Below are 72,089 nucleotides of genomic sequence, written 5' to 3'. Positions count from 1 at the left end.
TAAACGTTCAAATGGATGGTAAATTCGAAATCAGCCCTATAAACTACCCTAGAAACATGTAAAACTCGAAAAAGTGAACCGAGGTCATAAAAGGTCAATGACCTGACCTGACCTTCAGGTTATCTTCACACCCACCGTGATGCATGGGAAGAACATCATTTCACATGTTTGGACGTCTACAATCACAAAAAGACTGGAAACGCGCGGATAATGTGAGCTGACATACGCCAAATCGCGATTCCGGCCGAACATGGTCTCGAGAATCAGGTCACAGGTCAAAGGTCTTTTGGGTCAGGGTCATGAAATTTTTAGAGTAGGTGTAAAATTGATCAACTCGAGGGTACTAAAAGTTTCGTCGCGATCGGCCGCTTTTTGCGCGAGTTATTTGCGAACAACCATGGGGGGGGGGTTCATCCGACCCCCCTACACATGCGAGGGTCAATGCTTCCAAATGCACTTATCGGTTGGTACCTTTTCGACATGGTACACCCTCAAAGCTCGTAACGAGCCTTCGCTCGGGTGTCGCCCCCCCCCCCCCCGCTTCACCGGCCATGGCTGGATTTCTGCACCCATGCACCCACAATGTTCCAGCCGTTCCTACGCCCATGCACGCAAGTCAAAGTGGCAGAAATGACAATGATCAGCTGACGCATTTTTCTTGGCCGAAGTCAGAGCGCGCGGCCCGACGCACCACGCGTATTTGGAAATTCCGACCTCGACGAGCATCAGAAGCCACCTAACAGGCGTGTTCGAAACCGCAGGAGATGATGATGAACGGGTTTATCGAAACTTGATTAGATGAGCATATCGGTAATAGCGATTTCAGTGTGTGCATTTATTGTTCATAGTGGTGTGAAATGTGGTTGGGGTACGACCGACAACCCGTCGGGGCGAATTTCGCACTGGGGTACTCAAAATTTGAAGAATTTAAGACGTTTCCATGAGTTTTAAAGGTATGGATAAGTTCTAAAAATCCGGTTCTCCTTATCTGGGCCATTAACTCCATACGGTCCAAGAAAGCTGGCACACTACCTTTAAGCGTGGCAATGGGACAGCCGATATAACTTATGTCACACGTGCATCGAGGTGCGGAGCTATATTTTGTATGACATATTAGTATTAAGGCCTTGATTGAGCAGATTGGTGTCTATTGTTTCGCACGGCAATCGTCTAGAGACGTGGGAACTAGGGGTTATGGGTATAGTGCGGCAGCCAACGCCCCAATTTAAAGCGATTATTACTGTTGCTCTAATACATATGTGGTCGCAGCCGCCAATAGCAAACCGTTCCAACTAGGAGCCAAAACTTCGCGCACTCAGGAGGGTTGCAACCGGGCTTGCCCCACCGGTCAGCTTACGAAGTTACGACAAGAGCGTTCATCCACTGAGCTACCGAGAATGGTCCCCGGCAGCACAAAACAAAATGACATTCACCCGCTGACTGACAATGACAGTTTTGTGACATTTCATCGCGTTTGACCGCGGCGGTTGGTCACTGGTCTCGGTAGCTCAGTGGATACACGCTAGTGTCGTAGGGTGACCGGTTAGAGAAGCCCGGTTCGAACCGTTCCAGGTGCGAGACTTATTTGCTCCAAGTTGGAACGGTTTGCTATTGGTGGCTGCGATCACACATTAGAGGAACAGTAAGCTTTTCCTAAAGTTGGGGCGTTGGCTGCCGCGCTATCCAAAAACTGCAGTTCCCACGTCTCTGGACGATTGCTGTGCAAAATAATAGACACTAATGAGCTCAATCAAGGCCTTAATACTTATCTGTTATAAGCAATGCAGCTCCGCAACTCGATGCACGTATGGTATAAATTCTATCGGCTGTCCCAATGCTACGTTAAAGTGTGTCGTAATGCGCATGGCAAGTATGATGATAGGCGCTGTCTTGGGCATAGGATATTTTAACAACTGCTTTAACGCAATTGTTAGGTAGAATAATTGGCGCCTTGAGACGCGAAAGTTAACTACACTCGCTCAACCGCGCGATGGTCCATGCTCCCACTCCACCTCACTTCCCAGCCCTCGCCAGCCGCCGCGCCGCGCCGACCCGAGCCATGCCTCCGGGCTCGGCCCTCACCGCTGCGCTGACATCACAGGCGGCCCACATCGCCTTCCAGCCACCGACCCAGACCGGTGTCATACGGTGTGGGTAGGCTGTGCCGCTTGACAAGTTAGTGGAGCGGCACAGTCTACCGGTACCAGGCGGCTGCTGCCAATGCTGAGCCATAGGAACCCGGTGAATAAAGAGTTGTAGAACATCAATCTGTCCCCGAGTGTACCATACATGCAATGACGCTACGTAGGTGATATGTATATTTGCTTTCAATATACGGCATGTATATGCCAATTTATTAATATTTACGCATCTGCATATCCACATATGGCCTTGAGTGCTCAATATCCATGTCCACCCGCTCGGCTGTGTCAGTGCTGGCTGTGTCAGTGTCTGACACTCTGGTGTCAGTGGTGCAGCAGGGAGCTGGCGGCAGCTCTGTCCGACTGCAGTCAGCTGACACAGCTCTGTCCGACAGGGCCGGAGGTGACGGAGCGGAGGTGGCCGGGACGGTACGAGGATGATGGTCTGTCAGTGTCGCTCCAGGGGGTGACTGCCGACACCATCAGTCACCTGGCTGACCTGGGACGGACGGTCAATCGACTGGAGATATACGGTGAGCAGCGGCAGCACGGACAGGCCGCTGATATACGAGCTCAGGCAATGGTGGACACCGAGTAACGGTGCAGAGTCAAGGGCGCGCACAAGGGGGGGGGGGGCACACGGGCCCGTGCCCCCTTCGAGCTGGGGGCCCAGCTCAAAGGAATAGGGGCCCATTTGAGGCGGCCTTCAGCCGCCTCAAATGGGCCTCTAACTAATCCGTAGACCACCGAAGACCGTGTACAAAGGGCCCTCAAATGGCCTTAACCCTCGCCCGCACATGCCATTTTCCCATCCTAGAACGCACATGGGGGGGGGGGGGTTGCCACCCCCCGCGCCATTTCGTTCCTGTTGGAGATAGAGCTTAGCGGTAAAGACCAAAAAGATTCTTTGAGAAGAGACGAATCCAATGATTCCCAGTTTTACCTTCTCAGGTCAGTCATTGACCTTCCAGGTCAGGTCAAACTAAAAAATGTTGCTGTTTTGGGTCACCGTTGGATATCAAGTGCGCTGCTTAACATATACCGATGACGATGCCGTTTTCTGGTGCCAAGCCAGCTAGAACCTCTTTGTCACTCTACCCGACCAGGTTTTTGTTGCTGAGGTCATTTCAGGTCAAGTTAGGTCAAGGTCATTTATATGTGTTTGTATGTCTGTGTGTGTCTGTGTGTATGGTGATGTGTGCACCGATTGTTTATGTGTCCATATTACATGAAATCATGATCTGAGAAGCTTTTACCAAAAATACAGTCAAAAAACTTCACAAAAAGTAATTTCCGCTTGCCTAAAACGCAATTATCTTAGATGACCTAGGTTGACCTTGACCTTGACCTTGACATCTGTACATCGTCGAACAACATGTTCCATGATAGGTTGGAGGTAAGACTGGCAAAAAAGGCCGAAATCAAGGTGTCAAAAGCTCACAAGGTCCATAGCCAACGCAGATGTTGAGAATTGGCCATTTGGGTCATGACATGACCTGAAAAACAAGGTCATATCTCCGAAACCAAAAATCACAGAAACTTGAAATTTTTCAGGGGACATCAAGAAAGGATAGAGAAGCAGCTATACGAAAAATCAGCCTTCTAGCTCTAAAAATGTTGAGTGCAGAGCAGAAAGACTACTTGGGGGGGGGGTGGCAACCACCCCCCATGTGCGGGCGAGGGTTAAAGGGCCCTCAGATGGTCTCAAATGGCCCTCAGATGGCCTCGAAGGGCCCTCAGATGACCTCAAAGGGCCCTCAGTTAGCGTCATAGGGCCCTCATCTGGTGTCAAAGGGCCCTTAGATGGTGTCAAAGGGCCCTGAGATGGCCTTAAGGGGCCCTCAGATGATCTCAAAGGGCTCTCAGATGGCCTTAAAGGGCCCTCAGATGGCCTCAAAGGGACCTCAGCTAACGTCAAACGGACGTCAGAAGGCCTGAAAGGGTGTCAAAGGTCCCTGAGCTGGCGTCAGAGGGCCATGCCCTTGCGTCAAACGGCTCTCCGAAGACTAAAGGGTCCTTAGCTGGTGTCAGAGGGCCCCCAGCTGGTGCCAGATGGCCCCCAGCTGGCGCCAAATGGCCATCAGAAGTCCTCAAACGGTCCTTAGCTGGAGTCCAACGGTCCTCAGCTGGCGTCAAGCGGCCCTCAAAAAGCCTCAAGAGGCCCTTAAAAAGCCTCAAGAGGCCCTTAGAAAACCTCAAGGGGCCCTCAAAAGACCTTACAGAGCGTCAAAGGGCTTTGAGCTAGCGTCAGAGCCCCCCCCCCCCCCAACTAATGTCAGAGGGCCCTGAGCTAGCGTCAAACTTAAAGTGCCCTTAGCTGGTGTCAGAGGGCCCCAGTTGGTGTCAGAGGGTCATCCATTGGCGTCTAATGGCCATCAGAAGGCCCAAAAACGATCCTCAGCTGGCGTCCAACGGTCCTCAGCTGACGTCAAGAGGCCCTCAAAAGGCCTCAAAGGCCCCTCGACTGCCCAAAGAGCCCTTAGAAGGCCTCAATGGGAACTCAAGAGACGTTAAACGGCCCTCAAAAGGCTTGAAAGGGCCCTCTGCTGATGGCAAAGGGCTCGCACCTGAGTCAATAAGAGCCTTGTCAAAAACGGACCTGAGAAACCTTGCCGGCCCTGGTTATCTGCGGGACTCCTACACTTACCTGAGTGGCCCCCGTTTACTGAGGGGCCCTGGTTATTGATGGAATCTCTGGTTACTTGAGGGGCGCCTGGTTACCAGAGGGGCCCATATTGTCACCTGATGGGCCCCTGATCAATTGAAAACCCCTGATCATCTGAAACGCCCCTGGTTACCTAAAGGGTCCCTAATCACTTGGAATTAGTGACATAGCAAGGGGGCGAGGGGGTACGTGCCCGTTCTCGGGTTTAGGGTTCCTTCGAAACCGAGGGACCCTGCGGCGCCAGTTGGTAGCAGAGGGTTCGCGCTGGCCGCACTTCAACTGGGAAGGACACCACAGGGCTTGTGGGGGGACGTTATTGGCTCCTATGTAGCCACAATTATCTTCATAAAGGCCCAATGCCGGTTTCTGAGAGACCTCGCCGGCCGCTCAGGGCCCTAGTAACGGCCAACGAGGGATTGGCTGCTATGGCTCCACATCCGTCTGTGATAGACACACGGTCCACTCCAGTGTTTCTAAAGGCACCCACAACGGCAACTGCGAGGCCCCTCGCGCCACTTCCAAGGGACCCCCACCAGCGCATCTTAACCCGCGAGTTGCTGGGGGGGGCGTTAAACGCCCCCACTTTTTTTCGCCGGGCCATAGCATAAAAACGGCGCGCCGCAGGCGCGCCAAATTTTAGGTACCTGTAGGGAATTGATTGACGTTTATTGTGACAAAGTTTCAAAAAAATCGGTCGGAAAATTTTTGAGATATCGAGGTTTTAGTGACGTCATGATTTCTGAGTTTTCGACCAAAAACGGCATATGTTCAAAAAATCATATAAAATCACAGAATAGACATACAGACATGCCGTAAATGCCATTAGACTGCCAATACCATGATCAATCAAATGGCTATCTTCGATTATTGATTATCGTTTCGCATTTTCCAAAATCTTGAACTGAATCTTGGCAATTTTTCGTGACTACTTCACGACCATGATGCATGAATTTCTTAAATTGAATTTTTTGAGCCAAACACGTACACATATGATAAAATGAATGTCACCATCGTGTTCTACGCCCCAAATTACCCATAAAACATGTGTCACAGGCTGCGAATATCAGTTTTGATTTTCGGGGATATGTGCCTACCCGGTTGACCTGACCTTGACCCTGATCTATGCTTGACTGACCCCTATATGAAGCTGACACTCTTGTAGGCCTTATAAGATGGATTGTGCACCGTTTTGACAGAGTTTATGGCGAGAGGCGCCCATTGCGAAGTCCTGAAGTCCATGCTACTGAAAGCCCGATTTCAGGTGTTTGACCTGACCTTGACCCGACCTGTGACCTCAAAATTCAACTTTAAAGTACTCATCTGAAGCGTCTCGTCGCGCTCTTTCGTTTGCCGCCTCGTGCGTTTCGCTGCGCCTATTGGTTCTCGAGTTATCGGCTGGGGGCGTTTAACGCCCCCCCCCCCCCCAGCAAACGGTGGGTGGCGAAATACCCCAGCAACTGCCGGGTTAAGGGCCTACATCGGCGGCTCTGAGAGTCCCCACACCGACGCCTCTGAGGGCCACGTACCAGTGACTCTGAGGGCCTCTTACCAGCCTCTTACCAGAGTGTCCTTGCCAGCCTATGACGGGCCACTTTCCACTTGCAGGCCATTTTGTAGGGCCACACACATGCCAATGATGGCCCCACCAGTGCAGTGTCTCTAAGCCCTAAGAACCCGCAACGGCGCCTGTGAGGACCCAACACCAGCGCATCTGACGGCCTTTCGCTGGCACCTCTGAGCGCGCCACACACCGGTGACTCTGAGGAGCTCGCTCACTTCGCCCGCTCGTAAAATACCATGTAAATTAGGCATTAGTGTACATTAGGCACACTCCTCGGGCATAAATGATACCTTTGCTTGCCAATTTTCCACATTTTCTCATGCAAAGACCGTTTTAACCCTCGCCGGCCGAGGGGCGGGGGGGGGGGGCGGGTGCCGCCCCCCATAGGGTTTTGTCGCGATAGCTCCGAACACGCTGGCGATAGAGAGCTGAAACTTGGCATACCTGACCTTTGATCCAAGCCGCATCTTCTGACACCAACTGAATTTTTGGGTCAGGTCAGGTCACTGACCTATGACGTCATAAGTGAACCTCTGCACGGTCTCCAGATGTCGCAACTTCGCAACGCCCTCACTACCAGAGAAGATGTCACAGGGAAATGAAACTTGCAGGATCTAGTATCCATTATGAGTCTCACAACTTGTATATCTCGGATTTTCCTAAAGGTCATATGAGGTCAGGTCATTTTCGTGACCTCACCATTATAAGTCAATGGGGAAAAATGAAAACTGCTATTCTGGCGCCGGCAACGATCTCCAACTATCTCAAGCACACAAAATCGTGATTTGATGCACTCCTTGCAAGGTTAGATGCGTCACTTTTGCAATGTTGACATTCCGTGACGTCATTTATGACGTCATCAAGGTCATATTAGTTTTTCGTCAATAACTCCCGATCAAATTGAGCTAGCGAGTCGAGAAAGCCACCAATGGACTCAGGAAGACCTGCCAAATCGAATGATATGCGACATGACCTCTTTCGACCAGCTTCGTGACCTGGGGGTGCTGACCTGACCTTGAACTGAGGTCAACACCCCAAGTTGACCTGACCCAAACAAAAAGTATATCATTCGACGCGCCTGAGCGAGGCGAACACGATGCTGCCAAAATCGCGGCTCTGCGGCCGTTTTTTTTGCGAAGTTATTCACCAAAAACTGAACCGTACCCTGGGGCACTTGACTTGACCTGAGAGGTCACCTGTTGACCTAGGACCTTAAAATCGGGTACCAGTCTCTGCGTCTCGTAACGGCGCACACGCTCGTTTTTTCCGCGACGCGCTAGCTCCACCAGGGGCGAAACGGCGAGGGGGGTCGTACCCGCCCCCCCCCCCCGTCTCGGCCGGCGCGTATGTAGAAAACCAATAGGTCCGGCGAGGGTTAAAGAGACCCGTCTGCCAGTGAGACTGGACCCACCGTGCCTCCCTCCTCCCATCGAAAGGTCCTGGATACATCCTTGCCTGAGCTGACCCCGGGCGCCCGGGTGACTCGCGGGCCCGGGGTCAGGTGACCAGCAGGTGACCCCCTCTTGGGCGAAATTCTGGGTACGTGTCCGACATGCATCGTACATAGTCCTGTTGATTTGATTCATTGATTAAACATTAAATATAAGTTATAAGCTGGATCTCTAGTCTGTGATCCCGCATCGTATCAGATATAATGACATTTCATGTCGATGTGCCTAAAAAAATATGCGAATATACGTGAAAAAGGAGTGCTGCTCCCGCTCCTACACATCCGGGCCAAACAGTGACCGGCCCCTGCTTCTAGCCACCCGGGGCCGGTCGGCCGGCCGGCAGTCAGTCGCTGCCCGGGGCTGATTTCTGAGGGACTTTCAAAAATGTTTATTATTGAAATGTTTTACGTAATAAATTAGATGATTAGGTATATGTACCGGCTCTGAGTCGCATTTGAGAAAAAAAAACATGCTAGCGTAAAAATATATATGTTTTGGAAATTAAGCTGGTACCGAAATAAATGTGTTACCATGCATTGACAAACCAATTGCTCAAGCTTCAAACCAACGGAAATAGAGCCCCGTGGGCAGTATTTTTTTTTTGGGGGGGGGGCCCTTCGGCATGGGGGGCCCAGTTCGAATGTCGTGCCCCCCCCCCCATTTAAAAATCCTGTGTGCGCGCCTGTGTAGAGTTATGACCGTATGTGGAAAGTAATTTAAATTGGTAAAAGTACGAATTCGTTAAGGGCCGCCGCCGGCCACTGGCGGTTGGGCGACCGCAGCGCCGCCTACCGGCGGTATTCAAATCGAATAGCAAGCCGAACCCAGTAAACATGCCGACGTCGGCCCGACGTCGGCCGACGTCGGGGTGACGTCGGCAACTCGGCATCGGCATGCCGACGTCGGCCCGACGTCGGTCCAACCTCGGCACGACGTCGGCTGGATGTCGGATATGCCCGCATGTTCCGACGTCCAGCCGAGGTCCAGCCGACGTTGGGCCGACGTCGGACCGAGATCAATTGCTGAGGTCCGGCCGACGTCGGGCCGACGTCGGGGCGACGTCGGACCGACATCGGCCGCTGTTTTGACCGTTAAAATAATATAAAATACATGTTTCATGTTTCATAAAGAGCTTCTGTATTCAAAATATCCTCAGGAAACTCAAATCTTCTTCCACGCCGCAACCCCCTGATCCGGACTGGACGGGAAACTTTATCCCATTTGGGATTGCCCGTAAGCCGAACTCGCCCGTAGCCGGGTGCGGTGAGTGCTTGGGGGCTGCTCCGTGCTCGGCCTATCCTTTGGTCAGGCTCAGCCCCGGCAACTCACCAGGTCCGGGCCCAGTTCATATAGAAAGGCCAGTCGGCAAGTGTCACTTTGCCAAAGTGCCACTTATCAAACGTACACTTTGGGAAACGTTGGTGCAGGTGTGTAAGAGTGGCTATATGAATCCATTGTGGGGTCGCCCTTTCCAATAAGTGTCACGTAACAGCAATGGGACCAGGGACTCCATAGTCCATATGAACTGGACCCAGGGTGCTCGCCAAGAAGACCAATGTCTCCATCCTATGATCCTTCCGGCCCTGAAATGGTCTTGTCAGACCGAAAGGGCATAACCCAACAAAACAAACCGAATTCGTTAGTTGGCTGCGTGGTGTAGTGGTTAGGGCACTAACCTCGCGTTCGAATGACACGGGGTACGAATCCCATCGCCGGCTGATGCTTTTGGCGTGTTGTCCCAGTAAACACGCCGACGTCGGCGACTGGGGGGCTCGAATCCCGCCGCCGGTTGATATTTTTGGCGCGTTGTCCCAATAAACATGCCGACGTCGGCCCCGTCGGTCCAACGACGAACGATCTCGTCAACCTCGGCAAACGATCTCGGCCCGACGTCGGCTCGACGTCGGCTGGACTTCGGCTGGACGTCGGAACATGCGGGCATATCCGACGTCCAGCCGATGTCGGGCCGAGGTTGAACCGACGTTGGGCCGACGTCGGGCCGAGCCTCGGCCCGACGTCGGGCCGACGTCGTCATGTTTACTGGGAAGCGTGCACGGAAGACTTTCTATTAAAAACGCGGCCAACTGTACTTGCAATGAGCAATGAGCAAAAAACATGACATCTTGAAACGCTCACCAAATCTACAGTTTACAAGCAATTTTAACCCGCGCCCGGCTGGGGGTCCTGGATTTCCACGCCCTGCTGGGGGGGGGGGGTTTGAACACCCCCCCCCCTTCTAACTCCGCTCCTGGGCCACGTAGCGATACGCGGAAGGCGGCGTTCGAAAGAGCGCCAAAAATAATGACGAAATTATTTCGGTCAATTTTTTGGTCAGGTCAAAGGTCAGGTCACCAGAGGTCATTGAAGGCAAAATTTCGCCGATTTTCAGGTCGATTGGCGACAATTTCCAGGAAGCCAACGCATAACTCGGGAACCAATAAAGCTACAGCGCCGCAGAAAAGCGCATTCGATAGCCCTATTAATGCCCTTTCTGAATAATTATCTCACATTTGACCTAACGTCAACGGTTTTGCCTGCAGGGAGAAAAACTGCAAAAATAACCGATTTTTCGGAAACAGTTCTTCTGCAATAACTTTTGACCCAAGCCCTGTACGAGCTTACTTTTACCGGCATCGTATTCCTCTCGTCAAGACGCATCGAATGAACTATAACTTGACCTTGAAAGGTCAACTTGAAAATTTGACCTCAGGTCAAGGTCATGACCTGACCGGAAAGGGTCATGTTGCATATCAGTCGATCCGTATCGTCGAGCTGAGCACATCTAAGGCGTTTTCACCGCTCTAGCATGCCTCTATCAAAAGTTATTTGCGAAAAACTGTTAGACACCATTCGTGACCTGAGATGACCTCATGGGCATAAATAGGGGTCACTGACACCATTTTCATGTTCAGTGTGTCTAAACCACTTGTAATTCAGTGTTTGGGAGTGTTTATAATGTCTGTCGTCCAAAAGAGGCGCATTTCAATTTTATCCCATTGACTTATAATGGGGAGGTCGCAAAATTGACCTGACCTTAGGTCACCGACATCAAAGTTCCGAGAATTACATTTGATAGATACTGTTACCCTTATCAATCGCTGAAAGTTTCAAAGCGATCGGTCACTCGGTGTAGCTATGGCAGACATTGAAACTTTTTATGAGGTGAGGTCACTTCAAGTGACCTGGTGACCGGACCTTGAATGACCTTGGTCTGAAATTTTAACAACATGTGTAGAATTGATGTATGATAAAGTGTACCAAAAAATTTGAGATATTCGCAAAAAACCACAGGGGGGGGGGGTGTTCAAACACCCCCCAATCAGGGCGCGGGTTAACCCTCGCATGTGTAGGGGGGGGGGTCGGATGGACCCCCCCATGGTTTTTGGCGAATAACTCGCGTAAAAAGCGGCCGATCGCGACGAAACTTTCAGTACCCTCTCATTGATCAATGTTACACCTACCCTGAAAATTTCATGACCCTGACCCAAATGACCTTTGACCTGTGACCTCTTTTCCGAGACCATGTTTGGCCGGAATCGCGATTCCGCATATGTCGGCTCGCATTAGCCGAGCGTTTGCAAGTTTTTCGTGGTTTCAAACGTTCAAACATGTGATTTGATGTTGCTCCCATGCATTAGAATGGGTGTCAAGGTCACCTGAAGGTCAGGTCAGGTCATTGACCTTTGGTGACCTCGGATGACCTCGGTTCACTTTTTAGAGTTTTACATGTTTCTAGGCTAGTTTTTGGAGCTGAATTCGAATTTAGCAACCATTTGAACATTTACGAAGTAGTTTTGGTGCCTTCGTAACATGTTACGAAGCTGTCAGAGGCGGTTGACACGTACTACGAAAACCCGTCACAACCCCTACTGGTTGACCTGACCTGACCTGACCCGACCTGGTCTAAATGCTTAAAGACATCATCTGTGATCAAAACTAACACGATATTCGTGATCAGCACCCCGAAAACCCCTTAGGAGCCACACTTTACGACTTTCTAATAGGTCCCGATTTTCCCGACTTTGGGTCATTGACCTGACCTGGAAGGTCAACCAATGACCTAGGACCTTAAAATTGGGTATCATCGGCTTCCTCTCGTCACGGGCAACACGCTCGTTTTCTCCGCGAAGCTCTAGCTCGATCAGGGGCCAAACGGCAAGGGGGGGGGTCCAACCGACCCCCCCCCCCCCTACACATTAGAAGCTGGCAAACGCCGCACACATGCGAGGGTTAAAGTTCTTTATGTGGTTGTGTAGAAGAAAAAAGGGCGCATCGATGCATGCATGCATGCATCGATGCATGTTTTATGGTCCATTTTATATGCCAAATGCGATTATGTGGGACAGGCAGCCCTTTGAGGTCAGTTGAGATTATGTTTTGGTGAAGGTCAGGTCAAGGTCAGGTCAAGGTCAGGTCAAGGTCAGGTCAAGGTCAGGTCAAGGTCAGGTCAAGGTCAGGTCAAGGTCAGGTCAAGGTCAGGTCAAGGTCAGGTCAAGGTCAGGTCAAGGTCAGGTCAAGATAAGGTCAAGGTAAGGTCAAGGTCAGGTCAACTAAGGTCAAATTTCAAAGTTGATATTTTTGCATAAAATGGGTATCGATTCGATGCAGCTCGTCACGGGAGTTTAATGGTGGTCTTTTTTGCGCTGCGTGGTCTAGAATTGCTAAAAATTGAGTTCAAAAATTTGACGTCATCAATTTTGAACAACTTTTTCGCTATACCTTGGCCAAAAAAAGATCGATCTAAAATTTGGTATGTATTTCGAAGAGCGCAGGGACTATCACATATATTCCAGTTTTTTTTTTCGAAATTCGATTTTTTGGGGGGATTTTTTTGTAAAAAAAAAAATATTTTATTATTTTTTAGGGTCAAAATCCAAAAGTTTTGAAAATCCGAGATAGCAGTTTCGTAGCGCCCTTTTTTCTTCTACACAACCACATAAATAACTTTAAAATTGCTTGTAAACTGTAGATTTGGTGAGCGTTTCAAGATGTCATGTTTTTTGCTCATTTTTACTGAAACATGACCTCAGTTTGACCTCAATAACGCCTGACCCAAGGTGACCTGTGCCTTGAAATTTTGTGTGAAGGTGTGAAATTGATGCCCGGGTAGGTACTAAAAATTTGGCGGCGCGTCTCGCTATTCATCCCAAAGATAATCGAGTACATCTCCATTTAACCCTCGCCCGTATAGGGGGGGGGGGGTGTCGAACGGACCCCCCCCCCTCGGTTTTTCGCGAATAACTCGCGTAAAAAGCAACCGAACTCACAACCCTCGCGTTAACCCTCGCACGACCAGGCCATTTCTCATAACACGAACGACCAGGGGGGGGGGGTTGTTACGACCCCCCCCTGGCGTTTCGAAACGGAAGGTCGTAGAGCTTAGCGGAAAAAACCAACGTATTGCTCTCAACGAGATCTCGCGATTGGTGGTATATTTTTTGGTCCTAGGTCAACATTTGACCTACTTATGACCGGTCAAAAGTCAAATTTTCGGAAAAATCTAACTTTTCAGATTTCCGCGCCGATTGCAGCAAAACGGTAAGAGATATCGACTTGAAACCTTCACTATCGTGATCCTTGATCAATTCTCTATCGTTTGGTGCGTATTTCGATGTCATAACTCTAAAAATGATGCGTTGGGAGCATCAGAAGTCTGCAAGGTCATTTGTGCATTGGGTCACGTCAGGCGTGTGACGTCACTGACCTGACCCTGACCCAAAATGAACTACAAGAAACAACCGACGATGCCTGAAATGGATAGCAAATTCGAATTCAGGGCATCAAAATACCCCGAAAAGGCATACAAGTGCAAGAAGTCATTACAGGTCAACCGAGGTCACTGACCTGACCTTGACCTTTAGTAACCTTGAAAAGGTCAACGGACATTGTGCCAATGTCAAATCAGCCAGTTATGGTTCTAAAATAATCCATCAGTGTGTCAGGTCAGTCGGCATTTATACCTATGTGAAGCAATCTCCAATTTAGCGTAAATCTGGCCGGAGGTTGTTCTCTTTATGACGTCATAACTCCGTGACCTGACATGACCCGATCAATTTTTTTCGGCAAAAGATGCGCAAAGGTTGCCCCAGAGGGTATTGAAAATTTCAGCCCGCTACGACAAGCCGTTTAGCGTGCACTTCAAAAAAACCTCAGGGGGGGGGGGTTGGGTTGATACAACCCCCCCTAGGCGTTCTAGGGTTAATCAATTTTACACATACCCTAAAATTTTCATGACCGTGACTCTAATGACCTTTGACCTGTGACCTACTTTTCGAGACCATGTTTGGCCGGAATCGCGATTCGGCGTATGTCGGCTCGCATTAGCAGCCCGTTTGCAGTCTTTTCGTGGTTTTAAGCGTTCAAACATGGGATATGATGTTGCTCCCATGCATGAGGGTTGGTGTCAAGGTCACCGGAAGGTCAAGTCAGGTCATTGACCTTTGATGACCTCGGTTTACTTTTTCGAGTTTTACATGTTTCTAGGCCAGTTTTTGGAACTGAATTCGAATTTAGCAACCATATGAACATTTACGAAGTAGTTTTGGTGCCTTCGTAACATGTTACGAAGCTGTTAGAGGCGGTTGCCAACTACTACGAATATCCTTACTGGTTGACCTGACCTGACCTGACCTGACCCGACCTGGCCTAAATGCATGATGACATCATCTGTGATAAAAAATAACATGATATTCATGATCAGCATCCCGAAAACCCCATAGCTGCCACGCTTTACAACTTTCTAACAAGTCCCGATTTTCCCGACTTTTGGGTCATTGACCTGACCTGGAAGGTCAACCGATGACCTACGACCTTAAAATTGGGTATCATCGGCTTCCTTTCGTCACGGGCAACACGCTCGTTTTTTCCGCGAAGCTCTAGCTCGATCAGGGGCGAAAATGCAAAGGGGGGGGGTCCGTTAACACCAATACGGGCGAGGGTTAACCCGCGCCCTACTGAGGTCTGCGTATAACACGCCCTACTTGGGGGGGGGGGCTCTTCATAGCCCCCCTCCTAACTCCGAAACTACTGGGCCGATCGTCAAAATTCAAACGGCGTCTGATGGCCCCGGAAAACTGTCGACCGAAACCTAATTTCATTGACCTCGAGGTCCCGATGACGTCACAGGTCAGGTCAAAGTAAAAATTATTAGCATTTTGGCTTGTTCACATTTTGGTCTCTGGCCGCCGTCTTACAAGTCAGATCAGGCTCATTTTTGGTTTACACACTCGTGAACAGATGCTTTAGATACCCTGTGGGTACCAAACTTGTACTTTGATTTTCAGGTCAGGGTCAGGTCATCACAGGTCACGGAAATATTATATCATACGTCGGTCACGTGAAACATGTTTTATGGTCCATGTAAGCCATAGATTTCGAATTTGATGTCGTCTGAGTCATTCGAGGTCATTTTGGGTCGAATTCAGCTTAGGTCAGGTCACTTTCAGGTCAAAAAAAGGTCAAATTTTGAAGTTAACATTTTTCAACCAAGAAGGTGTCTATTAGATGCAGTTTGAGCTCAGAAACACGATATTGCTATTTATATTGGTGTACGATGTCAAATGCGTACTAAAAAATTGATTTGAAAAATTAATAATTGTGATTTTTTTGCAATAATGCGTATAACTTGGCCATTTTTGAATATATTTAGCTTAAACTTGCTATAGTAAGTCATAATGATGCGTTCTATCACATATATTTCGTCTTTTTTTTCGAAAATCAAAATTTTTCTGAAAAAATATATAACTATAAATTTTGAATTTTATTTTATATAATTTTCAAAAATTTACATAATTTTGAAAATCCGAGATAGTAGTTTAATAGCGCAGTCTATTCTGAGTCTTTTCATGCAAAGAAATTGGATCTAGCTTAAAAACTGAGCTCTTGGGAGCGATTGCCGTGGTTCAATGTTTTGCCTCGAAATCGGCCGAACATGACGTCACTCTCACGTCATTTCCGGCTGACCTATGGTAGCTACGAAGTTAAAATTTTGACACAAGGTGTCAAAATGATGCAGCCGAAGGTACTGAAAGTTTGACGTCGATACGTCAAGCGGTTTGGGAGTTATTGCAGAAAAACGGGAGAGGGAATATGAATAGACCCCCCAGTGGGGCCCGGGTTACTGATAAAGTACTCTAGCAAGTTTGAGACCAATATCTTCAAAAATGTCCAAGTTATTTGCATTATTGTCAAAATTTTACAATTATATATTTTTTCAAACCATTTTTCAGTACGTTTTTGATATCGTACAGCACTCTAATTGGCACCATCTTGTTCCTGAGGTCAAACTGCATCTGATAGGCTTCTTAAAAAATATCATTTTCAAAATTTGACCATTTCTGACCTGAAATTGACCTGACTTCCGGTAAATTCAGCTGAAAATGACCGTAAATGACACAGACGCTATTATTCTCGAAATCTACGTGTACAATGGACCATAAAACATGCGTCACGTGACCGATACATGATATACACTTTTCGTGACCTAGGATGACCTGGCCTTGACCTGAAAAATTCGAAGCAAAAGTTTGGTACCCTCAGGATATCTAAGGCATATATGAAGGAGCGCGTAAACCAGAAATGAGCCTGATCGGACTTGTCAGCCGGCGGCCAGAGCCTAAATTGTAAACAAGCAAAAATGCCGATATCATTTTTACTTTGACCTAACCTGCAGAGGTGGAGATCTCGGGGGGGGGGGCGGTGGGGTCAGGACCCCCCTGAAAACGAATTACTGCTATGTAAGTCAATGGTACTGCATCCAGCCCGCCTCCATCTGCCCAGCCTGGACCCCCCTGAAATTTTGACAGATCTCCACCTCTGCTAACCTGTGATGTCATCGGTGACTTCGAGGTCAATTAAAATAGGTTTCGCTCGACAGCTTTTCCAGGGCTATCAAACGCCGTTTGAAATTTGACGATCGGCCCAGTAGTTTTGGAGATAGGAGAAGGGGGGGCTCTGAAGAGCCCCTCCCCCCCCCTCAGTCACTCGCGTTATGGAAAATACCCCAGTCATGCGCGGGTTAAATCTCCCGCTGGTCTAATTACTATTTGAGTCAGATTGCGGTTTTTTTTGAAGCGGTCAGTTTTCGCAGCGAGGTTTTTCTCTTGAGGCTTGCGAGATAGGACGTGACAGACGCATTTATCGGGGTTACATGAGCACAGTAAATACGTATTTAGCCGCTAATTCGAATTAGGAACGCATTACCGACTCATGTAGCCACCTGCTAGTACGAATCGGCGATCCGATCCGCGGTTACATGAGCAAAGCAAATACGTATCACGATCGGATTCACCGCTAATGCGAATCAGGAGCGTACTACCGACTCATGTATCCACCTGCTAATACGAATCGGCGGTCCGAACAAAATCCGCTGAGAAAGAGGCTTAGAAGCGAATAGGACCAAGATACGTATTACAGGAACTATTTCTTCGCAAAAAGAAACATTAAAATGCAAAATAATAGGTATTTTTTTCATTTTCTTCTTTTGAAATAATATTTAAAAAAATATGTCGGTATTTTGCCAAGTTTTCAACAATAAATATAGTGAAAACCAAATAGCAAATATCCACATAATTTCAGTTGAAACATTTTTCTGACAGCACTACAGACGAATCAAGAGAGGCAATTGCCCAATGAGTCAAAGCAAGACAACTTTATGTTCAACTTCTTTTGTTAAGTTAATTGAGAATGTTTTGAGCAGATTAAATGCTAAAAAGACATAAGATAATAAATTTTTAATTTAGTCACCTCTATTGCTACGGAAGTGCGCCACATTTGTATGCTATTCCGTTTGTAATGCGCATCGGGCCAAGAGCCAAACTAGATCCGTTTGACGTCACTGATACGAATTTGCTCATGTAGTCGGTGCACTGAATGCGTTCTTGGGGAGCTGATGCGAATTAGCGTGGTGCGTATTTGGAACGGATCGCTCATGTAACCGAAACGTCCGAGGCACACGATTCGGGCCGTATTTCACAAGAACTATTCTTTGCTGACTGGAAGCGTCAAAATGCAAAATACTTAACAATTTTTTTTATCGGCTGCCTCGTAGAAAATAGCAAAAAAATGTTGGTATTTTGGTTTAGTCTTTGCATGTGAAATAAAATGAATGAAATATTTTGATAGATAATTTTTTCTGACCACCCTGCTGTCGCTGCATGGCGAATCAGTGCCCACTGACTTAAAACAAGAAAACTTTGTTTTCACTTTTTGATTTCATGTTAATTTTAAATGTTTTTGAGCCTATCAAATGATATAAGTATTTAAAATTTAGCTCAGTCGTCCCGGTAAATGCCGCAACTGCGCCATGACTGTACGCTAATCCTATTCCGTTTGTGATGCGAATTACCGGCCGTCGAGGAGTCAGCCCGGGTGAGCCAAACAAGATCCGTTTGACGTAGATAAAACGAATTAGTCTCATGTAACCGGTGCCGTAGATCCGTTTGTGGGGAGCTGATGCGCATTAGCGTAGTGCGTATTTGGAACGGATCGCTCATGTAACCCCGGTAAGTGACTTAGCATTAGCGTGACAGACGCCTTAACCCGCGCCCTGGTGGGGTCTGTTTATAACACGAACTGGTGGGGGGGGGCTATTTCCCCCCCCCTTGTATCTCCGAAACTACTGGACGGATCCGCAAAATTCAAACAGCGTTCGATAGCCCTGTCAAATTTGTCGAAGGAAATTAAATTTCATTGACCTCGGGGTCACCGATGACGTCACAGGTCAGGTCAAAGATGAAATGTTTCACCGTTCTTCTTCTAGGGAATGCGCTGTAACACCGAAGAAAACGCATTTTGTCGAGAATCAGCGATAGGGCGTCAGGTGCCTAGTACATATGTTGCTATAAGAGATCACTGACAATACCAGGTCAGGTCACAGGTCAGGTCACCAAGGGTCACAGGTCAGGTCACATGAACCAAACTTTAGGTACCTACTATGGTTGTGCGATGCATGTTTTATGGCCAATTTTTCATTTCCAACTCAATGGTGTTGGTTGTAAGACTATAAGGTACGGCTTAGGTCACTTTCTGGTGAAGGTGAGGTCAAGGTCAGGTCAAAAAATGTCAAATTTTAAAGTTGATAGTTTTGCATAAAATGGGTATTGATTCGATGCAGCTCGTCGCGGGGAGCCTAATGGTGGTCTTTGTTTTGCGCTACTGGATCTAGAATTGCTAAAAATTGAGTTTGAAAATTTGACGTCATCAATTTTGAACAATTTTTTTCGCTATAACTTCCCCAAAAAAAGGTATCAATCTGAAATTTGGTATGTAGATAGAAGGCGTTAAGAACTATCACATATGTTCCGGTTTTTGCGAAATTCAAAAAACTTTTTGGATTTTTCTGCTATTTTATTCAAAAAATATATTTTTTTTTATTTTTTGGGGTCAAAATCCAAAAATTTCAAAAATCCGAGATGGCAGTTTTGTAGCCCTGTCAATTCTACAGCTTTTATGTCTTTATCGTTTTTCGTTAGGCGGCACGGGCGGACATCGATAGCAGCGCCTCTATCGGTCACTAGGGAAAGCTGGGCTGTAGGCGACGAAATACCGGCTGAGTTGTCACACGTTAACCCGCGCATGACTGGGGTATTTTCCAAAACGCGAGTGACTGGGGGGCTCTCCAGAGCCCCCCTCCTATCTCCGAAACTACTGGGCCGATCGTCAAAATTCAAACGGCGTCTGATAGCCCTGGAAGAACTGTCGAGCGAAACCTATTTTCATTGACCTCGAGGTCACCGATGACGTCACAGGTCAGGTCAAAGTAAAAATTATCGACATTTTTGCTAGTTCACAATTTAGGCTCTGACCGCCGGACCGCCGGTGCGATCAGGCTCATTTTTGGTTTACGCACTCTTTGATAGATGCCTCAGATACCCTGAGGGTACCGAACTTTTACTTCGAATTCTAAGGTCAAGGCCAGGTCATCCTAGGTCACGAAAATTGTATACCATGTATCGGTCACGTGACGCATGTTTTATGGTCCATTTTACTCGTAGATTCCGAAAATAGTGTCGTCTGTGTCATTTGAGGTCATTGTCAGCTGAATTTACCGGAGGTCAGGTCACTTACAGGTCAGAAAAGGTCAAATTTTTAAAACGAAATTTTTCAACAAAAAAGGTGCCTATCAGATGAAGTTTGAGCTCAGGAACACGATGGTGCCATTTATACTGCTGTACGACGTCAAAAACGTACTGAAAAATGGATTTGAAAAATATATAATTGAAAATCTTTGACAATAATGCGAATAACTTGGCTATTTTTGAAGATATTGGGCTACAACTTGCAAATGTAGTTCATCAGTGTGTGTACTATCACAACTATTTTGGTTTTTGCGAAAAATCAAAAACTTTTTGAAAAATTAAAAAAATATATTTTTTGTAATTGTAAATACATATTTTTCAAAATTTTCAAAATTTCGAAATTTCGAGATAGCAGTTTGATAGCTACGTGTATTTGTAGTCCACTCATGCAAAGAAAATGGACCTGGCTTTAACCCGCGCCCTGCTGGGGGGGGGGGATGTTTGAACACCCCTCCTGTGGTTTTTCGCAAATATCTCAAAAACGGCGGCGCGGAGCGCCACCGTTTTTGGCACACCTTATCACACATCAATTCTACACATGTTCTGAAAATTTCAGACCAAAGTCATTCAAGGTCAGGTCACCAGGTCACTTGAAGTGACCTCACCTCATAAAAAGTTTCAATGTCTGCCATAGCTACACCGAGTGACCGATCGCTTTGAAACTTTCAGCGATTGCTAATAGCAATAGCATGTACAAAATGTAATTATCAGAACTTTGATATCGATGACCTAAAGTCAGGTCAATTTTGCGACCTCCCATTATAAGTCAATGGGAGAAAATTGAAAGGCGCTTTTTTGGATGAAAGCCATTATAAACACTCCCAAACACTGGATAACAAGTAACTAAGACACACTGAACATGAAAATGGTATCTGTAACCCCTGTTTATGCCGCTGATGTCATCTCAGGTCACGGATGGTAGCTAGCCGTTTTTCGCGAATAACTTTTGATAGAGGCAAGCTAAAGCGATGAAAACGCCTTGGATGTGTTCAGCTCGACGATACGGATCGACTGATATGCAACATGACCCTTTCCGGTCAGGTCATGACCTTGACCTGAGGTCAAATTTTCAAGTTGACCTTTCAAGATCAAATTACAGTTCATTCGATGCGTCTTGAGGAGAGTAACACGATTCCGGTAAAAGTAAGCTCATGCAAGGCTTGGGTCAAAAGTTATTGCAGAAAAACTGTTTTCGAAAAAATCGGCTATTTTTGCAGTTTTTGCCGCCTGCAGGCAAAACCGTTGACGATAGGTCAAATCTGAGAGGATTACTCAGAAAGGGCGTTAATAGGGCTATCGAATGCGCTTTTCCGCGGTGCTGTAGCTCTATTGGTTCCCGAGTTATGCGTTGGCTTCTCGGAAATAGTCGACATTCGACCTGAAAATCGGCGAAATTTTGCCTTCAATGACCTCTGGTGACCTGACCTTTGACCTGACCAAAAAAGTGACCGAAGTGATTTCGTCATTATTTTTAGCGCTCTTTCGAACGCCGCCTTCCGCGTATCGCTACGTGGCCCAGGAGCCGAGTTAGAAGAGGGGGATGTTCAAACACCCCCCCCCCCAGCAGGGCGTGGAAATCCAAGACCCCCAGCCGGGCGGGGGTAAAACTGAGCTGTTGAGAGCGTTTGCCGTAATTCAGTATTTTGCATGAAAATCGGCCGACATGACGTCACTCTGACGTCATTTCCGGCCAAACTACAGTAGCTAGAAAGTTGAAATTTTAACACAAGGTGTCAAATTGATGCCTCTGAGGGTACCGCAAGTTTCGTGTTGATCCGTCAAACGGTTTAGAAGATATTGCTGAAAAACGGGAGGGTGGCTCTGTAGAGCCCCCCAGTCATGCGCGGGTTAAATAGGTTTATAGACATCCGTCTTGTGAAAAAGTTGAACTTCTGCCTTCAATATTTCTACAGGCAATTTTAGAAGTGTCTTCACGTAGATTACAAAACCGTTTAGATTATTGTATTCACTTCAAGCCTTCCTTATTGTTCTTGACGATGATGCCGGAACTATTTCTAATTACTGTTTCTATCTAAGTAAAATAACATATTGTGCAAACGATTAAAAAAGCATAAATGGAAGATTTTAAATGCAATTTTCGCTAACAATTAATGGTAAATTATCTACACATTAAGGAAGAGGTGCATGCTAACTGATAAGTTAAAGTTCTTGGGGTTAGTTATTTTCTTCTTTTCTTACGTCGCCCCAATGGCCGCGAATACACTTGTGATAACGCCTATCGTCTGTATTTGCAAAGCTATAGGCCTGACAGCTCTTCCCGCGAAACCCTTTTCTGGGTCGAAAACGGCAGAACATGACGTCACTCTGACGTCATTTCTGGCCAACTTATCATAGGTTTTGGAAATGTTTTTGGTCACAATGTGTAAAATTAATGTCCGGGAAGGTACTGAAAAATTTGGTGACGATCGGCGCAGCGGCTCTGGAAATATACCGAAAAGTCTGGAGGGGGCAAAAAATAGCCCCCCCCCCCCACCAGGGCGCGGGTTAATTCACGCGCTGTAATGAGCGAGAGTACCCCCAGTTTGGAGATTCGGCTGTAGAATATGTAGTTTTAAATACTTATAGTTCGACGTAGATCTGGGAAAAGTGAAACACGGCCGATTGTCGTGCAGTTAACCCGCGCCCGGCTGGGGGTCCTGGATTTCCACGCCCTGCTGGGGGGGTGTTTGAACACCCCCCCCCCCTTCTAACTCCGCTCCTGGGCCACGTAGCGATACGCGGAAGGCGGCGTTCGAAAGAGCGTAAAAAATAATGACAAAATCACTTCGGTCAATTTTTTGGTCAGGTCAAAGGTCAGGTCACCAGAGGTCATTGAAGGCAAAATTTCGCCGATTTCCAGGTCGAATGTCGAAAATTTCCAAGAAGCTAACGCATAACTCGAGAACCAATAGAGCTACAGCGCCGCGGAAAAGTGCATTCGATAGCCCTATTAACGCCCTTTCTGAGTAATTCTCTCAGATTTGACCAAACGTCAACGGTTTTGCCTGCAGGGGGCAAAAACTGCAAAAATAGCCGATTTTTTCGGAAACAGTTTTTCTGCAATTACTTTTGACCCAAGCCTTGTACGAGCTTACTGTTACCGGCATCGTGTTCCTCTCGTCAAGACGCATCGAATGAACTATAACTTGACCTTGAAAGGTCAACTTGAAAATTTGACCTCAGGTCAAGGTCATGACCTGACCGGAAAGGGTCATGTTGCATATCAGTCGATCCGTATAGTCGAGCTGAACACATATAAGGCGTTTTCATCGCTCTAGCATGCCTCTATCAAAAGTTATTTGCGAAAAACTGTTAGATACCATTCGTGACCTAAGATGACCTCAGGGCACAAACAAGGGTCACAGACACCATTTTCATGTTCAGTGTGTCTAAACCACTTGTAATTCAGTGTTTGGGAGTGTTTATAATGTCTTTCGTCCAAAAGAGGCGTATTTCAATTTTCTCCCATTGACTTATAATGGGGAGGTCGCAAAATTGACCTGACCTTAGGTCATCGATATCAAAATTCTGAGATATACATTTTGTACATGCTATTGCCCTTAGCAATCGCTGAAAGTTTCAAAGCGATCGGTCACTCGGTGTAGCTATGACAGACATTGAAACTTTTTATGAGGTGAGGTCACTTCAAGTGACCTGGTGACCTGACCTTGAATGACCTTGGTCTAAAATTTTCACAACATGTGTAGAATTGATGTATGATAAGGTGTACCTATTTGAGATATTCGCGAAAAACCACAAGGGGGGGTGTTCAAACCCCCCCCCCCCCCAGCAGGGCGCGGGTCAACGAGCGTGGGGTCCTCCGTTTTGAAGATTCTGATCAGCGCCGATGGTAATAATTCACCGTGCGTAATGCGTATCTCGACTTATTCACGACCGATTCACACCGGACAAACAACGATCGATACCAAATCTGGGGGGGGGAACTGGGGGGGGGGGCGGGAGTAGAGTGGCAAGTTTTCCTACCCGGCGAACCCGGTACCAAACAAGTACCAAGTACCTTTGCAGGTACCAAGTCAGTACCAAGTTCTTTTTGCATGTTCCAGATACCAAGCAAGTACCAAGTACTTTTGCCAATACCAAGCAAGTACCAAGTACTTTTGCAAATACCAAGCAAGTACCAAGTACTTTTGCAAGTACCAAGCATGTTTGCAAGTACCAAGCAAGTATCAAGTACTTTTGCAAGTACCAAGCAAGTACCAAGTACTTTTGCAAGTCGAACAGGTTTTTTGCGATTATCTCAGCTTCTAGAAAGCCGATCGACACGGGACAAACACCATTCGATCACAAAGTTTATGCCATATCATTTCATAACCTTTTGCGCCGCGAAGCAAGCCAGGATCCCCTAGTTTAATTATCCATTTTTTAATTATCCATTTGAGTAGGATTTCGGGTTTTTTGAAGCGCTGAGTTTTTGCAGCGAGCTTTTTCTCTTAGGGCTTGCGAGATATCTGCGTGCAGACATATCTCCTCAGCATTGCGCGCCACACAGGAATGCGGCTGATTCACGTGCGATTGTGAGTGAGGTACCCTCAGTTTGAAGATTCGGCTGTAGAATATGTAGTTTTAAATACGTAGTTTGACGTAGATCTCGGAAAAGTGAGATACGGCCAGAAATGAGTGTGGGTACCTCCGTCCTGAAGATTCTGATCGGCGCCGATTGAAATAATTCGCCGTGCATATCTCGGCTTATTGACGACCGATTGACACGGGACAAACACCGATCGATACCAAATGGCTCTGGGGGGGGGGGATAGAGTGGCAAGTTTTCCTACCCGACGAACCCGGAATTATCCCGAGGGGGTAGGGGTGGGAGTAGAGTCGGGGGAACGGGGGGGGGGCGAGTAGAGTGGCAAGCTTTCCTACCCGACAAGTACCAAGCAAGTACCAAGTACTTTCGCAAGTACCTAGTACTTTTACAAGTACCAAGCAAGTACCAAGTACTTATGCAAATACCAAGCAAGTACCAAGTACTTTGGCAAATACCGAGTACTTATGCAAATACCAAGCAAGTACCAAGTACTTTGGCAAATATTGAGTAGTTTGGCAAGTACCAAGCAAGTACCAAGTACTTTTGCAAGTTCAGCAAGTTTTTCGCCAGTATCGAAGCTTCTAGACGTCCGATCGTCACCGGAAAAACACCATTCGATCCCAAATTTTCTCCCGAATCTTTTTATGGCCAAAGCGACGCGGAGCGAGCCAAGATATCTTGTTTAAATATCCATTTGAGTAGGATTTGGCGTTATTTGAGTTGGTCAGTTTTTGCAGCGAGCTTTTTCTGTTAGGGCCTGCGAGATATCTGCGTGCAGACATATCTCTTCAGCATTGCGCGCCACACAGGAATGCGGCTGATTCACGTGCGATTGTGAGTGAGGTACCCTCAGTTTGAAGATTCGGCTGTAGAATATGTAGTTTTAAATACGTAGTTTGACGTAGATCTCGGAAAAGTGAGATACGGCCAGAAATGAGTGTGGGTACCTCCGTCCTGAAGATTCTGATCGGCGCCGATTGAAATAATTCGCCGTGCATATCTCGGCTTATTGACGACCGATCGACACGGGACAAACACCGATCGATACCAAATGGCTCTGGGGGGGGGGGGATAGAGTGGCAAGTTTTCCTACCCGACGAACCCGGAATTATCCCGAGGGGGTAGTACCAAGTACTTTGGCAAGTACCGAGTACTTTGGCAAGTACCAAGCAAGTACCAAGTACTTTTGCAAGTTCAGCAAGTTTTTCGCCAATATCGAAGCTTCTAGACGTCCGATCGTCACCGGAAAGACACCATTCGATCCCAAATTTTCTCCTTAATCATTTTATGGCCAACGCGACGCGTAGCGAGCCAAGATATCTTGTTTAATTATTCATTTGAGTAGGATTTCGGGTTTTTTCAAGTGCTCAGTTTTTGCAGCGAGCTTTTTCTCTTAGGGCTTGCGAGATATCTGCGTGCACACATATCTCTTCAACATTGCGCGCCTAACAGGAATGCGGCTGAATCACGTGCGATTGTGAGTGAGGTACCCCCAGTTGGAAGATTCGGCTGTAGAATATGTGCTGCCGGCAGTCGGCCGGGGCCGCCGCAAATGCCCAGTCGGGGAAGGTGCTGCCACCTACGCAGTCGGCCGGCCAGAGCCGCGGTGCGCGGTAGTTCAAACGGCGGCCGCCAGAGCGATACCGCCATGCGCGTCGCGTCTAACCTGACGAATCTACAAATAGTTAGATAACTTTAATAAGAGGGACGGTAAAGCCACAATTCCAACGCTGAATGTTGGGCAAAGGCAAAGGGATCCAACACAGCCATCTGTATTTACTGTATTTACCCTTTTCAGTCAGCAATAAGCCCCAGCAATCGCACCGCTGTAAAACTCGCAAGCTGTTCACCGTGCAGGGTATTCCATTATAACCATCCACCGGCTCGCATAGTGCAGGTATAACCGCAAGGTAGGTAGGACGCGAAAAGCAAGAGGGGTATAAGTTATAGGTAGGTAGGTGATACGCATTTCAAATAGGCAGGGAACTTAGCTCAAATTGCAAGCTAATCATTGCTAATTCAACGAACACTAAATTATTGATCGTCGTCTGATTTAAACGTCAGAAAATAACAAGTTTTTCGCGGTTTTAGGCAAGTAAATGCCAAGTATTTTAGAACAAGTTCTTTGCGGTATTTAGGCAAGTAAGTACCAAGTACTTTGGCAGGTTTTCAGTACCTACATTAGCAAGTTTTCAGTACATTACCAAGTAGCAGTTGATACAGCAAGCTGGCAGGTACTCTGGCAAGTTCAACAAGTTTTTCGTGAATATCTAAGCTTCTAGACGTCCGATCAACACGGGACGAACACCAATCGGTCCCAAATTTTCTCCTTAATCATTTTATGGCCAACGCGACGCGTAGCGAGCCAAGATATCTTGTCTAATTACTATTTGTGTAGGATTTCGGGTTTTTGAAGCCGTCAGTTTTTTTAAGCGAGCTTTTTCTCTTGGGGCTTGCGAGATAGGACGTGACAGACGCATTCACTTAGCATTAGCGTTACAGACGCCTTACGGCACGAGGAGAATCGTCTGGGGCACTTCCGATCCCGGAGATTCGGCTATACAGCATCCTACCAAGTCCTACCAGACACCAGGTGAGTGGAAACGAGTGTGGCTGAAATAAAGCCAAATGACCGTGTCACATGTGTTTGGAAAATCAACTACGATTATTTAAAATAGTTTGCGACGCTCAGAAAGACAAAATAAATTTCGATTCCATCTCCCCTCTCCTAGGATAACGAATATACCAACGGTGGTATATACTAGCTAGCGTAAATAAACGACACGAAATACAAATATTTTGTGGTACAAAACTTTTTTATTCTCATCGAGTAGTACATTCAATCGATTCTGTAAAGAAAATTTATTGAAAAACATCATGCTTTTTTATTTAGAAAATACCTACCAAGTGGCGCTCGACCAATCAGATCCGGCCGCTGCCGAAGCGGCGTCAGCCATTGCGGCGGGTCGTTCCATAGATAATAGCGAAATAAATACTTTCCACGATTAAAGAGACGTTGAGTATAGTTTAAAACATTCCTCTAATTAAATTATCAAGTTTAAACTACTGGGCCAGGCCGATTTCTTCAGGAAAGTAAGCATTTCGATGTGATGGAGGCAGTGCACGGCCGGCCACCATTCTCTCAGTTGCTCTCGGCCGGCGAATCCAGCGTAAGGTACGCGATTTTGCAAATTCGCAAATAAATGGAAAATCAAGTGCAAGTGTCCTGAAAAGTAATCGACGACGTAAAGGTGAGTGTTGTGAATGCTATGGGATAGTTTTCGTAAGAATCGGTTCGTTGAAATTGACAGAAATTCGTTGGTAAGACTGCGCTGTTCATAGATATACAGACTAGACAGGGCAGCTGTTTAGCGACGGCATGCAGAGGGCGCCGCCATTTTGGGGCAGCCCTCGGCGGGGCGGCTCTGTGTAAGTGAACGGGAAAATGGGAAAGTTTACGGCACATTTTTTTTGGTATTTTTTAGGGTGAAAAGTGTTTGTCTCTGGAGTTCAGCTCATAGATTGAAGCTTGGAGAATGTCAAATGGAGGTTGAATTGTGCTCAACTAGTTTTGATTTAGATATATGAAGATAGAAAGGAGGGAGTGTTACCCGGATGGCGCCATTGTCTGACAGGTATGCTGCTTTGCATTTCAGGGTATTTAAGGGGTTAATAGTACATCTTTTTGGATAAACATTATGTGGAAGTACAGTAGTATCTCATACCTTTATTTTCTTCCTTATTTACTATATAAACAACAAAAGATCTGGGCATTGAAAAGTGTAGTTTGTGATACAAAATGCTGGTGCTAAAATGAGTTTTATTGTAGGCCTATGGTAGGTTAAATCATAGCAATTTGTCAAATATATCCTCATTTCATATTTAAAAACACTTCAGCTTTTGAAAAGTTACTGTGCGCCAGACTGCAAAGCGCGTCAACACAGTCAGCAAGCCGCACAAGCTGGGGCGACATGTCTGCTTCAGTCCTCTGAAAATCTGCAACAGATATCAGCTGCACTGACTAGCAAGACCTACATTTTTACCACAAGCTTCTATATCTTCACTGTTGACAGGAAATGCTGCAATATAACCCTCGCATGTGTGCGGCGTTTGCCAGCTTCTAATGTGTAGGGGGGGGGGGGGTCGGTTGGACCCCCCCTTGCCGTTTGGCCCCTGATCGAGCTAGAGCTTCGCGGAAAAAACGAGCGTGTTGCCCGTGACGAGAGGAAGCCGATGATACCCAATTTTAAGGTCCTAGGTCATTGGTTGACCTTCCAGGTCAGGTCAGTGACCCAAAGTCGGGAAAATCGGGACCTGTTAGAAAGTCGTAAAGTGTGGCTGCTAAGGGGTTTTTCGGGGTGCTGATCACGAATATCGTGTTAGTTTTGATCACAGATGATGTCTTTAAGCATTTAGACCAGGTCAGGTCAGGTCAACCAGTAGGCGTCGTGACGGGTATTCGTAGTACGTGTCAACCGCCTCTGACAGCTTCGTAACATGTTACGAAGGCACCAAAACTACTTCCTAAATGTTCAAATGGTTGCTAAATTCGAATTCAGCTCCAAAAACTAGCCTAGAAACATGTACAGCTCGAAAAAGTGAACCGAGGTCACCCGAGGTCACCAAAGGTCAATGACCTGACCTGACCTTCAGGTGACCTTGACACCCACCCTAATGCATGGAAGCAACATCAAATCACATGTTTGAACGTTTGAAACCACGAAAAGCTTGCAAACGCGCGGCTAATGCGAGCCGATATACGCAGAATCGCGATTCCGGCCAAACATGGTCTCGGAAAAGGGGTCACAGGTCAAAGGTCATTTGGGTCAGGGTCATGAAATTTTCAGGGTAGGTGTAAAATTGATCAATGTGAGGGTACTGAAAGTTTCGTCGCGATCGGCCGCTTTTTACGCGAGTTATTCGCGAAAAACCATGGGGGGGGGGTCCATCCGACCCCCCCCTACACATGCGAGGGTTAAGACTTGAAATCATGCTGACTTGCAGTCAGAGTCAGTGACTGCATTATGTCTCTGACGACTGACTATCTGTTCACCATTTTCTTGGAGTAGATATGATATGCCAGAGCAGCAGATATGCATTGTATAATGTTATGGCCAGCAATGCTCAACAAAAAAAATGTTTACCTTTCTGCTGCAAATTTAACCCTCGCCGGCCGGGTGCCGCCCCCCCCCATAGGGTTTTTTCGCGATAGCTCCGAACACGCTGGCGATAGAGAGCTGAAACTTGGCATACCTGACCTTTGATCCAAGCCGAATCTTTTGACACCAACCGCATTTTTGAGTCAGGTCAGGTCACTGACCTATGACGTCATAAGTGAACCTCTGCACGGTCTTAAGATGTCGCAACTTCGCAACGCCCTCACTGCCAGAGGAGATGTCACAGGGAAATGAAACTTGCAGGATCTAGTATCCATTATGAGTCCCACAACTTGTATATCTCGGATTTTTCCTAAAGGTCATATGAGGTCAGGTCATTTTCGTGACCTCACCATTATAAGTCAATGGGGAAAAATGAAAACTGCTATTCTGGCGCCGGGAACGATCTCCAACTATCTCAAGCACACAGAATCGTGATTTGATGCACTCCTTGCAGGGTTAGATGCGTCACTTTTGCAATGTTGACCTTGCGTGACGTCATTTATGACGTCATCAAGGTCATATTAGTTTTTCGTCAATAACTCTTGATCAAATTGAGCTAGCGAGTCGGGAAAGCCACCAATGGACTCAGGAAGACCTTCCGAATCGAATGATATGCGACATGACCTCTTTCGACCAACTTCGTGACCTGGGGGTGCTGACCTGACCTTGACCTGAGGTCAACACCCCAAGTTGACCTGACCCGGACAAAAAGTATATCATTCGACGCGCCTGAGCAAGACGAACACGATGCTGCCAAAATCGGCGCTCTGCGGCCGTTTTTTGCGAAGTTATTCACCAAAAACTGAACCGTACCTTGGGACACTTGACCTGACTTCAGAGGTCACCGGTTGACCTAGGACCTTAAAATCGGGTACCAATCTCTGCGTCTCGTAACGGCGCACACGCTCGTTTTTTTGCGACGCGCTAGCTCCACCAGGGGCGAAACGGCGAGGGGGGGGGGGGGTCGTACCCGCCCCCCCCCCCCCCCCTCGGCCGGCGCGTATGTAGAAAACCAATAGGTCCGGCGAGGGTTAAGCCACCCTAGCCGTTTTCACGACGGAACTTTCGCAGAGGAACCTATTTGATACCTGAAAAGTACCTACTCTTTGAGGCCTTAACATCCCTCAAACTGAAATATTTTATGTTCAAAATAATTTTAGAAGTTTAAATCCGGGCATTCTTTGCCCTCAAATCACTTATTTATTTACAAACACAGCAATTTTCGGTTCTAGTAGCCCACCTTTCGACTATGAGGTATCAAATCAGCGTGGCAACTTGCTCCCTCTTTGCTCCCTAGGGTATCTAATTCCGGAATTCTTAAAAACAAGGAAAGTATATATCGAGTTCTCTTTTATACCTATTCAGTTATGTTTTAATGGTGATTAAAATATGGCAAATTTTTTAATTACATTTCATATAAGAAAACACGCAAAACAATGAAACAAAAATAACTACGGCAGATAATTACCTTCAGGTATCTAATTCCGACCAATCAGCAACTCAGTAGGATATGACGTCATACAAGAATGGTGGTGAAGACCGTTTGCAGTCCCGGCCGCGAGTTACCTAAGTGTGGAACTACCCAGCGCCGAGCCGGCCGGATGACGTCACACCACGGCCAGTGCCGGCGCAGCGGCAGACTGGCCGAGATTGGCATGGTCTTAACTTGGCGAAGAGGCATCGAACGCCAAACTTCTGCTGCAGCTATAAATCACATTTCATGTGTTCCATCCATGTGTATGAGCTATTAAGTCCTTCGAATTCCTAATGTGTAAGTGAGCGTACCTGCATTTAGCAGTGTGTGCTATGCTATGTGGATTGAAAACTGGGGGCACATCCGACACACTGCGCAATGGATTCCGTTATTGCTTGGCTGATTCTGGCTTTGTGTCTTCGCACGAACCATTGAAAGGGAGGACGTCATTTTTAAAGGTTGTCAGGTGCACTCAAACGTTTTAATAAGCAACTGCTGATTGAATTTCTGGCGACGTTAGGCGGCACGGGTGGACATCGATAGCAGCGCCTCTATCGGTCACTAGGGAAAGCTGGGCTGTAGGCGACGAAATACCGGCTGAGTTGTCACACGTTGAATAGGTTTATAGATATCCGTCTTAAGAAAAAGTTGAACTTTTGCCTTCAATATTTCTACAGGCAATTTTAGAAGTGTCTTCACATAGGTTATAAAACCGTTTAAGATTATTGTATTCACTTCAAGCCTTCCCTATTGTTCTTCACCATGATGCGGGAACTATTTCTAATTAGTGTTTCTAGCTTAGTAAGAGAACATATTGTGCAAACGATGAAAAAAGCATCAATGGAAGATTTTAAATGCAATTTTCTCTAACAATTAATGGTAAATTCTCTACATATCAAGGAAAAGGTGCATGCTAACTGATAATTTAAAGTTCTTGGGGCCAGTTGTTTTCTTCTTTTCTTACGTCGCCCAAATGGCCGCGAATACACTTGTGATAACGCCTATCGGAGGGGTGGTGGAACGTTCTGTTCACAAATGAGTATCTACCTACCTAGTGCCTACCTGCATTGGCAAATAACTTGGTCGCGACTCGCGGTCAATTAGGCATGATTCACAAAGTCCCTTATCTTTTATTAGAGTTACTAAGCCCAATGTGCAACATTTGCGTCTTTTCGCGTTGCATCGGGTAGCAAATGAGAAAATCTGCCTCTTCTCCACAGCCCTCAATTCAAGAAACCGTCCTTTTCCTTATCACACCATTCCATAACATAATTTTCAAACATGGGTATCCTCCCCACACAAAAAAAAACTGAAGCAGTTTCCTTCGGCTCCAATGCGCCGCTCGCCCAGGGAGACGGAAGTGTTATATTCTCGGCGGTCCAGTCTGCATTCTGCAGCACAATTAAACTTGGCGGACCCCCAGCGCACGACTGAACGATTCGTATTGTTGCGAGTGACTGTGACGACAGCAAATGAATTCACTGGTGGTTTCGGAATAATTAACAGGCGGCGCAGCCCAGTGCCTCTTACAATGAATTACAGTGGCGAATGCACTATTGCAGAGAAGAAATGGATTGAGCAGATGCCCAACCTCGCTGTATTATCAACTAAACATTAGATACGCTTTACATTTTAATCAGGCAATCATGGAAACAAACGACTTGCGAGTTGCGACCCTTCCGCCTTACATAACTCGGCAGAATGCCCCTGAGTCGGCTAAACTACACTGCATCTCTTCAAACCCTAAGTATTTTACAATTTACCACTCAGCTATGCCACAGGCTTATAATTCACTGCTAAAGTCTCAACTCCTTTTCCCCTATCATCTTTTTGGCACCGTCAATCGCCATCTGCGCTGCCCACTGTCCAGCAAATAATCAGGCCGTCTCCAGTCCTCTGGCAGGGGCTTCCAAACTCAAGCGAACTCGCCGAAGTTTCGCCATTCAATGCGCAGGATCTGTACAATTGAGTCTGAGAGCCTCTGGGTTGGCTCGGCGCGCCTGCGCTGCACCGTTGGTCCGGCCAAGTACGCGAGTTACGTCATGCTATAAGCGTCATCCCCCGACCAAAGTCACCAATCAGAGCCCTAGAATCGACTTGTAGTTCCACACTTACCCCGCGTTCGATGTCTCCCGGACGACGAAGATTCTATGCCGTCCGGGCCCAAAATGCCGTTCGATGTCGCACGGACGGCAAAGATTCTACGTGACGTCACGTAGAATCTTTGCCGTCCGCGCAGAATCTTTTGAGCGTACTACGGTGGGCAGAGAGGCAATGATGGCGCGTATTTCAAAAGCGGCGCAGCAGCTGTTTGCAGAAGTTGTTGACATTTGTGCGCGGTTTCTATGGAAACGTAAACTTGGGCCTTTTTCGAAACTCACGCACATTGTGTAAGTGGCGCACAAAATGGCCGGCCTCGTCGTCCGACTGTGTGCTTCACCGAACGCAAAATAGAATAATCTGCGTAGAATGTTCTTCGTCCGAGGAGACATCGAACGCGGCCTTAGGTAACTCGCGTCCCGGCCGGTAGGTCACGTGACCGCCGGGCGCCTCGGGTCACGCGGCGGTCGGGAGTCGGACGCGGGGCGTGGTCGCGGGCGGACGCGCGGGGCATCATGCTTTGCTTTGCTTGCTTTGTCAACTTCATATAACTTACTATCGCATTCGTGTGAAAGCCAAACACTGCTCAGTCCCCTTAGAAATTGAGTTTTGGAAAGCTCAAGTCCCTATAGCTCCTCAGGTCGGCAACAGTTGAAGCCTCATCTGAACCCATGTGAAAAAAACGAGGGTAAGAAACCTTGTGTTGCTTTTTCTTTTACCGTCATAATTATCTCAAACCATCACAATTTTGAGTTGCCACATTGTCTGCTTCACTACATTCGTGTAAAACTTGGTTGAAGGCTAGTGGCTCAAAGAAAGGTGAAGATATTTCTTTAAGTGCCTAATCCGTGAAACATCCCGGCTTTACAAATCTACACTTTTCATTTTCTCCACGATACATTTTTTAAAATTGTTTAAATTTAATCTACATTTGTTAAAATCGGGGCTTTGGTTTTGTGTAAACTAGATCATAAAGTTTACTATAGTTTTGTGTAACCTGATGGCTGAAGAAAATAGTAATTTTGCTAAAATGATGTGCGGAAATTTGTTGCTTTCCAAATCAAATTACTCATACCTATATTTCATTCAAAATTAGGAGGCATTATTACTGTTTTTTTTTTGTAACATGAACTGAGTTTGGGTACGGTGCTCCGGAAACGTTGTGGAACTTTAAGCTAGCTAGAGCAGTTTCCATAAAAATTGTTTAGATAGTTGACATGGCTTGTTGACAACTTTTTTGCTGTTTCTAAAAAAGTGAAAAAAATATTTTCCTGCATTAAGCACACAAGGCATGTTATTCTCATAAGCTATCGAATGTGTGTGTGTGTTTTTTAAGCTGTTTTTTAAGCTTTTAAGCTGTAACTTCAGTTACTTCACTTTAGAACATATTGCCCAGAATGCGTCACTGATCATGAGCTGGTATATCATATCATATGTAGCAAATACATAAATGAGAATAGTGTGTCATGAATTTTTGTGCATGCTTCTGGATCATCTGTAATTACATCAAAGGCTCGGCTCAAGAGTGTCCTGCCGACCAGCTTATGCCCAACCCTTTCTGTCCGCAGAACGTCGCCTGCGACTCCCGCACGCCGTTTGCCCCGGCCGTCCGTACTGGTCTTCGCGCTGCGAGCCGCGCTGGAGTTCGCGGCGGCGTCGTGGAGCTCCCATCGGGACGGCGTGTGATGCCCGCGTTGAGCTTATAAGCCGTGAGCTTCGATTGGCGGCTCACCCGGTCACCAGCTGTATGTACAGCCTCGGCCCCGACGACCCCGCTAATGGCCGAGACCAGCATACCCCCGGCATGGGTCCGCTGTCCGGCGCAGCGCTGGCCGCCCGCATGCTACTTTTGGCTGTATCGCTGCCCAGCGGGAGCGCGCTCCACGCTGCGGAAGAGGTACACGTTGCGACCCGACTGAGGACCGCAACCGGATGGTGACACGTCGGCCTCTGCGCCCTGGCCGGGGCAGGCGTGACCGACGTCACAGTGGAGGAACGCCCAAACAAGACCAGCCCACCGTCGGAACTCGGAGCAGCATGGAAATATCATGTTCTGCCTGGACGTCGGACCCGGCGGCCGCAGTGCACCTGCACACTAGGGTGGCCATTTTTTTGCAAAGTACACGGAATCACCGCTCCTAGCCTCGATTCTGATGCATTTTTTCATGCTGATTCCGAATCCGTCGAGAAAAATGAAAAATTCGTAAAAAATTTGACCCCTGGACGTCCTTGAAGTTTTTGGATAAAGTGAAAATATCAACATCTCACTGTCTAATCGAAAGTTGCGTTGTGTTTAGACTAAAAAGTTTATATGAACGTGAAATATGGTCTGTTGGCGTCACAATGCCGCTAAAACCAGCAATATTACTCATTTGGTTTAGCAACAGCGTTCAATAATATCGGCACCCTTTGGGGCAATCTGCCTCTGATGGCGAGTATCGAACTAATAGTGATACACGTCTGCCTGTAGGTGGCAGCACTGTTCTCCAACCTTTGATTCTTTGATAGGTCATTGTGATATCATTAACACGTTTTATAATCATGTTTTCCTTGCCAAAAGATACAATAACCATTAATCTGATTGTCTGAAAGAAATTTCAAGCATCAGTGTGTCATTTTCCTTACCTAAACAATGTCTAAAATAAGGCTTTTCTAACCAAAAGCAAACAATCTGGGTGAAACGGCAATGCCCCAGCAATGTAAGCAACGATTACACAAGGAATCGTTTATGACAGGCTTATTTCGTTTAGTGTCATGCAGGGGATGCACCTATAGATGTTCGGCGAGCCCCACCGGCAAGTGGTCGTAAAACCCTGTGACCTGACTTCAGCCCAGCTGCCGCCCCGCAGTGATGTGTTTGGAAGATTATGCAAGCTCAACTCTCAAGCTAGAGGCGATGGCGTCGTGCCTCACCTCACTGATATGTATCACGTACCAATAAAGCCCATCATTAAACATGTCTCCGATGAAGTTAATGTATGGTTACGCGCTTCCTTGCCTGTCTGGAGGGTGTGAAACTGCCGTCCGCGGCGCCGCGGAGACCGTGTCGCTGCAGACACTGACCTCATGAGAACAGCGGCCCAAGTCGGAGACGGCCTTGCTGGCTGTTTTTCAGCGGACCCGACCTGTCGCCTAACTATACCGGATTCACTGCCAGCCACAATGAGCGAATTCCCGCAGAGGAAGTGTAAATGTAGCGAGGCAGAAGGCCCACTGGAGGGTGTCTCACTCTGCCGAGCAGCGGCACAGAGCAGAGGAGCAGCGCTGCCGGTTTTTCGCCTGTCCTTTCCAGTATCCCGCTGTTGCCTAGCTACTGGCCGATGTGCTAATGCCTGGCACCGAGCTGATCTGCGAGGAAGGACAAATCCTCGGGATGTTCCGGTAACTAATTCCGGTGCGCTGTCAAACAGCGAGCTGGTCCCTTCAGATTGTGCAGTTGTTAGGGTCTGACGCTTTAGCGATCTTGCCTATTGTTCGACAGTTCATGATTTTGGCCACCATTGAGTCAATGCGCTGGGCAGGCAAGTAAGTGCATAACCATAATACTTCACCGGTGACCTGTTAAATGATGGGGTTTATTGGTCCGTGACACATCAGTGCCGCACAACGCCATCGGCTCTAGTCTACGATTGCATAATCTTCCAACGACATCACTGCGGGCCGGCAGCTGGGTTTAATCAAGTCATAGGGTCTTACGACCCAACCAAATGCCGGTGGGGCTCGCTGAGCTTCTAGGTGCATCCCGTCCCGTGTATGCTACTGAACGAAATTAACCTGTCGTACACGATTCCTTGTGTAATCGTGTTTACCCTGGCCTATTACCGTTTCATTCACATTGTTTGCTTTTACCTTATTTTACCTCATTTTAAACATTATTTAGGAAAGGAAAATGACACACTGATGCTTGAAATTTCTTTCAGACAATCAGATTAATGGTTATTGTATCTTTTGGCAAGGAAAACATGATGATAAAACGTGTTAATGATATCACAATGACCTATCAAAGAATCAAAGGTTGGAGAACAGTGCTGCCACCTACAGGCAGACGTGTATCACTATTAGTTCGATACTCGCCATCAGAGGCAGATTGCCCCAAAGGGTGCCGATATTATTGAACGCTGTTGCTAAACCAAATGAGTAATATTGCTGGTTTTAGCGGCATTGTGACGCCAACAGACCATATTTCACGTTCATATAAACTTTTTAGTCTAAACACAACGCAACTTTCGGTTAGACAGTGAGACGTCGATATTTTCACTTTATCCAAAAACTTCAAGGACGTCCAGGGGTCAAATTTTTTACGAATTTTTCATTTTTCTCGACGGATTCGGAATCAGCATGAAAAAATGCATCAGAATCGAGGCTAGGAGCGGTGATTCCGTGTACTTTGCAAAAAAATGGCCACCCTACTGCACACGTGCGGAGAGGGGCGCTGGAGGCTACTCTGGAGCTTCTGCCATTCCGCGGCGCGACTGCTGGCAAAACGGCGGCGATTGAAGCGGTTGGGAACAGCTGCAGCAATGGTGATGGCGGTGATGGCGACATGGCGGTTTGGGACTTCATCTCAGCGCGGCCGCCGCCCAGGCGCCGCTGCGCCCGGCTGCTCAGCCACCTACCGGATGGCGGGGTGGCCCTTACGGCCCTCACGCCCGTTCGGTCTGCGGCCACGTTGTGGGGTGGCGGTCGCGGGGTTAGCGGCGTTGGACTTCGTCCTTTATCCAGACTGCACCGTACCATCTGAACGGATGGATCTGCCAAGAAAGATGACATCCAAGGCGGCTATGAGGCGATCACAAAGCTTCACCAAGAGCTTCTCCTTCATGGGGCCGGCCGGCCGTTAAGTCGCAACACCGGCTGCCGAGTGCCAACAGCTGCGTGCGCTGGCGCCGACGCGTTGTGGGCCGCGCTGCTGACGCCCAAGCTGCGATATCAACCATCTATGAATAAGTGGCAGCGGTGGCGGCTTGTCAGTTGTTAACGTGCCTTAACAGACGTTGCGAATAGCCCGCGTTGGAATCGCATGGTTGGCAACACAACGCAAGTAAAAATGGGCTTCCTTGATGAACCTACTTTTTAAGCATTGTAGCCTTTGTAATTTTGGATGTTTTGCTGTAGATATTATTTTCTACATATATACTATATAGGCACTCACGTGCTTTAAATCGCGCAATGCAATTGAACCATAGTAAAGACAATGATAAATGAACTGAGAGCTGACATGCCCCATGCTTTGTGTGTGTATGTGTGTATGTGTTTTTTTTTTTGGCGAGTCGATAAAAGTGGTTTTGGACACTGGATGAGTTTTTAGGGGTGTGGTGAGGGGGGGATGTAATTCCACAGACCTTCTGTCAGATTCACTAATGCAGTAGGTCTGTGCGGTGTTTAGTTATCGGAGCATTCTTTGAAAGTCGTGAATAGGGCCACCGAGTACCTAAAGCCGTGATATTCTCCCACAAAAACTTTTTTTAAATAACCGGGGATAGGTGCATGAGCAGAGTAAATGCTATTACGAACGCCTATCACAATGCTGAGCGAATAGGAAAATCCTTAGATGGAGAATTGTGCCGCGTTACGGGTGCTCGGGCGCAGCCAATCCACCGTTACCCCAGCGGTGACCTTGACCCGCATCGTCTGTCTCGGCTCCAAAGCCAAACCGGCGTGGAATTGGGAGTGTTCGAGCACTCATGGTCCAGCGCAATTCTCCACCTAAATCCATTCCTGATACACATTTGCTTGCTCATAGTCATGTAACCCCGGTAAATTCACCCAACTTTCATATTGGTCGCTCCATAGACAGATGGCCACAGAGATCAACTTAACCCTAAAAGGCCATTGTTGCATTCATTTAGTGGAGATCATTAAAGAGCCGTGACAGGCCACAAGTCGCGTGACATCATACGTGTAACGACCAATGACGTCGGCCTGCAAAACCCAATGGAAGCGGCTAGCAGCGTGCAATAAAACAGGGCGCTGCTTTCTAAATGTCTGTCGTGCGCCATAAATGAATATATTCTTTGTAGCCTGGCAACTCAGTATCTTTTTTTTAACTATTGTACTAGTATTTAATAATTTCATAATTTTATAATTGTGCTTACGCTTTATGTTTATATTAGTGATAAATCCTTAGATAAAGTAATCGATGTGATATTTAATAGAAAAATAGCAAACTAACGCACCATTCATTCGAAAGCTGGGGAACCTACTAAAAAGAACTACTAAAATTCCTGAGGAACCAAAGGATCAAATGGGGATCAAATAGATGCCTGCTATTCCGTCGTGAAAACGGCCACTGTGCAGCTGATGAGCACCTCTGCACTGGCAATGTGTTATCGGCATTGCCGTCTGGGCTGTGGTTGGTGCATTAAAAATAATAGTCTACATGTGAAATTCCAAAATTGTGAACCATTTTATAGCCTTACAGATATTGCAATATTTCTCTTGCCATCTAAATGGTTTGAAATACCTAAGTCTTCATTGACCTGGGTTTTTGAGCAAAGTTGGTAAATGCATATTTCAAACTGAGTACAGTGGTGAGCGAGTAGGAAATCCTTTCCTGATGCATAGTTACTTGCTAATGTAACCCAGGTAATTGACTCAAGAAAATGATCAATTAATGTATCTATCTTTCAGGTTCAGTTATATGCGCAGCTCACAAGTGCTCAAAAAGGCTGCAAGATGCCTAGCTAGCAACTGCTCCAACCAGTTTGAAGGAAGAAAGGGTGTATTTCTCCGCAGGTAAATAGAACATATCTTTTTTCAGTCAAGTCTGAGAGGATGTTTTAGAAATGGATATAAATTGCAGTTAGTATTGTTCTTATTATGTGTTTTGTGAGATAGTCTCTGTTCATGTTGTAATGTGGATACATCACAATCCATAACAACAGTTGGCCATAAGAACAATTGATTAAACAATGGTCTGTGAAAAGCTGAGTAGCATCAAGATGCAGTGAATATAAATGTATAGTTACAAAGGATATTTCATTTGAACAAATCTCCTCCCAATCCCTTGTTACCAGTTATTCAACACATTGACAGATGCCTGTCATTTTTTCACTTTCTAGGTTTCCTCAAGACCCAGATGTGTACAGCGAAAGGACTGGCGCATTCAGGTGAAGATGGATTGGTGGCAACATTTGTCGGAAGGGGGCAAGCTTGGCCATGCGGCACACTTCATGATGAGGGCTCCTTCGATTGCACAGACCAGCTATGGTGCAGTCCCATCAGGTCTTTCTTCCCTGCTCACCTGCAGGTGAGTGGCATGTAGTTGTGCAAGGTGAGCAGAGTCCACTGCTGTGTCATAACTAACATGTGAAAGCAGCCTGCGATCTGTTTATACTGTTACAACATACCATACCAACTTTGAGCACAATCATTGCAGATGTTTGTGAGAAATAGATACATTGTATTCACATTGTATTCACATTGTTTCGGAACTTTCCCCAATCGACTTGGGGCTATTACAGTTCCAAAAGGATCGGTAACAGCGAAAAACAGTGGCGTCATCACATCATACATAGTGAGCACAACACAAATGCCGCAGCCTTAATCAACATAACGAAAAATGATAATAATAATTGCTAACAATTAAATTGCAGGTTGCACGTTGAATGTAACATACAATGGGATGGTTGTTCGAGATGCTCACAGCCACATTCAAGTACACTAACATACATGTCATCAAGAACGCAGGTATTTAGATTATGTCTCTACAGGTCGGTCACATATATGGCTCACTAACTTGCTAGCAAACGTTGGTATTGGCAGTAGTGTCAGATCATGAGGCAGAGCATTATATTGTCGGGGTGCGCGACTACAAAAACGTCTCCGGCCCATTTCTGTACAGGACATAGGTACCTGCAGATTGTTATTCTGCCTAGTATCGCGGTCCCGAATGTCCGACCTCAAAATGAGGTTGTCGGCAAGCGTTTTAGGCACTCCCGTGCGACGCACTTTGTGAGCCATACACAGAGTATGGTACTCGACAAGCTCACTGGCTTTAAGCCAGCCTAATTTATGTAATAAGTCAGACACGTGATCAAATTTCTTGCGTCCAAAAATGACTTTAGCCGCATAGCTTATGACTTTTTGGATGCGATTAATATTTTTGCGCGTACCATTACCATAAACAGACAAACAATAACGGATATGTGAAATGACTAACGCATCAACCAGTATCGAGACTGACGGCGGCAGGTGACCCCTCAGTTGCGCTAATCCGATGAGGATCCCAAAACAACGCTGAGCGATTGATGAGACGTGCGCATGCCAGCTGAGAGTACAGTCAAACTGGACTCCAAGGTTTCTGGTCTCCGAGACGGGAATCAGAGTACAACCATGAAATCTAACAGTGCCATTAGGGGGATCGCGCATGTTCTTAGGACTTCCAAGTAGCATCAACTGTGTTTTACCAGCGTTTAGTTTGAGTCCGTTGGCACGAAACCACAGCCCTATGCATTCTAGTATTCGTTCTAATTTGCAGGTTACTTTTTCGAATTCGTCTTTTCTGCCACTGACTAAAATCTGCGTGTCATCCGCATACTGAACAATCACTGCATCTTCAGCAAACAAACTTAGATCATTAGCAAAAATACAATACAGGAGTGGACCTAAGGCCGAGCCCTGGAATACACCGATATCATTAGGGAGGGGTTTGGAACACTGAACAATTCCTTTGCTGTCGGTAAAACGAACACTTTGAGTGTGACCACAGAGGTAGCTAGAAAACCAGGAAATTTCGATCTCATGCAACTGCAGCTTTGTTAGAAGTTTAGAGTGATCAATCACGTCAAAGCATTTACTTAAGTCGAGCATGCAGAGAAGTGAAAGTTCTCCCTTGTCGTTAGCAGAAAGGATGTGATCAGAAATGGTAAGGAGAGCTGTTTCGGTTGAGTGCCGTGGACGAAAGCCGTGTTGCGAGGGAGAAAGAAGATGGTTATAAGACCTGTACACCTGTAAGACCTGTACACTTGTTGGTGAACAGCGCGTTCAACAATTTTTGCGATGACGGGAACTATCGAAATCGGCCACTGGCGGTCGCAGCCGCTAGCAAAAGGGGGGGCCAAAGTCACACTCGCGATAACATTTACCTATCCGTCACCGGGAGGGGGGGGATGATCGGCAAATTTTTCACGTCCACGAGCGCCGCACAGTTGGCATTACTTATGCTTCATCCATCTCATTCTTGCGTGAAATCTTTGAGGTCAATTTAAGGGAAAATCACCAGTTCCATTTACCGTCTCACGGTGTGCCCACCGGTCGGGCCGCTGCACCATGACGACGGATCGGTGTAGCATAGGTATACTGGAAGGTCAGGCACGCGGATTCATGACCTTACCACTATAAAACAATTCGGAAAAGTACAGATACATCTTGCTAAAAAGTACAGATACCTCTTGCTTTGAACAAGCATGTGAAACCCAGAGAGCATTTTTAGACTATGACATTTACCCATAGGTATAGGTACCTAGTTGTGTGGCGGCGGGAGAGAGTAGGTACACCGGCCTCTGGAGACCCCCACAGGTTCCGAGCTTTCAGAATTGGCATCTGAGGGCCGCGCGCGACTCCTGCGGGGCTTCGCAACGGCTCTGTTGGGGCTCACTCAACCTGCCTAGTCCTACTGCTAAAAAGACTGGCCCTGAGCCCTAAGGACTTCATCAGTCTCTGCCAGCCCCAGGACCCACACCGGCTCATGGGGTCCCGACCCCGAAATATGAGGGAATCAGCGCGGGACCATCAGGACGTAAAGTAATCTCGATCAGGACCAACGTAAGGCTGTGCCGGCGACTGCGTGAGCCCTCTGATCTTCAGAAACCCACCCATGTATGTTTTCATGTAGAGGCTAGTTTAGGGCCCTCAGAGACCAGTACAGGGCCTGCAAACTACAAAGGCCAGTAGTTTGAGACCATCAGAGACCGAGTTGGGCTCTCAGAGGCTAATGTGGGTCCTTACTCATTACAGGCCAGCATGGGCCCTCAGAGGTCAGCGTGGGGCCCTAAAAGACCGGCATGAGCCGTCGTTGGACCCCAGAGGCCAGCAGAGGGCCCTCAAAGGCCAAGATGGGCCCTCCTCAGAGGCCAATGCAGACCCTTAGAGGCCGGCATCGGGTCTTCAGCAGCCAGTGCGGGGCCCTTATTGGCACCTAAAAGTTCGTCTTGGGACACCAGAGACAGAAATAAGGCCACCAGAGACCGGTGTGAGACCCTCAGACGCCGGTTGGGACCCCTGAGGCCGGTTAGGGGCCCTCATAGGCCAGATGTGGGGCCTCAGAGGTTGATGTAGGCTCTTAGCGGTCAACGTGGGCGCTTGACCGCCACTGAAGTTCCCTCAGAGGTCAGTGTAGGACGTTCAAAGACCGGTGTGGGAGCTATATTAATAGCTGGGCGTGGGTTTTTTAGCCTCGTGACGATCGAATAATTGCCAGGGCCCCATACACCTATATGGGGGCCCATTGGTTGTTTGAGGGGGGGGGCAAATGATATGATGGCCCCCTTTATTGACCTTTGGGGGCATGGCCCTGATGCCCCCCCCCGGCCCCCCGCGACCGCCACTGTGTACACATTACACACATGCCTCTGAGATTACATACTAGCTCATGCAAACTCTATGCAGGCCCCGGAGGTCCCACGCTAATCCTTAAGAAACCAAGCCGGCATACGGCGTCACCACCGGGCTTCTGAGGTGCACAGCACCAACCCATGAGGTCTTACTTTAGTGTCTTGGAGCCAATCTCCTTTAGCAGGGCCCACCCGCCACTGCCGAAGAGGGTCTCATGCCAGCCATTGCTGAATGCTGGGCCTACGAGAGCCTCAAGTAAACCCACGCTGATATTCCATATAAGATCAGGCCATACTCGTGAACCGGTGCCAGCGACGCTGACCGCCAAATTGACAGAATGCGAAACTGAGCCCACTCATGAGTGAAATTTACGTCCTTTGATGGCGCAAGAAAGAAAATGAAACATACGAAAAGCTTTTCTAGGACTTTTGTTCGATCTGAAAGGTGGGGCCAAAAGATAGTATGGCCCCACCTTTCAGCACCAAAGGGGGGGCCATGGCCCCCGTGCCCCCCCCCCCCCTGCGACCGCCAGTGAAATCGGCCGGTAATTACAAGGCTTTGACGACTCTCCAGATTTATAAACAGGAAAAACAAGAGAGTGTTTCCAAGAGGATGGCACCTCGGAAAGGGAAATGCTAGAGTTAACTAAATGAAGAAGCACATAGCCGATTGCATCGAAAGCCATGCGGATCATTTGAATATTGATGCCATCTTGGCCACATGCGTTTGATCCATTCATATGAAAAACAATATCTCTCAACTCAGAAAGTGTTAATAAACTTGGTTTGAAGGCGCAAGCCCCGACTCGAGGTAAACGGCATGGTATGTCAGTGGCCGGCCCCTCATTCCTCACCTCGTTGGCCACACGAGGACCCACACTAACAAAATACTCGTTAAGCTGATCGGCCGTCAGGTCGGGTAGTATGCGTTCAGCTTTTTTAGAGCTCACAACAGATCTAATTTCCCGCCAAGTGGAATGGGGACCCTGGTCGCGGATGCGTTGTTTAACCCGCGCACCGACGGGGGTCTGCGCCACCTTAGTACCGACGGGGGGGGGGCGGATGACCGCCCCCCCCCCCCTGAGATCTCGAGAACGAAGCAGGATAGCGACAAGCGGTAAACGGCATCGGATACGCACGGACAAGGTCTACAATTTTTACAAAAGTTATTTTCAGGTCAGGTCAAAGATGACGTCACAGGGGTCGAAAAAGTCAAAATGGCGGCGCTAGATATGGAGAGGGTTTTTCTCGAATAACTTTCGGAGTAGTCAAGATAGGAACAAACTAAGGGCATCATCGTGATCCTCTCGTCAATCCGCATCGAATGATATATATGTTGACCTCGAAAGGTCAAGGTCAAAGGTTGACCTCAGGTCACGTGACCTCGAGGTCATCATGTATATCATTCGATGCGTCTTGACGAGCTGAACACAATGAGACCATCCGCGCGGCTGTATCTTGTTCCTGTAAGGAGTTATTGGCAAAAAAACCTTTGGTGACCTTTGATGACGTCACATGACCTTACAGCTGCCCAACAGCAAAACAGAACTCAAGGTAGTGAATGTTGATCGTATGTGAAGTCATGTATGGTATATGGGGCCATTCCGACCCGTTTTAGTGGTAAAAACAGGGAGTTGATTTTTCCCCCATTGACTTATAGGTAATGGGGAGGTCGCGAAATTGACCTGACCTTAGGTCACCGACATCAAAATTCCGAGATATACAAATTGTAGCTACTAATGACCTAATAACATCCTGCGACTTTCAAAGGCCTCCGACATCTACTGTAGCTCTGGCACGGTGACAAAGTTGCAAAAAAGTGACTTGAGGTTGGGTCATTCAAAGTGACCTGGTGACCTGACCTTAAAAGTTAGGAGGTTCAAACTTGCACACCCTGTGTAAAATTGATGAGAGAATAGTCATACCAAATTACGCGGCGCTACGCGCCGCGGTTTTCCCGCTATCCGCGAAAAACCTCAGGGGGGGGGGCGGATATCCGCCCCCCCCCGTCGGTGCGCGGGTTAATGTCAATTGTCAAGGCGTCTATCACGTCTGATGGCTGACCGTACTGACCGGTTCAATGCCTTATACTCGGCCGAGCTGTGACCGCCGCCGTTTAGTGCCACTCGACGGCGAGTCATAAGCTGTTTCGTCTGATCACTAACTGGAGGTGCATTCGAATTTCGTATGCGAATAGCTCTCATCGGAGCGTGAATATCAAGAATGTGCAAAAAGAGAGCAAGAAAGCGCTCCCATTTGAGGCTGACGGTAGACGCGGTTAACACTGATTCCCAATTTGCAAGGGAGAGGTCAAGCACAAATGCCTGCAAGTCAATGCGTCGAAGACAGCGTGATCTGATAATACGACGAGGCTTTCGGACACGGGGAATACTGATACAAGCAAGAACAATCTTATGAGGACTAAAATGACAGAACCTCGTATGACATTGCATAACTACTTGGGGACAAGTTGTAAGCAAGACATCAAGCAGCGATCCTGTATAGTACGTAGCGTCAGTCACGCATTGGGCAAGTGAATAGTCAGTGACAAAGTTGTTAAGGGCGTTTTTGCCACAATCAGAGTTTGGTTTTAGCCAATCGCAGTTGATGTCACCACAAATCACGATTTTAGTGTGTGGATGTGCGCTGAGGACGTTTTGGAACTGATTGTCCAGATCACAAAAATCAGCCTCAATGTCCCCCACATTTTTCCTTGGAGGGCGGTACAGTGTGCCTATTATTATCTGTCGCTTGCTATTACATTTTACCATTACCCACATGGCCTCCAGCTTGCTACTTGCTACAGTCTCTGAGGAAACCTTTATCGGAGTGACTGTCAGCCCTTCCCTTACAACAAGCGCCACCCCTCCATACCCGCTGTTGTCTGGACGGTCGGCACGGTGCAGTCTATAGCCTGGCAGGACAATCAGGCGACTCGGAGTGGCCGGTCGCAGCCAGGTCTCGCAGAGACAGAACAAGTCTATTTGATTTTGGTGAAGAAGGTCCGACAGTTCTAGCAGTTTAGGTTTCATTGACTGGATGTTCAATGACCCAATGATAAATCCTTTTGGCCGTGTAGCGATTAGGGAACGGTCGGCGCTATGCCTACCGTTGATGCTGTCGCGTGGTGCTTCATCGGTAGCGCGCTGATGCTGAAGTCCCGTAAGACACTGGTCATCGAGCAGGTCAGCTGAGTGGGACTGCTTGGCATCCAACAGCTCACGGGCGGGCCCATCATCTAATCTAAAAAACCGACCACTTCACTGATGATTTGCTGCGAAACGTTTCTGGCTCCTTCCCAGGTGTACAGGCAGCCAGTCCTGTTGATTCCCCTGTAGGCGCAGTCATTCAGTCGAGTACGCATATCGAGGAACCGTGCTCCATAGGCAGCACACAGGGATGACAGTTGGTCATTCACCAGTCTGATTCTTTCCGATGCGGCTTGACCTACGTCTCTCCTTTCGATCAACGAGCAGAGAACAACGTCTCGAACATTGTGTCGCCCCTTTGCTGTTGTGATCGTATGTGCGAGGCCCTCCAGGATGTTGTCAGCTTCCGAGTCGACAGCGTCTCTTCCTTCCGGATGAATGACTACGTCCACTGCGTCGGCATTGGTTTTTCTTACCGCGGAGATGATTTGCCGACTCATATCGGCGGAACTCGAGTGCTGGGAGGAAGAGAATGCGACATTACTTCCGAAGTTGAACTCTACCCTAGCTGCTGTGCAGATACGCCTTATGTTCTCACCGCCAACTAGAACGGCTCCACTGGGAAACTGCTTTGGCTTGTTTGCTCGTCTTTTCACAAGGGTCCAGCTTGATCCATCTTCGCTCTTGGCCGTGTTTGTCGGGATTTCGTTACCGGAATCGACGTCTTGACCCGTTGAGCGTTCTTGAGCGCTCTTGCCGCGTTGGGATGCCTTTAAGTCTCTTTGCGGTTCAGAAGTCGAATTTACCTGAGCTTCCATAGGGCTGATGTTCGAATGTGTTTTCTGCTGCTCAGTTGCAGTGGGCTGCGATATGCACAGCTGTTCACCTTCACTTTGAACTGACTTCGTGTTCTGCCTCTCAGAAATATCGTGGTGGAGCTTCGTTCCGGCCGCCACCATAGCAGCCGCGCAGAGCGCTCCGAGCTCATCGACTGACTTGCTGAGGTTTCTACAGTGTACGTGATGCCCTTTGATTTCGTTTACATCACTTTCTATCTTCCGAATGATAGCCCACAGCTTGTTCACATCCAGAGACTCTGGGATGCCGAGATAGTTTGAACACCTCTCTTCCTTCTCTGCTTTCAAATCGTGCATCAGCTCTGCCAATTGAACACCCATAGCAGAGACCAGGTCACTTTGGCTGGTAAGTTGGTCCTGAAGTATTTAAATTTTCTTCTGAAGCTCTCTTGTTTTGGCTCCTTCTTTCTTTTTCATGATGATTCTCTATACACACAGCTTTTTCGCCGTTTTAATGGAGGGCTACGACGCTTATAAAAATACTTGCTCTAAAGGTGCTTTGCTCACAACGTCACGTTTGTTTTTATAATTATTTTGACAGGTTCCGCAGGCAGTTGGATAGCTGCTTCGTGACAAATATGACGCTTCTCACTTTATCTTGCTATTCTTACCTTTTTACAAATGTGGTCATTTTTCATCACTTGGTTGATATCTTGCAGTAAAAATGATACCAATATATAAAGCAAGAAACTTTCAAACAAATTAGCAAGTTTTTGTCGCGAAACGAACGCTTTACAGCTTCTATGTGTGCTACAAGCACGGAGCCTCCGGCGGACCAGCCACTCAGCTCTGCGCCTGCGCAGAGACCGTGTACAATTGTAGGTGCTTTGTGTACAATTGTGAGACAATTGTACATGCTCTGCACATGTACAATTGTACACATACAATAGTATGCCTCAAGTGATTGCTTAATCTTATAAGCCACTCATCAGATTGGTCTCCAACCAGTGTCCCAATTTTGTATGCAATGCATCTTGCCATTCTGGATTCATAAAAATACCCAGCACTGAGCACGCGCTTGCACCCAAACCACATTTCTCATTGCATTGCCAAGGGAAGTGGGTGCCCAACAATACACACAGTTTCATCAAAATGTGTCCAGGAATCAAATAGGAGTTATTGCAAACAGAACAGATTTGGCACTGATGATTTAGTAAGTGCCTGGTGGAACGTGCCGAGTTGACTCCCCAAATGCTTCAACAATGTGTAACTTCAAGGGAGAATGGATAAGCTACACAACGTGATAACTGTTTGCTAAACAGCATGTATGGCTGCAAAGATATGGGCCTCTCTAGAATGTTTGATGCCAAGTTTGACAGTTCATACTCTGTACTCATTTAAGTTTAAGTTTGACAGTTCATACTCATTTAACCCGATATTTTTTAAAAATTATATCTCAATATTTTTCGATAAACAATCTCATTTCTTTCTCGCTCGTAAATATTTGTATTCCATGGACCATGATTGATCGCCTCATGTGTGAGTGTGTGTGAACATGGCAGTGTGTGCATGTCAGTGTCGAGTCCGCTCATCGCCCTATCCCTATAGGAGAACTAAGAAGTAGGCATGATTTGTTGTTTTTATTTTCCTCAGGACCATTTCAATAGCTGCCAGAGCTGCGGGGGCTGAAGCAAAGGCTAGAAAAAGCTGCGACCAGGACGTTGGCCTGTTCCAAGCAGTCTCGAAACGCACACAAGAACGGGAAAATGTCGATCCGGACAGCACGCCTCAGGGAGCGTCACTCGTCAGAGGCGGTCTCGACGGGCAGGCCGGGCGGTGCCCAGGGAACAGCGTCACCCGTCTGTGGCTGCCCCGATGGACAGGCCGGGCGGCACTCCGGCAGCAGCTGCATCCCTCTGTAGCGGCCCCGACAGCAGGCCGGGCGGCACCTTGGGAGCAGTGGCACACGTTTATGTGTGGGGTGGCCCCGACGGCAGACCGGGCAACAGAGGCAGTGTACAGGGAATAGCGGCACCCGTCTATGGTGGCCCCGACGGCAGGTCGGACACCGAGGCGGCTCCCAGGGAGCAGCGGCACCCGTCTGTGGCGGCATCGACGGCAGGACGGGCGGTGCTGATGTAGTAGCGTCTAGTTTGCTGATAAACGTTAGCGATATAGGCATCATCCTACCCTGCGTTCGATGTCTCTCGGACGGCGAAGATTCTACGCTGTCCGGCCAATCACGTTCCAAAACCGCAGCCGAGCCTCCGCTGACCTTGAACGGGATTGGCCGGACGGCGTAGAATCTTCGCCGTCCGAGAGACATCGAACGCGGGGCTAGTCACCATGCTCAGGCGCGTCGATGATATGCTTGTGCTGGGATAAGGTCAACCTAGAATTCTGACCTTACGTCAAAGTCAGGTCAGCCTCTCCGACTCTGGCTTCGTGACGTAATCTATGTCGCTAAAGTAAACGGTGCAAAAGTTAAAAATTGGTTTACAAGATGTGTATACTATTAACTATTATCTCATGGTTTCGTGTGTTTGCATGATATTCAATCATTTTTCGGCACCAAAATAGCAGTTACCACCTTTCCCCATTGACTTGTGATGGCGATGTCACGTGACTGACCTGACCTCAGGTGACCATCAGGAAAAATATTAGAATATACAAGCTATAAGGTCTCTGGAGGGTACAAGGTTCTGTTAGTTTGATCTCCCTGTGAAAGCTCTTCTGGCACTGAAGGCATTGCGAAGTTGCGGCATGTCATGACCGCGCGGTGGCTTTATTATGACGTCATAGGTCAGTGACCGGGCATGACCTGAAAGGGTGATTAGTGTCATAAGATCCGGATTTAATGAAAGGTCAGTTGTACCAACTTTCAGCTCTCTGAGGCCAGCGCGTACCGAACAAGCACGAGTAAACCGTCTGGGAACAAGGGGTGACTAGTCCCTTGCTGCGGTACGGTACGATGATAAAAAATTGATTTCAAATACATTTGGTGATGCTATAGGCTTTAACTAATCATTTCATAATCTTACTGGCCATCTGCAGCCTTCCAATAACTCAAAAATCGGTTTGGAAAACGGGCTCGAAACCGCTCCACCCCCATTCACTTTACGTGTTGTAGCAAATGCGACTCTATGTAGGCGGCTGCCCCAACATGGCCGCCTGACCTACATGCTCGCTAGTATGGGGAGCCAATGGGCGTGTCCTATCTAGTCTGTATATCTATGGCGCTGCTCGTCCGCGGACGCGGCGCGTCGGCCATGGCCGGCTGGGGGCGGGGGTGATTCAGATTGAGTGATTTGAATATTTTTGTGCAATTAGGAGCTGAAGGGAGGTTTATAATTATCTGTTAATTATTTAATCAAGTTTAAAGTGACCAATTGGGCGCTTTCTACACCGAAAAGCAATTTATTTGCTCATATAACTGGCGGCATGGGGTGTTGGTAACGAGGCGAAAAAGTATCTTGCAAAAAGGCGAGAGATCCCGTGACGTCACGTAACGTTGTGCAGCCGCCGGCAGCCAATCAGGTGCTGGATTTTCTTCATCCAGTGACGTCATCTATTATATAGAATGTATATACAATTTGATAGGCAATGATTAGGTGGGGTGTTTTAGGAATGCAATTGAGGCAACCTAGACTTATTTATGGGGGGCAATGTTACTTTCACTGGTGGAAAACATTGAAAGCTTTTTCTGAAATGGTGTAAGGGTAGGTTCAGTATGTTTCATCAAAATATTTTGAAAGTTTCTCCTGGTGTAGCCAACATGGGGAACACGTTTTGCCAGGGTGATCAAATTTTGATGTCGTGCCAGCATTCCGGGGTAGATATGAACCCAAACTTTTTCTTTATCATGTGTGGTATGCAGCACAACATTTTAAGGACAGGTTCAGTATGTTTCATCATAATATTTTGAAACTACCCTGGCATAGCCAATGTGCGGAACTGTTTCGCCTGGGGTTTCGCCTGGGTGTTTGAATTTTGACGTCGTTCCAACATTCCATGGTAGATATGAACCCAAACTTTTTCTTAATCATGTGTGGTGTGCAGTACAACATTTTAAGGACAGGATCAGTATGTTTCATCATAATATTTTGAAACTATCCTTGCGACGATTCGGGCAGCGTCGTGACCAGCGCCGTGTTCTGTCCGCGTGCGCGCACACACAACACCGCCGTGGTGATGGAGGCCACGAACAGCAGCAGCAGAATCACCACCAGGCTGATGACGAACGTCAGCACCGACACACACACTGTGTCGAAGCGCACGTCGAGCGCAGTGTCGTGTGGCGATAGGCGTTATCACAAGTGTATTCGCGGCCATTGGGGCGACGTAAGAAAAGAAGAAAACAACTGGCCCCAAGAACTTTAAATTATCAAATAGCATGCACCTTTTCCTTGATATGTAGAGAATTTACCATTAATTGTAAGAGAAAATTGCATTTAAAATCTTCCATTTATGCTTTTTTCATTGTTTGCACAGTATCTTCTTTTACTAAGCTAGAAACACTAATTAGAAATAGTTCCAGCATCATCAAGAACAAAAGGGAAGGCTTGAAGTGAATACAATAATCTAAACGGTTTTGTAATCCATGTGAAGACACTTCTAAAATTGCCTGTAGAAATATTGAAGGCAAGAGTTCAACTTTTTCACAAGACGGATGGCTATAAACCTATTCAACGTGTGACAACTCAGCTGGTATATCGTCGCCTACAGCCCAGCTTTCCCTAGTGACCGATAGAGGCGCTGCTATCGATGTCCGCCCGAGCCGCCTAACGGCAGGAGTGTGCGCGTCGCTTCCGTGATGGCGATGTCCTGGGGAGCGACGACGCGCAGCCGCCGGGCCAGGCGGACCGGCTCGCGGGCCTCTGTGCGCTGCTCGGCGGCGGAGGATGAGCCGTTGACCGAGCGACGGGACCGGCTCAGAGCCTCCGAGACCTGTAGGGAGCGTGGGGACTGTTGGGGTGACCAGTACATACAGGGTTGGGCAGATAAATTGGGACAAAATACATATTTGCATTTAGAACGCCGTAACTTAGAAATTTTATAAACATAGGCATTTGAAATTTGGAGCACATATTGTCACACCAATTTTACACATTTTCACCAAATATGGTCACCGTGGTCCACCTGCATCAGTCCTTATCGGTGCCTGGACTGGCCGCACGCGCGGCGAGATCTCCCGTCTGAAATGGCTCGTAAATGTAGCCAACTGGCACTGCTGAGGCTCACCACAGTCACATGGGGACGTTCGTTAGACTCACCCGCAAAAACGCCCCAGCAACCAGAACTTGTGAGGGCTGAGGTTTAATGAGGAAGGGGGCATTTTCCCTTGGGTACAGTTTGCGGGATCCTCCGTTGCAGGAGATTTTGTATTTAATTTACTGTATGCCGGAGAGCTGACTCCTCGAAGAGCATCACTCTATGCAGGATGTTGCCTTCTTTCATCTTGTTGATTCGAACTGCTGGAATAATGGTTAGGTACCCTGTAATGGCGAACCTCCTCCCGATTCCGTAAAATAAGGGGGCCTCACGTAACCGTCAGAAGTCACCGAGTGGAATGGCATCACCGGTGTCTGCTGCATGCTTTTTGGAACTAAGATCACGTCTTCTGGGCTGGTTGCGATGTTACATGGTGTTTGCGGTTGTTCATATCGAGGGTTCCGAGCAAGACAACCCTAAGTGTTGTTTTTTTTAATTTTACAGGAGAAGCAAAAAACTGAATTCTAATTCTGTTTGTTGAGCCAGTGCAACGATACATCGCGTGTTGTGCAAGTAGGGAGCGCGCAATGTTATGACACCAAAAAATGTTATAAAATACTCACTTAGAGGGAATGCCAGGCACTTAGGTTCTTCTTGCTCACCAGAATGTCGACTCCGGCTACACAGTTCACATGCAAGAACAACCTAACCGTCGAAGCAAAACACTAGCTTTGCGTCACTAAAGCTGTATTTATTGCTGTAAATGTGGCCAAACACTGCTACGTGATGCACTGCACCATGAACTGCAACACTGAACATCGAACTGCAACAAACGCTGCACTGCTACGCTCCCTGCGGTGTCCTTCCTCTCACTCTCTCACTCTCACTCCTCTTCCTCCGGATCGTCGAAATCACTCTCCGGGAGAATGTCCTCCTGCCGCGCCGAGTGCGGCAAGCTCCTGTACTCCGCTTGGAACGGCTCCGGGATGTTCCCGTCGTCACAGAGCTTGATCAGGTCTCGGTACTTTTCCGCACTGATGGGCAGCCGCTTGCTGTAGAGCTGCTTTGGCTCGATGGCAGGCGACGTGTCGCCAGGGTGTCGTCTTCGACCTCGTCCAGCAGGGGCGCGGGAACTACTCTCCGACGGGGGGGGGGGGCACACCATAATAGAGATCAACCTAGGGTACCCCCAAATCTAGTTTTCTCACCGGTTTTAGGCCACTTGTTTTTCATCCCTCGGCTTTTTCAACAAAAAAGAAAACATTTGCAAAAAAAAGTGTGGTATTCCGTCTCAAAGCTGTGGGGGCACCGCCCCCACGGCCCCAGAGTTCGGGGGCAAGCTGCCCCCACTGCCCCCCCGGCTCCCGCGCCTATGTCGCCCAGCCCGGATCCGGATGCTCTTCTCTTGGTTGTTGTAGTATATCTCTACGTTGACCTCTGGTTCGCCACGAGTGATAGTCACCTTGCTCATGTTCTTCCAGGGCCCGCTTTCGGTGAGGCATCGGCGCTGGATCGACTGCCAATCGGTTAGGATTAGGATGTTCGGTTACGGTTAGGACGATGTTAGGACGACGGTTAGGATGTTCTTGCCTGAACCCTAAGTGTCGAAAATGTCACTTAGGTTGTTCTTGCACTCTATATCTCAGCACAGGACGCACTCAGCGGTACGGCTGTTCTTGCATCCGACGCGGCTCGTCGAGCTGATTCGACTGGTATATTTAACTCAATTTCGAAAAAAATGACACTTAAGGTTGTCTTGCTCGGAACCCTCGATATGAATTATAGCAGGTATGTGTGCTGAGGCTTAGTTACGCACACACAATACGCATGGCGATTTTCACTGTTGCAACCGCAATGTGCAATAAAAAATGATATATTCTGTTTAGCTAATTTGTTCATTAACCCTCGCCCGCACATGGGGGGTGGTGGTTGCCACCCCCCCCCCCCCCCCAGGTAGTCTTTCTGCTCTGCACTCAAGATTTTTAGAGCTAGAAGGCTGATTTTTCGTATAGCTGCTCCTCTATCCTTTCTTGATGTCCACTCTAAATTTCAAGTTTCTGTGACATTTGGTTTCGGAGATATGACCTTGTTTTTCAGGTCATGTCATGACCCAAATGGCAAATTCTCGACATCTTGCGTTGGCTATGGGCCTTGTGAGCTTTTGACACCTTGATTTCGGCCTTTTTTACCAGTCTTACCTCCCACCTATCATGGAACATGTTGTTCGATGATGTACAGATGTCAAGGTCAAGGTCAAGGTCAACCTAGGTCATCTAGGATAATTGCGTTTTAGGCAAGCAGAATTTACTTTTTGTGAAGTTTTTTGACTGCATTTTTGGTAAAAGCTTCTCAGATCATGATTTCATGTAATATTGACACATAAACAATCGGTGCACACATCAGTATACACACAGACACACACAGACATACAAACACATATAATTGACCTTGACCTAACTTGACCTGAAATGACCTCAGCAGCAAAAACCTGGTCGGGTAGTGTGAGAAAGAGGTTCTAGCTGGCTTGGCACCAGAAAACGGCATCGTCATCGGTATATGATAAGCAGCGCACTTGATATCAAACGGTGACCCAAAACAGCAACATTTTTTAGTTTGACCTGACCTGGAAGGTCAATGACTGACTTGAGAAGGTAAAACTGGGTATCATTGGATTCGTCTCTTCCCAAAGAATCTTTTTGGTCTTTACCGCTAAGCTCTATCTCCAACAGGAACGAAATGGCGCGGGGGGGGGGGGTGTGGCAACCCCCCCATGTGCCTTCTAGGATGGGAAAATGGCATGTGCGGGCGAGGGTTAAGATTATAATCATCATTTTCAGAGTATTTTGTAACTGTCTACAGCATCCAATTATAGTCGCAAATTCACAGGTGGAATTTGCGCCTCATCATTCTCAAACAGCAGCATGTGCGGTGTCATTGCATTCGGCTGATCCTGTCTGTGTATGTGTGGCTGTGTGTTTTTCAGACGGTCCTGGTCTCATGGCCGGCAGCCTGGAGCCCCTCACCAGGTGCCGTGGGCTGCGGGAACTCACCCTGTCCGGCGGCGTCCCTGACACCGTGAGCATGGAGCCCCTCACCAGGTGCCCTAAGCTGGAGGACCTGTCAGTCTCCATCGCCGACCTCCCGCGACTGAGGGGGCAGCTGCCGAAGGGCCTCAGGTGCCTCAATGTCAGAGGTGGGATAACGCAGTTCACACATGCAATACCGGTATATGCAAAAAGACAGCGTTGACGGCAAATGGACGAACCGATGCGACCCAGCCACAGCGTTGTTTGTATATAATGACATTAATTTATGGGAGGGCTGCAATGCATGCACTTGCATATACTGCGTGAATGTGGTGCATGCATCGATTATTAGCGAGCAATCGATCCAAAGAGGAATGTTTCCGTTGAAACCATGCTGTGAATAATATAGATAGATTATATCAACCTATTTGATCTGTTTTCATACCTTTTTCTGGTTATATAATTTTACAATGCCAGAGCGTAGTACGTATTCTTACGAATTCGCTTTGAATATGTCGCATATTCCCATGTCGTTGATATCCAGTCCACATAGTTATTTGCAATGACCGTTGTTGTTAAAAACCCCTCTCCCTCCCCAGCCGCTCGGCTGTGTCAGTGCTGGCTGTGTCAGTGTCTGACACTCTGGTGTCAGTGGTGCAGCGGGGAGCTGGCGGCAGCTCTGACCGACTGCAGTCAGCTGACACAGCTCTCTGTCCGACAGGGCTGGAGGTGACGGAGCCGAGGTGGCCGGGACGGTACTGCGGTCTGTCAGTGTCGCTCCAGGGGGTGGCTGACGACACCATCAGTCACCTGGCTGACCTGGCATGGACGGTCGGACGACTGTATATATACGGTGAGCAGCGGCAGCACGGACAGGCCGATGATATATGAGCTCAGGGAATGGCGGACACCGAGTAACGGTGTGCGGTTATGACTGTATGTAGAAAGAATAATTTGAACAGACAAAAGTGCGAACTACAACGTAAAACATGACCAGATAATGGATGCGCCTCACGAACTAAGGAAACCAATGGAGACTGTAATATGGTGACGAAGATTGATAACATAACTTATAGGGGAAAGTGGGGCAATGCCGAAACTTTTCTGTTTGAGACTCTGTAGCAGACAAACAAAGCCGGCAGTAGAAAATCCAGCGGCATTTCTGACAAGCCTGATCAAATGACTATACATCGCAAATGTGCTTTTGTGTAATTGATCTTTGAGTCAGCTGAGATAAAGACAAATGTCCAAAAAGAGAAACTACGGGGAATGCCGAAAACCTATGGGGAAATGCCGAAATGGATTACGGGGAATGCCGAAAACCTTTTTGATGTGATTTTTCACTTCCAAACCAATTTTAAATTCAACATGAATAAATGAACCCCAATGGAAAATAGTCTCAAAGTTTCAGAGCACGCCCCTACCCTCATCCTTCTTCGCTTCCCTAGCCGTCTGAGTGAAGCAGCGGCCGCGCCTGGTTGAATGGCGGTGCCGCCGTGCCGAGCCCAATAAAAACGACGGTTCAATCCTCCGACAGTGTTTTTGCACTGCAAAATCACAGGCTTAAAGGACCACATGCTTATATGCATCAAAATAACAGGTTGGGACAACGCCGAAAATTTTCCCACAATTTCGGCTTTACCCCAGTGACCCATATTGGCACCCGGAAAAAAAGTTAAAATACACATGTGGTAAAATAAGCAATATCACAGTATGTCCCGTTTATATGGATAATTGACACCGTAGACAGAAATAATTGAGTTTTAATTTTATGCAACTTGGTGAGTTATAGCAATTTTAATATCGGGATAAGCTAAGCATTAATCGACGTACCTCGAAAACCTTCCGTTGTCGCCGCCGCCTCGCTAATAACTGTTCGCGCGTGGCGTTTATACTGGTGAATCACTTGAACTGAGACTTCACAAAAATGCCACCAGAGGACTGCACCTCCCAGTCGTTTGGCCACAATCGAGAATTTCGGCTTTCCCCGTAGTTCGGCATTGCCCCACTTTCCCCTAGTAGGTATATGTGTTGAGGCTTAGTTACGCGCTCACAATACGCATGGCGATTTTCACTCTTGCAATCTCAATGTGCAATGAAAAGTGATGCTAGCAGTTCAGCGAATTGATCATTGAAATTGTAATCAGAGTATTATGCAATTGTCTACAGCATGTAATAATGCTCGCGAATTCACTGGTAACGCCTCATCTTTCTCATACAACAGCATGTGCAGTGTCATTGAAGTCGGCTGATCCTGTCTGTATGTGTGTCTGTGTGTTTTCCAGATTGTCCTAAACTCACGGCCGGCTGCCTGGAGCCCATCAATAGGCACCATTGGCTGATGTACCTATCAGTCTCCGCCGCCGACTTCCCACGACTGCGGGGGCAGCTGCCGGGGAGCCTCCAGCGCCTCAATGTCAGAGGTGAGAACTGAGATACCACGACTCACACACAGTGGCGCAGCCAGGATTTCATTTCGGGGGGGTCATCGCCTCCAAAGCGGGCCCCCTGGTGTGCGGGCCCCCTACCCATTTTTCAGAATCTCTCCATATTTCATACACATTCTGCTGAGCGGGCCCCCTTTACCTGCACGATAACCCTGAGCGAGTTTGAATCAGAACATTTGGATAGAACAATAGCTCGGTAATCACTCGGTGTTCAATTTTTACGCAAATTGACCACGACAGAAATATGTTACTATGACGTAAGAATTCGTATCTTTCGAGGCCGAAATGTGCCCCTTCCGCAATATGCATAGCATATTTATATGCAATCGGAACTGTTGCCTGCTTCTGTCGGACAATATTTAACTAGTCCCATGTGCCTGTTCTAAGTCATCTATTGGCTGCTGTAGAAGATTGTGCCTTTATTCTTCTTCATTACGTGAATTCGCTCACAAGAAGTTTTAGCCCTCGCGGCACAGGGGGAAGGGTTTGATGCAACCCCCCTTAAGTTTTTTTTTTCGCAAATAACTCGCGTAAAAAGCGACTGATCGCGACGTAACTTTCAGTACCCTCGCGTTGATCAATTTTACACCTACCCTAGAAATTTAATGGCCCTGACCCAAATGACCTAAAGGTCAATTCAAGGTCAAATTCCGACCTAAAGGTCGGAAAGTAGGCCAAAGTTGGCCTACTTTTCGAGACCATGTTTGGCCAGAATCGTGGTTCGGCGTATGCCGGCTCGCATTAGCGGCGCGTTTGCAGTCCTTTCGTGGTTTCAAGCGTTCAAACATGTGATTTGATATGTTGCTCCCATGCATAAGGGTGGATGTCAATGTCACCTGAAGCCTGAGGGTCAGGTCACGTCATTGACCTAGGAGGACCTCAGTACACTACGGCCTTTTCAAGCTATGCATGTTTCTAGGCTAGTTTTTGTTTAGCTGAATTCGAATTTAGCAACTAACTATTTGAAAATTTAAGCAGTTTTGGTGCCTTCGTAGCATGTGACGAAGCTGTCACTAGGCGGTTGACACGTATGTTCTACGAATACCCGTCACGATCCCTACTGGTTGACCTGACCTGAACTGACCTGACCCGACCTAGCCTAAATGCATAAAGACATCATCTGTGATCAAAACTAACATAATGTTCGTGATCAGCACCCCAAAAAGCCCTATAGCAGCCACAATTTACGACGTTCTAACAGGTCCCGATTTTCCCGACTTTTGGGTCATTGACCTGACCTGGAAGGTCAACCAATGACCTAACCTAGGACCTTTAAATTGGGGATCATCGGCTTCCTCTCGCCACGGGCAACACGCTCGTGTTTTCCGCGAAGCTCTACATCTCGATCATGGGCCATACGCGAGGGGGGTCGTAATTGTGCCGTCGAAGGACGCAAAATGGTCTGTGCCGGCGAGGGTTAACGCGCTCACATGAGACATGTATTGCCTTGGGCCGGGTTTGTTGTGGTGTGATGATGTGGTGACGTAGATTATGTATGTTACCGTGGTCCCGGCATGGTGTAACTTAGCGCGGGGTAGGTATAGGCTAGAGTGACCGTTGCACCCAGTGCGCTGAAGTTTGCGCAACCGATGGAACAAGGATGGGCAACGTGCCTGTGAGGGGTCTCAGCTCAATCGGGCCGGTGGTGAGGACATGGCGCGTGCTCAAAAAGTGTACATTTGCGTCATAGACTTTACATGTATAAATCGGCTTGCAAAATCGGGCGAAAATAGCTAAATTTGCCCGACACGGGTCCGGTACCCGTGCAGTATCTCGGTAACCGTGGGTCCGATCAGCACGGGGAGCACAGTATCGTAAATGATATCGAACGGGCTATCGAATGGTGTGCGGTGCAGGGATGGCACGTGCCACGTGCACCTGGTAACGCACTTATGCTTGAAAAATTGACTTTTGGACGGATTTTGGACTTAATGCTATTTTCGGGTGACTGTCAGACGGAGCGGGTTCGAACAATGCCTGTTGTCAAGAGAAACGTACCGCCTCTCATGGAAAAATTGTGAAAAGCTAATTGATCAAAAACAAGGTGGAACAAATCGCTGAAGGAAATGGCATTTGTTCATGACTTACCTACTTAATTACACGGGTTTTGCTGCATAAACTGGTATGTTTGACAATTGAAAATGGCATAGTTGAAAAGAGCATTCAATTTTGTCCAATATCCATTCATCGCTTTTGCATGAAGAGCAACAATATTCTTAAAAATATAAACGTTTCAAACGTCTACATTAAACGTCTACATTTAGTAATTCATCGATGGCCTCAATTTTTCAATAGGTAGCCTACGTCAACCTAGTTATAATATATACTTCGCATGTTCTATATTAGAACGCATGGTTATCAGACACGAGCACCTCGATGCGATGGATATTTTTTCCCAAACCAAAATACTTACCCGTCAAAAGGCAATCGACCGAAATGGATACATAAACCATGGACACAAGACCAACCAAACGCCCACCGATCGAAAATACCCATTATTCGCGTTGCGGAGCAAGCGGGTCACCCTAGGGGGCCCCATTCACCCGAGGGCCCGGGCCCTATCCACACGGGTGCCCGAGCCCTATCCACACGGGGGCCCGGGCCCCATCCACCCGGGGCTCCGGGGTGTATGCTTGTAAAAGTATGCTCAGACTTTTACGACGGCGAGAAAATTCATGTCGCCAAAGAGCTTCTATGGGAGACTGTCATATCTCCAGTCTTTCTTGGAAGAACTGATCTGCGCCTCATCCGGCGGAAGAATGGTACCAACACCAAAAAACGATCCGATATTGAGGACATCCTCAAAGCCCTCCAAGTCTGTGGCAAGGAAGGGGTTCACCTGCCCCAGTTCTACGCCCTAGACCTTGGAAGCATTCCACCTGTCTTCCATGAGCAGGTGGATATGGGAATTCTGCTAGGCCAGCTTAAAGGGATATGTTCACCTTGAAAAAGTTGAGTGGATGGTTCCAAAACACTTGGAAATAGTCGATAATACCTAAATGGGTGGCTACATGCCATTAATTGGCCGAATTTTGATGAAAATGATGAAAAACTGTTTTTGATTACGATGACGTAATTTATGGTTATGACGTCATACACAACACAAAGCCACCTTGTGGGAATGTAGCGAACTACAAGTCGCTTCAAGTTATCCCTCGCCGGCCGAGGGGGGGGGGCGGGTGCCGCCCCCCCCATAGGGTTTTTTCGCGATAGCTCCAAACACGCTGGCGATAGAGAGCTGAAACGTGGCATACCTGACCTTTGATCCAAGCTGCATCTTTTGACACCAACCGCATTTTTGGGTCAGTTCAGGTCACTGACCTATGACGTCATAAGTGAACCTCTGCACGGTCTTCAGATGTCGCAACTTCGCAACGCCCTCACTGCCAGAGGAGATGTCACAGGGAAATGAAACTTGCAGGATCTAGTATCCATTATGAGTCCCACAACTTGTATATCTCGGATTTTTCCTAAAGGTCATATGAGGTCAGGTCATTTTCATGACCTCACCATTATAAGTCAATGGGGAAAAATGAAAACTGCTATTCTGGCGCCGGGAACGATCTCCAACTATCTCAAGCACACAGAATCGTGATTTTATGCACTCCTTGCAAGGTTAGATGCGTCACTTTTGCAATTTTGACCTTACGTGACGTCATTTATGATGTCATCAAGGTCATATTAGTTTTTCGTCAATAGCTCTTGATCAAATTGAGCTAGCGAGTCGGGAAAGCCACCAATGGACTCAGGAAGACCTGCCGAATCGAATGATATGCGACATGACCTCTTTCGACCAACTTCGTGACCTGGGGGTGCTGACCTGACCTTGACCTGAGGTCAACACTCCAAGTTGACCTGACCCGGACAAAAAGTATATCATTCGACGCGCCTGAGCGAGACGAACACGATGCTGCCAAAATCGGCGCTCTGCGGCCGTTTTTTGCGAAGTTATTCACCAAAAACTGAACCGTACCTTGGGGCACTTGACCTGACCTCAGAGGTCACCGGTTGACCTAGGACCTTAAAATCGGGTACCAATCTCTGCGTCTCGTAACGGCGCACACGCTCGTTTTTTTCCGCGACGCGCTAGCTCCACCAGGGGCGAAACGGCGAGGGGGGGGTCGTACCCGCCCCCCCCCCCCTCGGCCGGCGCGTATGTAGAAAACCAATAGGTCCGGCGAGGGTTTTTTTTTTTTTTTGAATTTTGCTCCCGACAGGCCGAGGCCCTGGTCGGGGTAGGGGGAAGTTACTAGCTGGCAACTAGCCAGATCTTCCGTTTTACTTTACTTTAATGCCGGCTATGTTATTCCGGCCCAAGGCAGTATCAAGAGCAAAGTTTACGTTAGACCGGCTCATGTGACGTCCGGTGGGAGCAAGTGCAAGGGAAAGCCAGAAAGGGTGCCAGAGTGGCAGTGCCGAGAGGGATTTTGAGTACTTACATTTCTTGCTGCTGAATCTTGATGCTGAAATGTGGTAGTGTTGTAATGTGTGCTGTTGTTGTGTTGTGAGTTCCACCAGGAAAGTCCTAACTAGAAAAACCTGGTGCCTATCTTAGAGGGCAAAACCTGTGCGCTTTTGCCAAATTGCACAGGAAAAATCCCTTTGCTTTGATATTACGTTACGTTATATCGCTAATGTGTAAGTGTGTTTGTGGAGCTATCGCCTTCATCCACTCCCGGGGGCCATGGATGCAAGCCACCTAGGCCACGCCCGGGGTGTCCGGCCAGATAGCTTCGGTGTCTCGAGTGGGCCTCAACCTTTAAGAGGGATCCCTGTCGAGAACCGCGAGAGGGATGGGCAGGTCCCGATTGCCGCCGCCGCCGCCGCCAGAGGGACGCAAACACGCGCGCTCGCAAACGTAAGGGAAAACAAGAACAATTGAAACAAAACAATCACAATGAAACACGAGAAAACCAAGAGAAACCAAGAGAAAATCAAGTCTCCAATGAATTGGGGGAGAGGAGCCCACCGCCGCGTGCCAATGGTCCCCGCGGCGGCAGCTGGTGCCCGTAAGCTCGGGGCTCCTGCAAACTCCCACCAAGTGCTGACTGGTATGATTAGAGAACTGACGTTTCAGTGCGGACTCCAGTGACGTAACAATCCATTTAACGGGTCGTTGCGGACGGCATAGTGCCGACACCTCTTTCTCCAAGCAGATGGGGGGCAGAGGAGCCCGCCGCCGCGTGCCAATGGTCCCCGCGGCGGCGGCTGGTGCCCGTAAGCTCGGGGCTCCTTAATTGACATGGCCAGTATCCAGGAAATCAAGAAGATTGAGTCCCGCGCCCAGAACCGCTATCGACGGCTTGCCGACCACGGAACTGAGCGCGAGACTGTGCTATATGGATCGTTCAAGTTTAGTATTGTGTAGAAAAACGAAAAGAAGGTCAAGTAGGTCTGGATTTGAATCACCAAGAAGAGTAGGGAGCGTCATTGGAAGTTGATTAGTAGTCGTATATCTTTTCATCGGTTGTCTTTCAACGTCGTATAGGGGGCAATGTAGAAGAAAATGTTGGATTGTATATCTTATATTACATCGATGGCATAGAGGAGGCGGAGTTTGCTCGATAATATAGGTATGTGTGAGTTTTGTGTGGCCGATCCGGAGTCTCGCGAGAATCACTTCTTTTAGTCTGGTGTTCTGATTCGATGAGGGCCATGGTTTAAGAAGGGGTTTGATTGGGTGGAGGTGATAGTGGGGATTGATGTCCCAATGGAATTGTACTGATTGTTTAAAGGCGGCGAATAGTGAATTTAGGAGGTCGGATGCCGGGCATGGGAGCGAGTCGTTTGGAGGGTCCTGGAGACTTTCCTTGGCGGCTCGGTCCGCTCGCTCGTTGCCCGTGATGCCTGCATGACCCGGTATCCATGTGACCTTGATTTCGCGATTTCGATTTTGAGTTATTAGTGAGTTAATTTGTTTCCTGATGTCGTGGATGATAGGGTTTGATGAGTTGTGTAGTGTGTGTAGTGATTGTACCGCTGCCCTCGAGTCGGTACATATCATGATTTTGTCGATGCTTCGATTGGCAATGTGGTGAAGTGAGGCCTTGATTGCGTATAGTTCGGCGGAGAAAACAGAATGATGATTGGAGAGGCGGAATGATTGGGTGAAACCGTCGATGCAAAAGGCGGCACCTGTTTTCCCGTCGGCGCAGGAGCCGTCCGTATAAATGAATTTGTGGTCTGGATAATCGTCTTTAAATTGGAGAAAGAGGCTATGCATTTCTTGATTGGAGATCTCACGTTTGGTGTCGTCGAAAAGAAGCATTGTTTCTATGTGATTTTGTGTCCAGAATGGACTAAGAGGTGGGGTAGGTATTACCTCGTGTGGGGTTATCTTGTAGTCCCTCAGAATATTTTTAATGTGTCTTCTTATTGTAGGGTACCTGTATTCTCTATGTGTTATTATATTATTTTCTGGGAGGTTCGTCATTATGTTGTATGTTATTGTGTTTGGTTTCGCTAGAGATTTTATGTAGAAGCGGAGAAGTTGATATTCCCGGCGACGTTCTAGCGAAGGAATATTGGCATCAGCTCGGAGATTCATTGTTGGAGATGTGCGGAGACCGCCTGTGATGGTGCGTAGAGCAGTGTTTTGGATACTCTCCAGTTTGTTGCTGAGAGTAGTGGATATATTGGTAAATAGAAAGGCATTATAATCCAGGACCGATCGAATCAGGGATGTATATAGGTGTGTAAGTGTGCGTCTGTCGGCGCCCCAATCTGTGCCGGCGATAGCTTTCAGTACGTTACGTCTACGTGTGCATCTTGATGAGATGTCTTTAATGTGTGCATTGAAGGTAAGTCTCCTATCGAGAGTTACTCCTAGGTATTTGAAGATATTTACTGTCGGTATTATTTGGCCTTGCAATTGTGTACGAATGCGCGGGTTAATATGTTTGGGTTGTTTTGAAAATGTCATAGTGGCCGATTTTGTTGGTGCTATAACGACTCCCCATCGTTTGCACCAGGAGTTCACGTCATTAAGGGCTATTTGAAGGCGATTGTGAGCCGTATCGACACTGTGATGGGTGGCCCAGAGGGCCAGGTCGTCGGCATACATTGAATATTCTACGTTGTGGGCTGTTTGATTTATGTTATTAAATATATCATTGATGAAGATAAGGAAGAGTGTCGGGGAGAGCGGACTCCCCTGTGGGACTCCGTGGTCCATTTTGTGTGTGGGTGAGCATATGTTGCCTATTCTTACTTTGAAGGTTCTGTTTTCCAAGAAATTACTTATAAAGGCAGCCATTCTGCCCTTAATGCCTATATTGTGTATTTTTATTAAAAGTGCTTCATGGTGTACTCTGTCAAATGCTGCTTTTAGGTCGAGAAATAGCGCTGCGGTGACCTTGTCATTGTAAAAGCCTTGCTGAATTGTGTCTATTATGTGGATTATGCTGTCCGCTGTAGAACGGGCTGGGCGAAAGCCGTTTTGGTGTTGTGAAAGGAGATTGTTGGACTCTAGATACACCCTGATTCGATTGTTGACCATTCTCTCGACAATTTTAGAGGCACAGCTTGACAGGGATATAGGTCTATAACTAGCTGGATCGGTGTTTGGTTTATCTCGTTTAAGAATGGGAATGACAATGCTTTCCCTCCAAGAGTCTGGGAAGGTGCCATCAACCCAGAGTTGGTTAATAGCCGAGAGAAGTTGATTTAGGCCGAAGTCGGTTAGTTTTCTGAAAAATAGGTATGCTAGTTTATCTGGTCCTACCGAAGTATTGCCAGATTTAGAAATTGCAAGTTGAAGTTCATAAAGGGTAAATAGGTGATTGTAATGCTCTGTATTGTCGGAGTGAAAGGTAAGTGTTGCTAGTGTGGTGCTGAGTTCGTGGTGGAGTACTTGCGAAAAGCTGTTTTGAGATGAGGTGGATGCGTAGTGGGCTGCGAAATGTGTTGCTACTGTGGTGGGTTCTGTTGTGAGTGTGTTGTGTATAAGCAATGATGGTATTTTGAAGCTTGGCGTCTTTTTATTTTTAAAACATTTTATATATTCCCATATCTTGGATGTGGGAGTGAATCGGTTGAACTTGCTTGAGAAGTTTTCCCAAGCTTGCTTTTTGGCGTTAAGTATGGTGTCTTTACAATTTTTAATTTCTATGCGAAGTTCTTTTTCGTGTTGGGGGCAGGGGCACTTCCGGCATCGCCTGAGGGCTCTGCGCCTTCTGGCGACCGCATTCTGACAACTGTCACTCCACCAGGGAGCGTGTTTATACCCGGGCCTTTGGCCGGTAAGTGGTATGTTAATATTTGCGGCTTCATTGATTATATCTAAAATATTTTGTATATCAATGTTATTATTACTTATATTTACGTTGTGGTTGTTATATTCCTCTATGTATTTGTCAATGTAATCTTGAAAGCCGTTCCAGTCGGCCTTCCTCATGTTCCATTTTGGAAGGAAGAAATCGTTTTGACTCCTTGAAGAGGACTCTACTACTATGTGAAGAGGGTAGTGATCGCTGAAATATTTATCGATTTGGACTTGGGCCGAGAAGAGAAGACTTATGTCAGGGGATGCTAGAACAAGATCTATGACCGAAAGTTTGTTAATACCATTTTCAATTCTGTAATATGTCAGTGTTTTGTCGTTGAGGCATATGAGGTCATGCGCATCCATGATGTTGTTAAGTATGTGTCCGCGCTGTGAGGTGTATTGGCAGCCCCAGGCAGTATGGTGTGCATTAAAATCACCTAGTATCAATTTAGGGGAAGGAATTTGTTGGAACGTATGGTGAATCAATATGCTAAAGACATTGCGCGCAAGTTTCGATAATTACGCAAGCGCTTATGGCTGTCTGTGTGCATTTTTTCGACGTAACATTTTTCAAGCAATTTTATATTTATTTCATTTTTGAAGCGAACCAAAGTTCGTCCTATTTGTGGCTCAAAAAGGCTTTGGTAATGAAACTTCAAAGTTCAGAGTGATATAGCCATACCTAAAGAATATTGGATGGAACAGTGGTGAATCAAATTCAAATTTATAACAATTTGAATTACAAAGTGCTGAATCTCATCAATAGTTCAAGCCATGCATTGCAAAATTCACGATGCAGAACAGTTCAGAAACTTGAATTTGGCCAGAAGGTAGCTTTCAAACATCCTGTAGGGTATCAAAATAATTTAAAAATTGTGTTGTGTGCTTTCGGCATAACTGTTAGTAGTGGTGCCTGGTTGTGCTTTGATGTTGATGTAACTACATAGGCATCTTTGGAACACGACTAAATGGTGCTGATGGTGCAAAAAGTAAGGTCTGATCTTCACACCTATGTCTGATGTTGATCGCTGCTGAATGATTTCATTTCATCAAATGTGATGGCATGGGCGGCGCCACCGTGGGGTACGTGGGGTACTAGTACCCCACAGTCATTTGACTGTGGGGTACTGCATCTACCCAGTACTCCACAGTCAGGAGCCCAATCTGAACTTTTTCAAGACTTTTTAGTAGTCGTGCAATGACACTCTAAAACCGTTAAATAGGTTTTAGCAGTGATCAAATAACTATTGCCGACAGAGGGCCAATGCTGAAAATTTAACATGCGGCTGTTACAGGCCCCTGCTGATCGGTAGGGCACTTTTAAGGCCTGTCCTGTCGTGTATTCAGAGGGCCTTTATGTAGCTTAGAGGGGCCCCTGTCAAGCGATTAGGGACCCTTATAATGTGCTCAGAGGGCCCCGTCAAGGAATCAGGGACCCCTTCATGAGTTTAGAGGGCCCTCTCGTGTACGCAGGGCTTTCTGTAACTCATAGGGACCAGTATAACGCCTTTTGGGGCGATTAACGGAGCGAGCGAGAGGGTGGGCCTTGCACGTGCGAAATTGCGAGGGGGTACCTCCAACTGACTTGTGCACGGCGCCCTACTAACCGGTCTCTAGCGATATGCCAAATTTGAGCACAATCGGCCCAGCCGTTCTCGAGGTCTGGAAGCGGCACCCTGCACGTGCGCACGTGCAAAATGGGTCCCAACTGACTTGTGCACGGCACCCTACAAACTGCTCCGTAACCGTGTACCAGATTTGAGCGCAATCGGTCCAGCCGTTCTCGAGATCTGGAATCGACCCCTGCACGTGCGCACGTGCAGCAGCACCCCAACACTGGCACATGAATATGCATTGCCTAGTGGGTGCCTACCTACATGCCAACTTTCAGCGCAATCGGCCCAGTAGTTACCGAGATATTGCAACTATTACAAAAGTGACACCTCTTCGTTTTGCACGTGGCACGTGCATAAGGGGTCGCCCACATGCATCGGGAATAGTCCAATACTTGGTAGAAGGAATAAAGCTACCCTACAAAAATTACCGCATGTAAATCGGTCAAGTGGTTGCTGAGATATAAGCGTCGCAGAATCGTGACCACGGCCGGCCGGCCGGCCGGCCGGCCGCTCATACTCAGAAATTTCCGTTATTCTACGTAAGACTCCGCTCGCTTCGCTCGCTCCGTAATTAGGACCCTCGTCAAGCGTACAGAGGCCCTTTAAGCGCTGGGGCCCTTCTGTCGCTCAGAGAGGCCTGTCAGACGTTCAGGGGGCCCTTTAAATGCTCAGAGGATTTTCTTGTAGCTCAGAGGGCCCCGTCACACGCGATTAGGGGCCTCTTCATTTGCTTAGAGGGCCCTGCTGTGTACTCATAGGGCCTCTATGTACCTTAGAGGACCCCATCAAGCAAGCAGGGCCTTTATCATGTGCTCGTAGGGCCCTCACCAAGGAATCAGGGGCCTTTCATGCGTTTAAAGGGCCCTCTCTTGTACTCAGGGCTTTTCTGTAGCTCATAGGACCCTCGTCAAGCGTTCAGGGGCCCTCTAAGCGCTTGGGGCCTTTTTGTCGCTCAGCGAGCCCCGTCAGGCGCTCAGGGACCCTTTATATGCTCAGAGAGCTTTTTTGTTGCTCAGAGGGCCCGTTTCGTGCGATTAGGGGCCTCCTCATGCGCTTAGAGGGTCCTGTCGTGTACTCATATGGCCTTTCTATGGCTTAGAGGGCCCCGTCAAACAATCAGGGACCCCTGCATGCGGTCAGAGGGCCCCGTCGTGGTGGAGGGTATTCTGTAGCTCATAGGGGCGGCCCCGTCAAACGTTCAGGGGCCCTTTATGCGTTTAGAGTGCCCTTCTGTCACTTAGAGAGCCCTACCAAACGTTCAAGGGTCCTTTAAATGATCAGATAGCTTTTATGTAGCTCAGAGGACCCCGTCACGCGATCAGGAGCCCTTCATGCGCTCAGAGGGCCCTGTCGTGTACTCAGAGAGCCTTTATGTAGCTTAACCCTCGCCCGCACATGGGGGGGGGGGTTGCCATCCCCCCCCCAGGTAGTCTTTCTGCTCTGCACTCAACATTTTTAGAGCTAGAAAGCTGATTTTTCGTATAGCTGCTCCTCTATCCTTTCTCGATGTCCACTGAAAATTTCAAGTTTCTGTGGTTTTTGGTTTCGGAAATATGACCTTGTTTTTCAGGTCATGTCATGACCCAAATGACCAATTCTCAACATCTTGCGTTGGCTATGGGCCTTGTGAGCTTTTGACACCTTGATTTTGGCCTTTGTAGGCGCTGGATAATGCTTTACGGGTGGCTTGAGCTGAGTGATTTTACTCTGATTTATTTCAAAATAAAGTTGATCGGGATGTCGTAATATTTCGGTATTAAAATAAAATATAAACTCAGGCACAAAATAGCACACTTCACACCGGTTCTTATCACCGTCTTTCTCACAGGTTCTTCTTCTTTCACGCACACAATCTCAACCACAACCACCGTCAAAAGCGATTTTTGGTCCGCGGCTACATGAAAGGCTTATCTTATTCTACACCAATTAAACTTAAAGATCACTTAACTTCTTCCTTCCTTGCCTTGCGGTTTCGATACTTATTTTCAAAACCTTTGTTCTAAACCTATTTTACTTGTTCAAAAATTATTTCTGTCCTACTTTTCTACTTCAGCAAAATTTTATTTGGTGTACCTAGCTCGTGCCCGTCACGAATGACGCCGCCGACATAGAAACGGCATCTACACCCCCGCCTCCGTCGGCGCACGTTAGCCCGAGCGTCACTTAGTGTTCGCTTCGACGGTTGTTATTCTCCTGCTTCCGCGAGGAGAACCAGCTTAGTCACCGGACGCGTCAGCACTGTGCTTTTCGTCTGCACGTCCGCCGCACGAACGGCTCCGCCCGCATCTGGAAAGACGCGTGTCACGCGCCCGATGTTCCATGTGCTTCTAGAAGCGTTCTTGTCTGCGATGATTACTACGTCTCCGACTTGTAGGTTTCTTTCTTCCCTCGTCCACTTCTGCCTGTGCTGCAGAGTCTGCAGATATTCTTGGCTCCATCTTCTCCAGAACTCTGTTGCCAGGTGCTGAACCTGCCGCGATCTTCTTCTGGTGTAGTTGTCGCTGTCGCTAAACGCACCAGGCGGAAGGTGAGGGCCGGCTCGAAGGAGAAGAAGATGGTTGGGCGTCAGAGGGTCGAGATCCAGTGGATCGTCAGACGCTGGTGTCAGTGGACGGCTATTGAGAATCGACTCAACTTCACACAGCAGTGTCGATAGGCCTTCTTCGTCCACGACTTGACTGAGCAGTAGTGAGCTCAGTATCTTCCTGACAGAGCGAATCTGTCGCTCCCATGCTCCACCATGGTGAGAAGCGCCAGGTGGGTTAAACTTCCACTTCACGTGATGCTTAAGCATTGCTTCATGGATCTGCTGCAGATTCCATCTGTCTATCTCTTCACGCAGCTCTCTTTCGGCCCCGACGAGGTTCGTTCCATTGTCCGACCGTATCTCTTCAGCTTGACCTCTCCTGGATACGAATCGGCGCAGGGCATTAATGAACGAGTCCGTTGAGAGGGTGTGAGCCACTTCAATGTGAACCGCTCGGGTCGTTAGACAGGTGAACAGCACGCCATACCGTTTGACCATACTTCTTCCCTTCTTCACGAGCAGGGGGCCAAACAGGTCTACCGCCGAGAACGTGAACGGCGGCCGGTCGGGCGTAACGCGATCCACCGGCAGGTCGGCCATCTTTTGCGTCAGCGGTCTTCCTTGAAGTCGTCGGCATGTGAGACAGCGGGACAGGACCCGCCGAACAGCTGCGTTTGCACGCACCACCCAGAACTTCTCTCTGAGTGAAGCTAGGACATGCTGACGGCCTTGATGACCCACTGATTGATGCACGTCTTGGATGATGAGATCCGTTACGTGTGACTTGGCCGGCATAATAGCCGGATGCTTGCTTTCAAATGCTTGTGTAGACCGACCGAGACGCCCTCCGACTCGTAACACGTTCTGGTCTAGAAAGGGATCGAGGCGGCTTATCGGGCTGAAGCGCTTGACATTTTGCATCCCTCTCAGTCTGCTTATTTCTTCTTTGTAGCTTTGTGATTGAACATAGCTGATCACGGCCGTCTCTGCGTCGTCAATTTCTTCCACAGACAGGAGAGCTGGTGTGGTCGGCTGATCAGCGCGAGCAGCTGTCCCCTTCTTGTTCGGCTTCTTCTTTTCGTTGGCCGATGTACTCGAGGCACTCGATCTGCTCCCGTCGTGTGCTGCTGTCCTCGTCTGCAGAGCCGAGAGCGCCCGCTCTGCCTTGGCCTTCAGGAGGCGTCTCAGCCGCAGGAAGAACGCCACCGCTCGCTTCAGTCGGTACCATGATGAGTACTGCAGTAGAAGTCTGTCTGTGGGGTTCTTCTCTGAGGTGCTTGTGACCGAAACTATCGCAGGTCGCTTCACTTCTGCGTCATT

At 47.7% G+C, this 72,089-nt stretch overlaps 2 long non-coding RNA genes across 3 annotated transcripts; both read left to right on the top strand.

The window, feature by feature from the left end:
- Positions 1-27,829: 27,829 nt before the first annotated feature.
- On the top strand, positions 27,830-50,686 carry LOC122370865. Of its 2 annotated transcripts, none has more exons than XR_006254622.1 (4): positions 27,830-27,873; positions 39,808-39,912; positions 40,239-40,426; positions 49,330-50,686. It is a non-coding gene; the product is annotated as an uncharacterized LOC122370865 (long non-coding RNA). The 2 variants fall into 2 exon arrangements; XR_006254621.1 differs by lacking the exon at positions 27,830-27,873 and adding an exon at positions 27,930-28,079.
- Positions 50,687-56,634: 5,948 nt separating this feature from the next.
- On the top strand, positions 56,635-58,238 carry LOC122370863. The gene is made up of 2 exons (XR_006254620.1): positions 56,635-56,766; positions 58,199-58,238. It is a non-coding gene; the product is annotated as an uncharacterized LOC122370863 (long non-coding RNA).
- The last annotated feature ends 13,851 nt before the right edge of the window (positions 58,239-72,089 follow it).

The sequence above is a fragment of the Amphibalanus amphitrite genome, unplaced genomic scaffold, assembly GCF_019059575.1.
Source record: "Amphibalanus amphitrite isolate SeventyFive unplaced genomic scaffold, NRLGWU_Aamphi_draft 001176F_arrow, whole genome shotgun sequence".
NCBI classification, from domain to species: domain Eukaryota; kingdom Metazoa; phylum Arthropoda; class Thecostraca; order Balanomorpha; family Balanidae; genus Amphibalanus; species Amphibalanus amphitrite.
This window is presented reverse-complemented; position numbering and strand designations above follow the sequence as displayed.